Source organism: Cajanus cajan, chromosome 3, assembly GCF_000230855.2.
Source record: "Cajanus cajan strain Asha chromosome 3, NIPB_CcT2T_4, whole genome shotgun sequence".
Taxonomy (NCBI): Eukaryota; Viridiplantae; Streptophyta; class Magnoliopsida; order Fabales; family Fabaceae; genus Cajanus; species Cajanus cajan.
The window spans coordinates 72,572,698-72,644,786 of NC_138519.1; the positions used below are offsets into that span (position 1 = coordinate 72,572,698).

The 72,089-nt window shown below is 30.5% G+C and overlaps 1 protein-coding gene and 1 long non-coding RNA gene across 5 annotated transcripts; one reads left to right on the forward strand and one right to left on the reverse strand.

Moving 5' to 3' along the window:
* The first annotated feature begins 23,711 nt into the window (after positions 1-23,711).
* LOC109819194 (uncharacterized) lies at positions 23,712-43,814 on the forward strand. Of its 4 annotated transcripts, none has more exons than XM_083071236.1 (10): positions 23,712-23,858; positions 24,222-24,443; positions 24,540-24,689; positions 24,760-24,840; positions 25,149-26,754; positions 26,894-27,008; positions 40,436-41,008; positions 41,112-41,519; positions 41,617-42,291; positions 42,366-43,814. In XM_083071236.1, exons 6-10 carry the CDS (start codon positions 26,978-26,980, stop codon positions 43,214-43,216), a joined length of 2,538 nt encoding a protein of 845 aa, XP_082927362.1. In that variant the 5' UTR covers positions 23,712-23,858; positions 24,222-24,443; positions 24,540-24,689; positions 24,760-24,840; positions 25,149-26,754; positions 26,894-26,977; the 3' UTR covers positions 43,217-43,814. The 4 variants fall into 4 exon arrangements, with proteins under 4 accessions (XP_082927362.1, XP_082927364.1, XP_082927363.1 ...); XM_083071238.1 differs by having other exon boundaries at positions 26,649-26,754; XM_083071237.1 differs by having other exon boundaries at positions 24,540-24,840; positions 26,649-26,754.
* A 12,149-nt stretch (positions 43,815-55,963) lies between these two features.
* LOC145956596 (uncharacterized) lies at positions 55,964-57,527 on the reverse strand. Its single transcript, XR_014432838.1, has 2 exons — positions 57,013-57,527; positions 55,964-56,374 (listed from the first exon to the last, which is right to left on the reverse strand). It is a non-coding gene; the product is annotated as an uncharacterized LOC145956596 (long non-coding RNA).
* Between the last annotated feature and the right edge of the window lie 14,562 nt (positions 57,528-72,089).

Below are 72,089 nucleotides of genomic sequence, written 5' to 3' on the forward strand. Positions count from 1 at the left end.
GTGTCGATCCGGCTCTGTATGAGGTCTGGTGCCAGCAGAACCACCCGTATCCCCAGAGGAGTCAACTTGAACAACATCCATATCTACCATAAAAACGTACCTAAAAGTGAAGCTTGACCGGTCTTGGTGGGAGAAAGTGCTTGAACACTAAACCTTCAATGTGATTTCGGTGCGGAGCAAATAAGAGATACGTACCTATGGGTCCCCACCACACGCCAATTTATAGGACTTCCTCGTGATGATCTCAAGTGACACACCCCTTCGAGCACCGTCGGATCAATTTGATCCAACGGTCCATGAAAGGCAACTCTTCACGTTCCCATCATTAATACCCAACGGTTACAAACCCAACGTTGCAACCCTTCACGTTCCCACATTTAATACCCAATAGCCGCGAATCCAACAGTTACAACTCTTCACATTCTGACCCAATCGCCACAACTGAAACACCATGTTTAACCTTTGCGTCGTTTCACTCCTAAAGGCTGGGGGGCTTGTGTACCGGAAGGGTCGTATCGGTCACGTGGATCGACACGTGCTGTCCTATCAAACATCCACGCGGACCTTAAACATGACTATGGCCGTATTAACAAGCACGAGATCATTAGTGGCTCAACCATCGGCTTGGCAAATGGCCGAAACCGAGAAGAACTCTAGCAACCTCGGCTCGACTGAAGACCGGTAACATAAACCAAGGCAGCATGATAAGGCTCCACATACCCCTGTGTATTGGCTCGGTCAAAGGCCAAAGATTAAGGGTGATCCAGGACATACCATCGGCCGGGTCAAAGGCTGAGAACGAAGGACAACCCAACACTCTATCTATCGGCTCGGCTAAAGGCCGAGAACGAACGACAACCTAAGCCTTTATCTATCAGCTCAAACAGAAGTCGATAGGGCCAAGAAGGTATTAAGACGATGATCACGATTAACAAGGGCAAACGCGCGATTAAGACATAATCAGTCGATTAGCATCGTATTACCTAATTTGGTAAGCATTAGAAGAGGCCCACTACGTGCAGGGCCCATCAAAGGTAGTATAAATAAGTCACTTAAAATGAGGTACGTCACTGTTCATTTATTACTCTCGAGGATCGTGCTTGTCCTGACTTGAGCGTCGGAGTGCCTTTTGCAGGTACCTCCCCCCTCTGAAGTATCCACTCGAAGCTCTCGTTCGGCCCTCCACTTACCCAAAGATTACAAGTGTACCCTCAGACAGGTACAATTCTCAAACATAAAGGCACATTAATTTCCTCCAACACAACTACAACCTATGCGAGGTGCAATTGTAACATGTAGTTCTATACTAATCCCACTAAGTTGATCTTTATCTTATTTGAAATCTATTAAAATTATATAAAATTTTTAGGTTGGCCTTAAAGCTTGATTTTATCATCTATTTATCTAAAATTATAAAGAACACAAATTAATTTAATAACTCTCACAACTTAACTTTTTTGGACTAACTTGATCATATCTTGATTTTTAAACATTATTTTTAAGTGATTTCAAAAATCATTAATTATCTAACATCTAATAATTATCTAACATCTAAGGCTACAAATCCTATGAAATTCACAAAGCATAATTCAATCATTTAGGATGCCTCATTTAAGTGAGACTCAATTTTTTTAAGTGAAATTAATTTGCTTAAATGAGTTCTACCTGAGACTCTCGATCCTAAATTCGCTTAAGTGAATCTTAATTCCCTTACGCGAATATGACGAGAAACCATTTGTGAATTTTGAACTTTTGAGGTTTTAAATTTTTTCAAAGTATTTTGAGGGTACTGAAGCTTATTAAATCAATAAAATTATTCTAAATACAAATTCTATAATTGATAATTAACACATTTTTTCATAAGTTAACAATTAACTATACACTTAATCAGAATCTTATAATTATCAATTTAAGAGCTCTACATACATATCAACCCTAAAAATCACAAAATGAAGCAAAAACGCTAATTGAATTATATCATCACAATCCAATCAAGGTATATATATATATATTCAATTCTAGAAGAAAATAAATTATTATCCAACACTTTTTTGGAATGTTCATAATCACTCTAATCACATATGAATCAGAAATCTAAAGGGGTTTAAGGATAACCCTACTACCCATAATTCCTATAGTCACATCAAATTATTATTTCATGTATCATTGTCTATGTTAAGTAGATTTCAATTTACCTACAAAAATTCTCACAATCTATTAAGAATTATCGAATAGTAAGAAATTTTAACTAATAGAGATTAAAGTAATACTGGTCGATGATGATATTAAATAATAATATAATATGTTGTTCAAGTATGGAAATATAAAAAATATTCTATTAAATTTCATGAATTATAAACAAATCTCTAATATAAGAAATTAAATTACAAAAATATAAAATGATACAAACCTAATTTAAAATTCTTATAAAAGTTCAAGGACTAAATAATATACTAAAGCTTAAATAAATAATACCTATTTTTATATTAAATGTTTTCATTTTAAAATGTTCACATATAAGGGTTCATTTTATCATTTCGTCTGGAGTCCATGAAATATTAAAACTGATCTTGATGAGTCATTGGTTCATGGACATGTACTTATATTATACTTTTTAATTATAATTTGTGTTATATATATAACTATAATCCCAGTAAAAAAAATTATCATATTTTTTAAATTATTTATTTTTTAATTATGAATAATTTTAATTTATTGAAGAAACATAAAGTTGCATTTTAATGTTAATTAAAAATAATCTTTAGTCATTTTCATTATTATTAACATTACTTTTATAAATAACTTTATGTTAATACTGCACTATAATCTTTTACTTTTTGATAACACATCAATACATATGACTAAATTTAAATATTAATAATATTTTCTACAAATTAATTAATTAATTAATTATATATTTAATATATATATATATATATATATATATATATATATATATATATATATTATATGCCTAACTCATTTTTTCTATGACTTTTTTTTTTATTCTGTAGGAAAATTTGTGCAATATAACTTTAAACCTTTGTTGTGGGTTTTTCATGAAAATTTGTTTTATGAATTTTTTGATTTTTATTTATAAAATTTGCTATAATTTTGACAAAAATATGATTATTTTTTTAGTTCTAATACAAAATTTGTTTTTTTTAATATATTTTTTATCAGTAAATTTTTTTTATATATATAATAAAAGAACTTAACATGTCTTGCATATTTTTTTGCAAAAATAATTTAAAATATGTTTTTTGAGAAAAATGTAAAACGTGCTATTAATAAAATAGGAAAATATAGTTAATATAATAAAAATTAATTATTTAATAAAATAATTAATATTTGAATATTAAATTAATGCTTAAATTTTCTATAAAAATTTCATTATCAAAATAATTAAATATATTTAAATTATATATTATAATCTTAATTATTTTGGCCATCTTCAAAAGAATTGTTAAGCTCCGCTGTTACAATTTTACAAATTTTGTTATAATTTTGACAAAATATGATTATTTCTTCCGTCATAATACAACTTTCTTATATAATTTTTTATCAATAAAAATTACATTAATGTTAACAGGGCTTGAGTTTAGTTCATACACACAAACAAATGAATAAATATATTTTATTTTATATAAAAGAACTTATCGTTTCTTGCATATTTTTTATAAAAATAATTTACAAATAAAGTCTCTATATTTAGAAAAATATAAAATTTATTAATAAAATAGAAAATTATAGTGAATATCATAAAAATTAATTAATTAAAAAAATTAATATTTGCATAATATAATTATAATTCTTAAATTTTATAAAAATAATATTACCAAAATATTATATTTAGATTTATATATTATAATCTTAATTATTTTCTCCCTTCAAAATGATTTGTCAAGCTTCGCTACTACATGTATATATGTGTATTTGTGGAAAATATAATTAGTTAACGTTTAGGAGAATATATTTCTTTTATACATCTAACAGGCCAAAATGTTTAATACTCGTTTTAGTTAAACACACAAAAACAGGAAAAATGTCAAAATCTTGAAAACAATGTATAGTATGGGAAAACAAGTTAGTATTCCCTTATAAAGTGACTTACCTGATAAAAGAAAATCATATATATACATTGTATGTACTAATTTGGTTGACAATTTGGTTCCATTAATAATTCAATGATGCCAACATAGCCTGGGTTGGGAATCTTTCTGAATTTGGTTTCAAATGAGGATTTCATATGCATGTATATGTGAACATACCCTGGTTTGGAGTGTCCTGAGGTATTAGATTCATACAAAGATATGCATCATATTTATTTATTTTTCATAATTAATTTTAGTGTGTCTGGGTTATGAGTTGGGATAAATCATTGGTGTAAAAAAAAAAGTTGGGATAATCATCCCCGACAGATCATATCAACAAATAATGGTATAAATATTTCTGGAAAATTAGCATGCTAGCTAATTGTTCAATTCTAACTAGCAAAATTTACATTTTTTTCCAAATTCATAAAACAATGATAATTTTTATTAAATGCCATCCTTTATAGATAAAATATAATGCAGGAACTTTTTCAAGAAAAGATGGAATTAATTAATATGCTGTATTATTAAATTAGATTCAACTCTTTTAAAATGAGCAACTCACTTAGAAGATAATGTAATAATTTAATTTGTCAGAAAGAAAATCGAGGTCAATATTACATGTACTTGCATAATCAATCATGAATGTGATAGAGTATTAACCGTTGATATTTTTCATCAACAACTCAGATTACTCATATGCTTTACTCATATCCTTTACCTCACTTAACAAGAGTTGAATTCTATACCAAATTAGGGTATCATTGATCTATATAACCAGCCATTTGTTTATAAAGAATTCACTACCAGTAATCAAAAAAGAATTCACTACCTACTGTACGGAAAAAGGGAGAAAAAACAAAGAAGTTCTTTCTCTAATGTAAGAAAGCATTCATTTTGCTCCTTTAGATGTTCAAATGGAAATCTTAGCTAATTTTATTTTCTTTTTCTTTTTTCTTTGTTCTTTGTCTTGCAGCCTGATCAATATGGGAGAAGCTGGAAAGAAGATAAGCCTTGTAAAACCCATTGCGCTTAAACCTTTCTCTTTCAGAGATGCTGGTCCATCCTTTCAAGTGTGGGAAGGCCTCTTGAACAAGGGCCTTGGTGATGCTGAAGGGAGCACAAACCCTAACTTAGACCTCAAACTTGGTGTTGCTGAAGGGAGCACAAACCCTAACTTGGATCTCAAACTTGGTAATGCTGAAGGGAGGACAAACCCTAACTTGGATCTCAAACTTGGCATTGCTGACATCTATTCTGCACAAGCAGCACTCTACCATTGCAATAATCATACTCTTGATCAAGCTGAGGAGAATCTCATCAATGGTGGCTTATTTGCAACTCCTAGTGTTGGTATTAGTTTCAACACTAACCAAAATTATGAAGGCCAAGCAAGTAAACCTGCCTTTGATCTCAAGATGCCCAAGAAAACGGAGGATCCAAGACTAAAGGGGTATATTATTAAATTATTTAGGCTCAAATATGTTTATTGATTATGAAAATATGATTTTTGTTTTAATTTTTATCCAAAACTTTTGGTTCAGTTGGATTTTTTTATTATATGCAATTAATTTAGTCCGATAATTTTTTCTGTCTTGTTTTTAATTTATATCATCAAATCCTTCCGTCACTAAATTTTTTATATCCGTAAAACTCTGAAATTATTTTTTTCTCAAATAATTAGATTTTAAGATGGATTTGAACATCAAAAGTTTGATGGAATTTAATATATTTTATAATGTGGGGCTTAGGTTTTGAAAATGAAAAAACTAAAATACAGTTAAAATTGAAATATGACATTTTGATTGATAAGTTTTGAATAGAAAATGATTTCAAATAATTTACTGGATTCATTACATAGTGATTTTGAGAGAAAAAAAATATAAATATAAAAATTTTGAATGAAAACAAGTGATAGAAATAGTTATTTTTAATAACTAATGATTAAAGGTCTTAATTGTAAGAATTAAAAAAACTGAGACTAAATTTAAATGAAAATTATTGAAAGAATGAGCATATATTAACAAAATGTTACTAAGCATCTTTTTTAATTTTTATAATGCTTACATTTAATAAGAAAAAAACAGTATGTTACTAATCCTTCCCAAAGACTAACAACACATGCTATTAGTGTTTGTAAAAGATTAAAATTAAATAAAATTTAGATAAAAATTAATTTAAAAATCATTATATTTTTAATAGTTATAAAAATCTATAAAAACCTTAATATTATATATATATATATATATATATATATATATATATATTCTGTTAAATTTGATGTTTTTTTATTCAATTCACTTATCTTTTGTTTGTAGGATATTGAGAAATCGAATTTATTCAAGGAGATACAGAATGAAGAAGATGCATTACATGGACCATTTGGAAAAGCTAACAAATGATCTCGCAGTACGTAATTGTGAAACATGTTAATTGTTTTTCTCTGAACATGTTAATTGCTTTTCTCTATGAATGTATTAACAGTTTCTAATGTACCTAACATAATTTTGAGGTTTCTCTATTTAGGGAAAGATCTCTAACATTTGGCAGCAAATCGAAGAGACTAAAAAAGAGCATCGAGCATTGCTGATTGAGCAACACCAATTGAAATTACAAATGGAAGCTACTGAAAATGAGAGATTAGTTAAAGAAGGTTACTCTCCTTCCCCATTTGTGTTTTTTGAATTTCTGACTCTGTGTTGCTTATATCACTATAGAGCTCAACCTGTTTCTACTTTTCAGTTGAAATCGAAAAGAACAAAGCAGAAGTGAATAGGCTGAGAGAACTCCAATTTAATCAATTGCAAGCAAAACAAAATGCAACGCGTAATTCAGATGATGGTTTGCATGCAGTTAAAGCACAACTAGATCTCAACTTCTAGTGTGGGACAAAATGTTCACAGATATCCGGATCAAGGTTAGTAGAATATATATCATATACTAAGTGAGTTTAGTTCAGTAGTGTATGAGTTGTTATAACTTTTTATACCAAATTTGATTATTATAGATAAAAAAAAAATCACATGATATAGTCAAAAGACTCAACTATAATTGTATTATTTATGCTCATGAATATGAAAAAGAAGTTTAATGAATTTCTAATGATATAGTTGAACTGTAAGCGCTGAAATGACCTATATGCTGTACATAATTCATAGTTAAATATATATATTTAATTATATTATATATGTAACACTATTTTTGAAACATGCTTTAGAACATTATTTATTTATTTTTCTCATATCATCATCTCATGTCACTTTTATCTCTTTCCAATCTGCCTTTATTCTAAAGAAATTTGTACTGAAACAGTTTCTCTATATTTTTTGTGTTGCCCCCTATAACTATTGGTTCTTTACTGTATTGATTTTGAACAGCTTTAGTTGCCAGTTCGAGTTTACTCAAACCTGGACTAGAGACTTGAAGTCTGATAAAGTGTACGTCGAATCATGCAGCAGATGGTGGCTATAGTGCAATTTTATTTTTTCTAGATATATCTTTTTAAATTTCTGAATTAGCATATTTGGAGTAATGTTTTGTGTTATGGTTTCAGCGTCTTTTAAGTAAGAGTGACAAAAAATTCTCAAGGTTGTTATTATTTTCAGTTTTCGTATAAACTTAAAGTAATTAAGCATCAATCGTTATGTTCTATAAGTCGATCTAATATATATGGTCGTCTCCAAAATTTAATCCCCTGCTAAATCCGACTTTATTTTGGTATTTCAGTTAGAAAATCAAAAAATGTTGTGTACTAGTCGGACTTAAAATGTGATGGGGTGAACGTGTTAGCAAAATTGATTTGGATCAATAGATCACTATTTTAAGAATAGTATTTTAATTTATAACATCTTTCTATGTTGGTTGTTATATAATCAATGTAGAATGTGATACATATGCCTGTTTTAGAGTTTCATGATCGAAGTAAAAATGTCATTTTAAATCGATATAAATATTAATGTTCTTCATATGGACCATAGATTCAACTAGTTCAATTAAAAACCGTTTAAACGAGTGAGTTAATTGATTCATAAAAATGTTATAGAATTTATGTTACTTAGTGAGACTTGATTGGGTTTTTAAATGCACACGAAGACAGAAGGGCATGAATGGTATTGACAAGTTTATAATTTCCATGAAAACTTTTTGAAATTTAGAAACAAAACTCCATGTAAATTTATTCCTAGTTAGCTATAGTTTTTTTAAAATTTTTGATGTTTTCGTGTTTTTTATTTCCTACTTATTTAAACATGCATGTTGATGATAGATTACATTGTGTTGAGACTTGAATTACTCTAGTCTTGATATTTTATATTTTGAATATAAACATGAGAAGTGTCATCAATAACGGGTTACAATGTATCAATATATTGTCTTAATAAATTTAGTCTATTTACCAATAGTTTATATAAGAAAGTAATGTGTAAGACATAAGAATAATTTATATTTCCTATTGAACAATGAGAAATTATTGATATATGATTCATTAATCATGACAGATTATTAAAAAAACTATTTCGTAAAAAAAAAAAAATAATGCTAATTGTTCTTACCGGAGATCGGTTGTGAGGGACAATCTGCTATGTAAGATTGATGAGCCTTCTTTGCTGGGTACGTCGGCTGTTCCGAAGTAGGGGTGGTACCTGCAAAAGAGACTCCGATACTAAAGTTAATTTTTGTCGGTATATGGATCTCATATATGTAGTGCACGTACCTTAGTGTAAATTAGGATTTATCTGGGCCTGAGGTCGGTTGTGGCCCGTTCAGATAGTGAGCCTTTGTCTTGGCCGATGCCTTGTAGCACTCATCCGATGTCATGCGGGGCTTAGCACCGAGTTTGAGCTCGGTGCTTGCGCGCAGATAATACACTAATAAAACACTTGTCGATAATAATAGGTAACACTAATTAAATTGTCGAATATAATAAAGGCAACTTAAAAAAAAAAAAGTTTAGTTTATGATAATATTCATCACAAACAAAACCGTTGCATAGACATCAATTAACAATTTGTTGTTTAATCTAATAACCATCATTTTTAAAATTGTTAATAGAAGTTATAGTTTTTTTTATGTATGATTGATGTTATTCTCTAATTAGAGTTAGAATTTTATCTTGATAATATATATAAATATATATTAATAAGATTTATATTAAATACAAATCTATAATACTTAGATGAAATTTTAACTCTAATTAAAAGATAATAACAATCATATTTAAAGAATTATACCTATATTTTCTTCTAAAATTGTTGCATAATCCAACAAAATAAGAAGCGATTTTATATTAATGTGGTCTAAAGTGTAAAAAGTAGTTGTCTATATAATTTAAAGAAGATAAAATTTGAAGTGTGGTCTAAAGAAGATAATTTAAAAAGGAGTTAATAAAGATAATAAAAAGAATATAAAATTTGAGAATTAAAAAGAATTTAAATGAACAATATAAGAAATTGATGATAATTTTTATAATTTAAATGAGCAAGATAAAGAATTGATTTAGATAATATTTAAAAGATATTTTGGGATCAGGATTCGACCAATGAATTTTCATTAGTCTAATTAATTGTTTCAGTCAATTATTGAAAGTGAATTCATGTAAGGTATTTTCTTTCAAGATATGAAAGTATATATAATTAAATTGACTCTTATTATTATGATAGTTATATTCAATTAAATATATTATATTTTTTGTTAATTTATTTATCTTAAAAAAATTATACCCCCTTTACATTTAAAATTGAAGTCCAATCCTTAGGGTCCTAACATTTAAGTTCACCTTTGTAATATCTAAATTATGAAAAACGTAGAAAAATACTTTGCATATATAAATCATCAAGAGATTGAATCAAGAGAAGAAAAAAAAACAATTAAAAATGATTGAACGATTCAATTAAGCAGGACAGGTTCTCGAGTTTTAAATTTCAATTTGAGAATAAAAGAATACTCAGCACTCACACAAGTTCATGGTTATTTTCCCAAAAAGAAAGATAATAAAGCATAAGTTAGGAATGAACTATGAGCTGAAAGAAAGAGAAAGTAAGAATTCTAAGTCTAGGATATAGAAAATAGAGCAAAAGATGACTCATTCTCAATTCACTTTTTAAAAGCCTAAAAACTAATCCCTAAAAAGAAATACATTTAAATTAAATCAAAAAATTCAAAACCAAAAGAAAAAGACAATCTCCAACGTTTGCATAGACATGCAAATGGGTTGCATGCTCATGCAAGTTGTTGTCATATGATTCCCATTGATGTGCCTGTTTGCATATGGACATGTCTTCCAATTGCACGTCTGCGCCAAACGGGAATTGGCTGGGATCTTCTCTTTTTTTTTTTCTTTCACATTCGCAAGTTTGTAATTATCAACTATGTTCTGATGATTCATGTAAATATGAAATTCCCCTCTTACATCTAAATTGACTCATTTTTAACACTTGTATTCATAAAAACACCCGAGCTTAACAGGCTTGATAGAAAAAGAGAAATGTGAAGGAAAAAAAAAAACAAAAATAGAAAACAAAACAAATATTTATGTGAACAAATTTGAGTAAATATGCTTCCTTCATATCTACTAAATACAGTACATCAACCCACACCGCAATCTTTATAACCGGCCAGTAGAAATCTTATAGCAACCAACATATTATTGCTTTATGTTATAATAACGCTATAGTTTTCTTTTTGTCATTATCAGAGTTTTAAATTGTGGTCTGCCGTCATAATATTGTTGTTGCACTGCTCATCGCAACCGCAATGACATGCAATTGTAGTGTAATTTTAAATCATTTAAAATTAGGCAATTCAACCTTAATATAATTGAATACGATCACAATAGTTTCGTAATATTATTTTATTCTATTTTTTGTGTCAAAATACATACATAGATTCAAGTTTTAATTTTTTATTTTAATAAGTTTGGTCACATGGGATATTAAAGAAAGAAGAAAAATAACTAATGACAATTGGTTGAAATGTTGAGATGTGCATGATGTATTTTAAGAAAGGGGAAAAGAGGTTTTGAATAAAAAAAAATAAAGAAAAAGAGATGCAGTTATTTGTTTATATTCGTGCAAATATATAAAAATTTCATACTACAATAGTTATAATCCGCATTGTAATAGTGCAAAAGAGGCTTTTTACGTCAGTTATTTTAAGGTTTTTACGTCCGAAAAACCTCCGACGTAAAAGTCGGAGACGTAAATTTACGTCAGCGTTTTAGACCGACGTAAATTTACGTCAAAGATTAGCTAACACCGACGTAAAAAAGTTACAAAAACCCAAAAAAAAATTACGCTGGAACGGCCCGTTCTGAAAGGAGAACGGCCTGTTCTCCTTGCAGAACGGGCCGTTCTCCTTGCTGAGGGTAGTCCATATTCAGGATCCAGAAGGCCTTGTACAAATTTCTGCTCCTGTCTGCAGCCAAAGATAAACATTACGATACCTTCGAACGGAATAAAGAAAGGAGGGAAGAAGATAAGAAAGGAACCTTCGAACGTAGGAAAGGAGCGAAGAACGAGAACGAAATCTGAATGCTCCCAAACAATGGCGTTACGTGTTGGCTGCAAAATCTGAACGAAATCTGGTGAAGAATGGAGAGGCGTTACGTGTTGGCTGCGAAGCAGGGAGAGCGGGAAGGAAATCTGGTGAAGAATGGGAAAAAATGGAGAGGCGCTACGCAACTTAAATTCAAAAATTCAACTTGAATTTACGTCAGACAACAAAGGGACCGACGTAAATTCAACAATCTACGTCGGTTGTAGCCGAGGTCCGACGTAGATTGTTGAATTTACGTCGGTCCCTTTGTTGTCCGACGTAAAAAAGTTTGCTTTATTTTCAAAAATGCCACCGCGTCGTTTTTACGTCGGATATGTTGTAGTCTGACGTGAAAATACAGACGTAAAAAGCCTCTTTTGCACATGCAATAATTACAAATGTAGTAGCTGTAATCGTAACCGTTATCACAACCACAATTTAGAACCATGATTATTACTATGTAATTATAAAACGAAGTATAATGAAACTAGTTAATTAATCTTTGTAACATTATTTTTTTACACCAATTGTAACATACTAGTTAATTATCTAATTTATAATGACTCTTGAAGATTGAAGATGTATCTTCTTGTCTAGATTTGCTCCCTTGTAAGAAATTTGAAGCTTCTCCATGCTTTTTATGTTGACTTTGCTTCCAAAATCTTCTCAAAAGCATCGTCATCTAATCCTTGATAGATTAGGGCTTTTTGACCTGAGTAAATTAAAAAATAAATAAAAATACACGAAATAAAAAAAAAACTATTTACTGAAATAGGTGATTTTAGACAAGTCAGCGTACACGTGGCACTGAAAATGCCAGGGGGGTGGACGTTTTTTAGAAAAAGCCTCCCCCCAGGCGCCTACTATTGCTGATGTGGTAGGGGGCAGGCGTTTTGCACAAAGAGCCTCCCCCCAGGCGCCTTGTGTACACGTGGCCAACTAAAAGAAAGAGCCTCCCCCCTAGGCTCTTTCTATTTGTGGCAAGTTTGAAAAGAAAGAGCCTGTGGGGTAGGCGTTTTCAAGAAATCACCTCCCCCTTATACCAATTGGGTATGTGCTCGTTGTTTGCAATGCGCCTCTCCCCCAGGCGCTATCAAATTCAAAGTAGTTAAATGTAGAACGTGTTATTGGCAGATGGACCCTAACTAAAATAATAAAATAATATGAAGTGCATAATGTAACAAATTTTTTTTCATTACAAAATTAAAAAACAACAACAACAAATACATATAACTAAAGTGCATAATTTTACGAATATTTAATAATAATATTATCCAAATTTAAATATTACAATCCACAATAAAATTTACATTACAACCATCCGAATTAACAATAAACCTAAAACTAAATTACAAATATCTTTTCTCATCAAATCAGATATCCTTCGGAATAACCTGCAAAAAATGTAGCATACATTTGTTAAACAATATTACTTACAAAATAAATTATATTTAACTAACACTACTCACCCGTTTTACATTATTTTTAGTTATATTAGCAAGTAAGGACCACGGAAACGCCTGGGGGCAAACACGACAACATGAAGAAAAAAAAAACAAATTCAATTCAACACATAAATAACATATAATTTAATTTTATACAACAAATTTTACCTGTTTCAGAATTAACACACACCCCACAACAATGTCTTCCCCATATTGTTGGTGTTGCTTAACTTTGTAATGTAAGCTTGCACCAATCGTTGCAGTTGGGTCCTGGAATAAATATTTACAATTAATTACAAAATAATTTCTTTTAATGTATAACAAATTCACTAACCATACCTTTAAATTAATAGTATAATTTCCTTGTCCAGTTGGGGTCATATACTCTACAAAAGCAACAACTGTTGGGACTCTTTCTAAATTGTGGTTGATATTAATCAATGTTGTCACTTCAGGTAGACCTATTGTTAAAAAAATAAAAATTAAAGTTAACATTATTTGCATCATTAAATTTAAACACATGAAACTTAATATGCTAAACAAACCTCTAGATTTCACATAATGAATAGCATAGCGCCACGGGTTAGAGTTGAACACCAACATCGCAGGTCCGTTAAGATCAGACAAAAACTGTTACGTTGGCAAGGGATTTTCAGATTCCCTGTTCCTCATTGTAGCTTGGACCAAACCAGCTGGTCCAGGAATAACACGGCAAATGTCACGTGTACTAGATGTCTCTTCGTCATCATCCCCAAGTTTTGGTGTTGGGGGTGACAACGGAGACAATGGCTCTTGTTCTCGAGCTTCTTCAGCCTGTCTAGCTGCCATTGCACTTCTCATTGACGACAAAAATTGTTCATCTGTCCATACTTCATTTGATGGAACAATGTCTGCTTCTTCGTCACTATCAGGTACATAATCAATACCTCTACGAGACATTCCTGATAAAATACAAATCAAAATAAATATTTCATTAATATTGTCTCAAATTTTAAAATTTCAAATATTCAGTATAATATCTTAATTTTTAACATTGCAATAAATATATATATTCAATTATAAAAATCAATTTATATAACTTTTTCATTTCAAAAAAATTTAATTGGGGCACTGGAATGGCCCGTTCTAATTTCAGAACGGGCCGTTCTCATGCAACAATGGTGTCTTTTCTATGAATCCAGAACGGGCCGTTCTGAAATCTGAACGGCCCGTTCTCAGAGAGCTCATCATAGGTTAATTTTTGTTCCGGAACGGCCTGTTCTAAAAGTAGAACGGGCCGTTCCACAACACAAATTCACAATTCTTCTGTGCAATTAGAACGACCTGTTCTTATTGTACATAACCCTCCTTTCTTTATAAATCGGAACGGCCCGTTCTGATTACATGCTTTTTCAGAACGGCCCGTTCCACGTTTATAACTTACGTATTGAACTTCCTTTTTAAAAAAAAAACTTAAAATTATTACACCACTCTACTTTACAAAATCAACAACGATACAAACATACAATATATTATAAAAATTAAAATTTAAAATTACAACAAATTAAATATATTACTTACTTGCACACTATCCTGGACCACCAAATAAAATATCAGCTGGACCACCAAAGAAATGAATTTTGTGCAACCCAATAACACGTTCTACATTTAACTACTTTGAATTTGATAGCGCCTGGGGGAGAGGCGCATTGCAAACAACGAGCACATACCCAGTTGGTATCAAGGGGAGGTGATTTCTTGAAAACGTCTACCCCACAGGCTCTTTCTTTTCAAACTTGCCACAAATAGAAAGAGCCCAGGGGGGAGGCTCTTTCTTTTAGTTGGCCACGTGTACACAAGGCGCCTGGGGGGGAGGCTCTTTGTGCAAAACGCCTGCCCCCATGCCACATCAGCAATAGAAGGCGCCTGGGGGGAGGCTTTTTCTAAAAAAGGCCCACCCCTGGCGTTTTCAGTGCCACGTGTATGCTGACTTGTCCAAAATCACCTATTTCAGTAAATAATTTTTTTTTTATTTCGTGTATTTTTATTTTTTTTAATTTACTCAGGCCAAAAAGCCATAAATTAGATAGAAAGTCCTATTGTCTCTCAAACTATCCTTTGAGTTTGAGAGAGACTACCCCTATTCTCTAGTTCATTGTAACATTTCTCTACTATCTCCAAACATCTTGCGCACCAAAAATAACTTTCTTAATGCTCCAATTGTTGTAGTTGTTCTTGTTGAGCATAGGTACTTGGAATGAGATCATGCCACTGCTGCCATCTCTTTAGAAATGATTTTCAAGATCTAATACCACTTTGTTGGAATAAATTTTTATTAGTAGAGAAATTACTTGACAATAATAAAAAGTAGAAGTTTTGGTGGAAGAATTTATATTTATAATTGATCATTTCTTAATTTTTTCTTGATACAAACTATTAGACATCACTCCTTATTATACTAGTGACTCTCTTAAATCAATGGTTAATTAGGATTTTGTCAACACAACTTTAATTTAATGGTTACAAATGATTCTTTAGGACGCTCTTCAAAGATCTAAACTTACTCACATGTTTAGACAAGTCTACATACTATTCTAGAATTATCTTCTAAAGAAAAATTCTTCTAGAATAAGCTTCTAAAGTTTGATCTTAACGTGTTTCTAGAATTTGAGTTTTTATTTAGATAAATAAAGCTAACATCAAATTTATATTTCAATGCTGGTTGCCTCTTTTATTTTTTTTCCTTATAGTTTTCCAACCAATATAAAAATGTCATTTTAACCTATATAAAATATTCTTCATGCACTAATGGATTCAACTGGTTCAATTAAAAACGGTAATATAACTTTGAGTTGGTTGTTCATATAAAAAAAATTATAAAAATTTTGTGATTTAGTGAGATTGACTGGGTTTTTAAGTAAATTGCTGACAACCAATCGAAAATGTGTAAGCGAACGGGTGACTTTATAAGTTATTGATCAAGTTAATGTATTGTCACTACAACAATGTGGACAGCTAACAATGGACATATAGAGTCCGCCAACAGACTCTTATGCAACTCTATGTCACTTTTTTTTTTTTTTATAGCATTTATTTATTTATTTATTTATTATGCTTGTGTCGGCTTCTTCATTGCTACATAAATTATTATTATTATTTCAATTTGTTTCCTATCTTTTGTGTTTTTGTAATCCAAGTTTGTTTTTGTTTCGAGTCACATTGTATTTGACGCATTTGGTGTCAGTATTACGTTCGTGACAGTCATTCTATAGATTTGCTCCATGACAGATATGCATTGAAAGGCAAATGACGTACTTGCACTTTCAACTTGTTTTATTGTCTATTGTATGTGGGGTTAGGTTTGGAACTTTACTTTATTCCATTATATATATATATATATATATATGAGAGTTCAAACAATACCGGTGTAACTTTTACTAAGTGTTACACCACTTAATAACTTTATATTAATTGTGAATTTTGTAAATCTAACCGTTAGATTGAAAATTCATATTACTTTATATGCGTATACCAAATTTTGTTAAAATTGAACAACAATTTAAAGGTGATCAAAGTGTTCATAGTTTAGTATATTTTGAAATGAATATATTACGTCAATTTTGTTTTATAAGAATGAAGTATCAAATCATCTTGGATTAATATAAAATTTTGTATATATGATCTAAGTGATATGAACTTTCAATTTAACGGTTGGATTTACAAAATTCGCATTTAATATAAAGTTATTGAATGGTGTAATACTTAGTAAAAGTTACACCAATGTCGTTTGAACTCTCCTCACATATATATATATACACACAATCTGTTTACTCTAGGAGAGACTTACTCCGTTCAATAACTCATATTTTACATCAAATTTCAACGATCCAACTGCTGGATTTAAAGTTGTTAATGCATAGATCAAGTCTGCAAATTTTTAGAAAATTTGAAAATTATTTGATACTTCATTTCATTAGTTCAAATTGATGGATAATCATAAAATCATTTTATATATTATTTTGTATTAATGAAACGAAGTATCAAATGATTTTCAAATGTAAGTCTACGTAGACTTACTATATATATATATATATATATATATATATAATAATAATAATAATAATAATAATAATAATAATAATAATAATAATAATAAGTCTACGTATACTTACTCTGTTTAATAGCTCATATTTTATATCAAATTTTAACTACCGTTGAATTTAAAGTTTTGATACTTCGTTTCATTAATTCAAAACAATGTATAAAATGATTTTATGATTATCTGTCAATTTGAATTAATGAAATGAAGTATCAAATAATTTTTAAAATTTTTTTTTAAAAAATTTACAGATTTGATCTATGCATTAAGAACTTTAAATTCAATGATAGGATCGTTAAAATTTAATGTAGAACATGAGTTATTGAACATAATAAATCTAAGTAGACTTACTATACTAGAGTAAAGGGATTCGTCTAATGCATAATAATTTATCATGTAAGTGTGGTTGGGTTTGGAAGTTGTTTTCTCTTTCTCAATCTCATGCATGATTATCCCTATTAAATAAACTTTTAAATGAATGACAAGAAATAGCTGCACAATAATGATTCTATTTGGCCAAAGCCTTTAAGGTTTCTAAGCTTAAAGATAGCCTAGACTAGAGCTGTCAAAACGGGTCATCCTAGTCCATGTGGGCTAGCCTATCTTGACCCATTTTAAAAATGGGCCAACCTAACTCGACCTACTTTTGATTTTTTCAAAAAAAATTTAGCCCTGCCCGGCCTACCACGGGTTGGTGGGTTATACGGGCCAGCCCACCAGCCCACTAAAAATTTTAAAAAAATTATCAACAAAATTCAAAATTTTAAATTAATTATAAATTAACATAATAGTCATAAAATTAACATCATTAATATTAATAGCTATAAGTCATAACTCATCATACAAAATTAAATACAAATCATGATAAAGTTGGACCCATCCCACCTTATTTCATATATTTTCGAGTCTTGATCAAATTTGAATATTTAAATATGGTTTGGTAAAACATTCATGTCAGATATGGGTAAGGAAAAATCCGACACAGCTTACACTACAATAAAATTTATTATTAACAACAATTATTTAATGACAATAATTTAATTGCCGCCATATATAAAAATATTAATGGCTAATATATAATAGCCACTGAAAATGTATTTATATTACACTAAAGTTTACTATTAGCGACAATTATTTATTAGAAAAAACTTAAGTCCCATATCGATTAGAGATAAAATAATTAAATAGTATATAAGTGAATAATAACTATCACCTTATAGGTTCATTTTATAGGGTTGACTCCTAATTCACTATTCTAAATTGGTATCAAATCACACATTATTACCAAATTCAATAGTGTTATAAAAAAATTAGAGAGCAACTTTCACTTTATAAATATCACGTTTCTTAAGAGACAAGATAATTAAAAAAATAAATTAAAAAATATATAAATAAAAAACAACCCTCATCTTACAAATTCTACATCGAGTAGAGATAAAAAAAAGTATATAAGTTATGAATTTAGAAAAGAAAATTATAGGAATAAATTATTTAAAGTAAAGGAGACAATTAAAAAAAATAACTTTTAATAGCCTTTAAAATGACTACTAGAATTGCTACTAAAAAATATAAGTTTTTCTGATAATTTAGTAGATCTTTACCAACATTTTATATAAATGCCGGTAATAGTATTAGCGACACTGGATACACCAGTCTTTATTTAAATGTTGGTAAAAAGAATAATAATCATTTATATGACTGCTAAATAATAAATTAATTACCACAAAAAATTAATTTTGGTGTAGTGTTAATTCATGTTCACTCCTAATTAATGCAGAAGATGTTTCATTCGATTTATATTTTTTGCCTTTAAAATTTTTTTTTATAACAAATTAATATATGCCTTTAATAATTAATATATATGAATTAATTCTAGAATATCATTATTAGTAAAAATAAAAAGATTCTAAAATTAAAAGGATAATGCAGGGATATATTTGGTAATTGATCTCGTAAGCAGTGCATATGCTTAGCAAAAAAATAAACAAAATACAAGAACAGCTAATTAACCTGCACTCCATAACACAAAGGGAGTGTAATTAAGGGCGATTGCGAAACTGTGAGTACTAGAAATTCCTTCTCAAGATTCAATTCTAATTCTTTTTATTTGGCCTCATCAAATGAAATTCTTCGGATCTAACTCTCAATTCCTTTGTTGCTTCTTCATTTACAGAAGAATATAAGGAGAACAGTGAAATGGGTGGCAACACAAAGGAAAAGATGGCTCCAACTAAACCCCCTTTGAGGCTAATTTCGTCATTTCAAGCTCCTAATGAAAATATTAAGGTAGAGAAGTCTCCAACTAAAAATGCAGTAAATTCTGGTGCTTCCATTGTGGATTCTACTTCAAACCTAGCTGAACAATTTCACGAAGCAAAACATGATTTGGGACCTAATTATGAACAAAACATGATGGAAGTAAAGAGGAAGAAGAGGTAGGTTATTTGATTTGAATTTCAAGTTATATCTAGAATAATAGGAATAGGTTTACTTACATGTCATTTAATCTGTCTTCTTTAATTTCTTTGTAGAATCATGTCAAACCGACTTTCAGCCCAAAGATCTAGGTTGAAGAAGTTAAGATCCTTGGCCAGTGTGGAAATTCAAGCCAAAAATTTTGAGGTGATCAATGTTATTAATTTTTTTTTATATTCAATGTTATTAACAAGGTTCTTTCAGGATTTGATTGATTTTTAAATCAACCTTACTTGAGGAGATAAGATTTTTTATTTTTTTTTATTTTTATTGTTAATGATATTATTTAGGCGAGTTTCATCGCAACGTAATTAAGATCGTTGTTACGGAATCAAATTTTAGTAATACTACAACAAAATTTGTTATTAACGATAATTATTTAATGATAATAATTTAATTGCTGCCATATATAAAAATATTAATGGCTAATATATAATAGCCACTAAAAATGTATTTATATTACACTAAAGTTTACTATTAGCGACAATTATTTATTAGAAAAAACTTAAGTCTCACATCGATTAGAGATAAGATAATTAAATAGTATATAAGTGAGTAATAACTATCACTTTACAGATTCATTTTATATGGTTGACTCCTAATTCACTATTCTAAATTAGTATCAAATCACTCATTATTACCAAATTCAATAGTGTTATAAAACAATTAGAGAGCAACTTTCACCTTATAAATCTCATATTTTTTAAGAGACAAGACAATTAAAAAATATATAAATAAAAGACAACCTTCATCTTATAAATCCCACATCGAGTAGAGATAAAAAAAAGTATATAAGTTATGAATTTAGAAAAGGAAATTATATAAATAAATTATTTAAAGTAAAGGAGGCAATTGAAAAAAATAACTTTTAATAGCCTTTAAAATGACTACTAAAATTGCTACTAAAAAAAATAAGTTTTTCCTACAATTTAGTAGATCTTTACCACTATTTTATATAAATTCCGATAATAATATTATTGACACTGGATACACCAGCCTTTATTTAAATGTTGATAAAAAAAATAATAATCATTTATATGATCGCTAAATAATAAATTAATTGCCACAAAAAATTAATTTTGGTGTAGTGTAATAACCTCATGCTTATGGGAATAAAACATTAAGTTTAAATCAATTTTTATTAATCAGTGTGACTATGTAGCTGACAAAGTTTCAAACTTTTCTGTTATTATGATTAGTATAACGCATTTATATATGTGTACGTATGTTTATACATATGCAGGACCAAATAGCCGAACTTCAACAACAAGAAGCTTCCTGCAGAAATCAAAAGCAACTTATGATGGTGGAAGAACAGAAATTGAACCAGGAAATAGAAGTTCTTCGGAATGAGACATTGCTCATAAATGGTAATTAGCGTTTCTGAACCCTGTCTTATCTTTTATTTATTTATTTATTTTTAATTTGATAAGAAATATAACACATTTTTGTCTGGTCGGGATAAATGATACTTTTAGTTACGACTTTATCTTTAAGGATAAATGAACCTGCTTTAATTAAAAAATACAAATGATGAACCATTTGAATTAACTTTTGATATTCTTGTTTTATCTATAGTATGTGGTGTGTGGTTTTCTTTCTATGTATCTGCATGACCATGATAAAGTTGTTTCATTACAAGTGGAAAAACATTAGTGGAGATAACTTAAGGTACTGTCTTATTAAGCTGAAATTGAGAAGAACAAAGGCGAAGCAAATAGGCTGATGGAACTCCTAGTGATGAAACAACAACAATTGCAAACGAGGTTGCTTAGTGAGAATATTGATCTGACGGAGCCACTGTACAATGATCCAACATCAAATTATTTTACAAACTCATATCAAGGTAATTATAGCAAACATATATTATTTTGCGTGTTAATATGTTTTTATGTTTTCAACCACTCACAGGATAAATTGTTACTTCATTTTTATGCATGCATACATGCATGAAAACTCACGTTATAAAGGATATGTTTTCACAAAACCACGCGCGTGTTAAAATGTAAGTAATGGTTACTGCTATATTCCGTACGAATTGTTTCATACGAAAATAACAATGGAAATATAAGAGTAATTTAAGACTTGATGAACCACACATGAGTAGATCAAAATATATAAAGTCATGACCGGATAGTTGAAAACATGACTATTAGTTTGTAGTACAATTTTCAAATAATGTTATACGGAAAAACATCATACTAATAATACTGCATGCAATAAAAATTGTAGTCACAGCTCACTAGGTGAATCTGGTTCACATGAGGTATCATTGGACATTTGGACCCTCTAAAAAATGATATCGTAGTAAAGAAATTTAATGCAATTGTTTTTGGATGAATTGTCATGTTTCTTTTTTGAATGGTTCCTCACGTTTTTTTTTTTTTTTTTTTTTTTTTTTTTTTTTTTTTAAGTTTATCTCATTCCTTCCTAAATGAAATAGTATTGACGGTGTCACATTAAAAATTGATTATAGACATAAAAAAATTAATTATTTTATTTCAAATATAAATTAAGTTTTAATATTAAAAAATCATTGAAAACTTATAATTTTGTACATACTTATATTTTCATATGAGATTTCCTTATACTTTCCTTATTTGAATTTAAAGTTGCAGAAAAAGAAGTGGATACTTCATACACCACCCAAACTTCAAGTGAACTTGACTCTCCCAAACTACATGGGATCGATGGAGATGAATTTTATAAGAGGAATATTTAACTAGGTGCTATTTGCATATGATTGCCATTTCGTGGATTGTCTCATGTTATGCTCGATTGATATTTTACCTTTTTGACAATGCATGTTTCTAAATCTTTATAACTATGTTGAAAGTTTCCCAGTTTTATCATTGCTTCAAGATATGTGACTTGAAAATTTGCGTGGTTGGTTTCCATCTCTAGTGTGTTTCTATATATATAGTTGCGATTTCTACAAGTAGTGCTAGAGTTTACTTATAAAGTTATAATTAATTGTTGTATTTGATTATATAAAGAGAGTCGTTTTGAGGTAGAAAGGTATGATAAACAACCTATTTGATTATATTTGAAAAGAGAAATACTTGCTAATATACACTCTTTTGAACAAACTTTATCACAAAACTTTATGGGTGTTATTTTTTATTTAATAAATATCATTTATAATTTTATAATTTTCAATAAATTTTACTATCTCTCTCCCAAAATATAAGAATCTTTTGAGAAATTTATTTGTCTCATTTTATAAGATTCTTTTCAAACTATCATTTGTATTAATTATTTTTTTTAACCAAAATATGCTTAATTAATTTACAGATTTTTAGTTAATAAATAATGAATATATTGTAAATTAATTTAGATGCACTCTCACCTGTTACCACTTACCATGGTTGAGAAAGGTGACTACACACAAATCAATAAGAAAAAATTCATAACCATTATTAATTGATTATTTAAGTAAAAAATAATTAGATAGAAAAAGTAAAATGCTGAGTCCAATAATCTCAAGGTAGTTTTCAGTAAAAAATAATAATAATAATAATCTGAAGGTAGTTTCTTTTATAAAAAAAATTCAATTAATTTAATGTTATTAACTAAATTATCCAATTTTCTTAACTAATTATTGTAAATGAGCTAAAAAGGTCTTATATATTTTTAAATCAGTGCTATTTTAAATTAAAACCAATTAGTCTTGTAAATTAACTAATTAACCAATTATTTTAAAATCAAAAGTTCACAGCACGCAGATCAAAATCTAGTATCTATAACATTACAAGTAAATAAAAAATATGAAATCATCGTCTAATTTATAGTTAATATATATGCACTACAACAAAATGTGAAGTCTTAAGACTGATTAATTCATCTAAGGCAGCAACCTCTAAAGTGATTAGAAATTGACAACTATATATCAAGCAGAGAAACAGCCAATAAAATGCAGACTAATCACATAAAACAATACCCTTACTTGTAAATTCCAACATCACTAAGAATCAATAGCAGCCGTTCAACCAAATCAGCACAACACAAAAATAAAATTACTTTTTCTAAACACATGCACTTTTGAATATGATTCCAAACACTTTCAAAAGTATTTCTATCAAAATCTTAATCACATAGTCATATTTACTTTATTCAGCATGTGAAGGTGTCTGAACCAAATTGGAGGACCACAACACAGTGCACACTCACAAAGGGACGGTGTCTGCGTTTCTTAGGTCGTGCAATTGGTGTCGTGTGGGAGAGGATCGAAAAACGGTAAGAATCTTCGCTGGCATGTTGTTTGAAAAATTTGGCTGTATTAATGATTCAGGCTTTGTCCTCAAGTTCGCAAGGATCAGTTTCAGACTGTGGCAGTTCTGTAGCCTAATCAGTAATTGGTCCTTCAATTCCGTTTCAAAAGTATGGCACGAAATTAATTATTAATGTTTCCGTTTCATAAATGTTAATAGACTAATTCAGCATTTTCATGCATGCCAGACCATCATTATTTGGAAATTGGTCGTGTGCAGTGAATCTGCTTTGAAAAAGAAAATATATAAGAACAGCTCAGTAACACTCCATAGCACACACAAGGTCTGATTATCCATTTGTTTTTTTTCTTCTTTTACTGAAAAATAGAGATAGAGAAGATAGAAATGGTGTCAAATCAAAGGAAAAAATGGCCCAGCTATCAGCTCCCAACCTCTGAAGCACAATAACCCTAAATTAGAAATATGTTGTTTCTGGTGCTTCCTTCGTCGATTCTACTTTAAAAATAGCTGAAAAATTCGCTGAAGGAAAATATGATGATATTGGACATAATTATGTACAAAACATGATGGATCCTAAGAAGCAAAGGAGGTAGGTTGCTGGATTTGATTTTCATTTTGTACTTACAATAAATGTGTTTGGTTTATATGCATGCAATTTAATTTGCCTTCTTTAATTTCTTTGTAGAATCATATTAAAACGAGTTTCTTCTCGAAGATCAAGGCTCAAGAAGAAAATCTTTTGGCCAATTTGGGAGTTCAAGTCACAAATATTTAGGTGTCTGTCTTTCTAGTTCGTGTAATATTAATAGTAGTGTTGCGCAGGAGACGAAGATCGGTAAGAAATCTTTGCTGGCATGTTGTTTAAAATATTTGGTTTCATTAATGATTAAGATTTTGTTCTCAAGTAATCAAGGATCAGTTTCAAAAGTGTGGATGTTCTGTATTGGTACTTCAATTTCCGTTTCAGAAGTCTGCACAAGTATTAGGTATATCAGCTTCACATGAACATCTTAATATTATCATGATTACTCAAATGTTAATTCACTAAATTACATGACTTTTATATATATATATATATATATATATATATGTATATATGTATCATCTTAATCATTTAGTAACTTCATGTTAATTTGCTTGGAAAAAAAAATATAAGAATAAGATACATGCATGCACTCCATAGCGCTAAGAAAGTCTAATTCTCTTTAGTAGACTTCATACAAATTAAATTGTGCGTATATATTTTGTAGCTCTCAATCCATTTGTTGTTGTTTCATCTTGCAAAATCACATAGAATGACGACTGTCAAATGGAGGAAAACTCAACGGAAAAGATGGCATCAACAAGTAGCTCCCCACCCCATCTTTGAACAATAACCTTTCAACAAGAAATGTAGTTTCTGATGCCTTCTATCGTTGACTCAACTTCAAGACAAGCTGAATCCCTGAACGAAAACTTAATATGGGACCTAGTTATGAACAAAACAAGCTTGACCAATAAAAGGAAAAGAGGTAGATTGCTTGATTTGAATTTCATGTTGTACTTGCAAATAAGTGTGTTTGGTTTACATATAGGTCCAAGAAGCAAAGCTTTTTTGACCCATTTGGAAGATCAAGCCTTAACTTTTGAGGTGATTTGTTTTATTAACATTTTAAAACCAATGTTATTAAGGATTCATTAGAAGATTTATTTTTGAGTCAAATATGTTTTCAAACTTCAAACTTTTTACTATTTCCATTTTTAGTTCCTTAACAATTTTTTTATAAGTTTTACTCCCTGAATTTTTGTCAATTTTAATTTAGGAGAAATAACCAATTAAAAAGTTTATTAAAGGACTAAAAAAGAAAATCAAGAAAAGTTTAAAGGTTAAAAATATATTTAATCTAAAATTAAATCTTCAAAAGAGAATATGTTAATAACATTGATTTTAAAATGTTAATAAAATTAATCACCTAAAAAATTAAGGCTTGAATTTTCAAATTGGCCAAAAAGCTTTTCTTCTTAAGTGTGTATGTAACCGAACACACTTTTATTAAGTATAACATGAAGTTCAAATCAAGTAACCTACTTCTTTTTCTTCCTTTGATCATGCTTTGTTTTGTTCGTAATTAATTCCCATATCAAGTTGTCCTTCAAGAGATTTAGCTTATTTCAAAGTAAAGCAAACAATGAAAGTTGGAGGGTTATTATTTAGAGGTGGGTAGTTGCTAGTTGATGCCATCATTTCTTTTGAGCTTTCCCCATTTCATTGTTCTTCATCACTGTTATTTTGTAAAAGATGAAACAACAAATGGATTGAGAGCTACAAAGTAGACATGCACATTTTGATTTGTATGAAGCCTAGTAAAGAGAATTAGACTTTCTTTGTTCTATATATGGAGTGCGCTGCTATTAAGTTGGTCTTATATATTTTTCTAAAGCAGATACACTAGACAAGAACAATTACCAAGTAATTAAGGGCGTGTATGAAAATGCTCAATTAGGATAACCAGGTGGGGGCAATTTATTCAGTTAACATTTTAATAACGTCTATTAATATGTTGTTTATGCCATGAACCTTATTTTGCGAGATAAGACTTTTTTCATAGTCATGGAATTAATCGAATAATGGTAATAATTGTGGGGGAAAAAATTGTATATAAACTTTTTTTACACTACATTTAAGTCAATTTTATTTTAGTGTGATTATGTAGCCGATGCCAACGTTTCAAACATTTCTTTGTTATGATGAGATTATAAAGCATTTTCTATGTGTTTGTGTATACATATGCAACATCAAATGGTGGGATTTGAGCAACGAGAGACTTTCCACCAAAATCACAAGCAAATGATGATGGTGAAAGAGCATGCATTGTGTCAGAAAATTGAATTTCTAGAGAAAGAAATATTGTTTAGAGAAGGTAATTAACGTTACTACTCTGGCTCTAATCTCCCATCTTTTATTTGGTATTTGATTTTGTTTGTATATGTCTGTATGTAAACAAACTACAAAATCTTAGTTGAGATAATTTCACTAATTTTAATGTGCTATCTTTTTAGCTGAAGGTGAGAAGAACACATGAAACGAATAGGCTGAGGGAACTCCAAGTATAGAAAGATGAACAAGTGAAATCATGGTTGCAAATGTTAAATTATTATACAAATTCATATCAAGGTAACAACAAAACATGCGATAATTTTATTTTTATGTTTGTCACACAAGATTGATTCATAATAATAAATTATTACATTGTATGTACATTAAACTCATGTTGATGGATTAACGTGTTACAAATAAATAATTGTTGGAAGAGCACAACTATTACATACCAAAATTACAAGGAAAATGTAAGTCATTTAAAGACTTGATGACCAATATATAAAAATAAGCTTAAATATATTTTCAATCTCTCAAATTTAAGATAAATTTATTTTTAGTCTCTCAAATTTAAAATTATTATTTTTAGTCTTTTAATTTTTAAAAATTTTGTTTTAATCCCTTAGATCATTAATAACATATTTGAAAGTGATTAATTAAGACAGTTATGCAATATCAATTAGATTTAATGTGATGTTTTTACTAATAAGGACATCAATAGATAAATTTTATACAATAATGTTTAATAAATTTCTTAACAAAACTACTAAAAAGTGAAGATAAAAAACAGTTACATATCTCATTTATAATATGTATAGATTGGTAAGTAATTAAAGGGTAGAATACTTTCCAAAGTACTCTAACATTTAAGTAAAATTTTGACTAAAAAGAAAAATAAATGTTAGTAATAAATTAATGAACAATATTTTTTATCTTGATATTTGATACTCTATTCATATCAGTTGTGCTAATGTTATTAATAATTTTGATTATCTATTACCTAACCTTTCTCTTTAGTTATGTTTTCAGTCAATTCCGCCATTAAGGACATCGAATGGTGATTAGGCAAAATTTACCGTGACACCTATTTTAAGTTGTTCACGGATGAATTATGTATTTTTTTATATGATCCAGTGAGTCATTGATTTTTACCCGTCAAGATTTGAGAACAGGTTACTTACATGTTATTATTATTAGATAAAATAAATATTTTAAATATTGTATCGTCCCAGTCGGATCCCGATCTGATACCCTTTACAAGTTTTGATCCGATGAATCTTGAATATGGGTCTTCTCGGTCGGCAGGCGATCTAACCTCTCACATGGATAAGATCAGTCGGACCGCGATCTCACCCACCCCCTGGACGAACTCGGCCTGGGTATAGTCGGCCAGGGTGCGCTCAGCCATGGTGAGATCGGCCAGGCTGTGCTCGACCATGGTGAGATCGGCCAGGATGTGCTCGGCCATGGTGAGATCGGCCAGGGTGTGCTCGGCCATGGTGAGATCGGCCAGGCTGCGCTCGGCCATGGTGAGATCGGCCAGGGTGTGCTCGGCCATGGTGAGATCGGCCAGGGTGTGCTCGGCCATGGTGAGACCGGCCAGGCTACACTCAGCCATGGTGAGATCGGCCAGGATGTTCTCGGCTGATGTGAGATCGGTCAGGCTGTGCTCGGCCATGGTGAGATCGGCCAGGGTGTGCTCGGCCATGATGAGCTCGGCCAGGGTATGGTCGGCCAAAGTCCGAGTGGGTCTCACCCTTTGGACTAGTCCGAGAATCAAGGATGAAAAGCCTATCTTTGATAATCAAATATTTCCAAGGAAAACCGTTATGGAAATATATCCTCGCACTCACAAGGCCCAGGTGGCCCATGAATAGAAAAGTATAAAACTTAAAACCCTAGAGTTAAGACGACATATTACACTTTTGAATGCTCTGGCTCTAAGGCTTGACCTAGGAAAAAACCTTAGTCCACCTTTTGGCCGGAACATTTTGGCCCCCACCGTGGGGCTACGACGAAACTTTTCCTACGCCCCAAGCAATACGGAAGAACCTACACTTTGCTATGGCGAGAGGCGGCACATCAAACAGTGACTCACAACACCCTACCATGGAGGAGATGATGGCATTGATCAACAACTTGAGAGAGGAGAATGCACGATCCAGGGAAAGGGAAGAGGCCATCCAGCGAGAAAACGAGGAGATCAGGAGGCGAGCGGATGAGATGCAGGCTATGATAACGGCCAATACCCGAACGGCGGAGGAAGATGTCATGATGGAAGTTCCTAGGGATTTCTGACCTTTCTCGGAGGCTATAGGGGCCGAGATCATCCCGAGGGATCATCGGGTCCCCCAGGTGGAACCTTTTGAAGGAACCCAGGATCCTAGCAACACTTGACGGATTTCCGAGCACAAATGCTAATTTGTGGTGGGAGCATGGAAATTCGCTGCTAGCTGTTCATGGGCACGCTCAAAAAAGCAGCCCTTGTTTGGTTTAGTGGTCTTCCTGACCGATCAATCACCGACTTCGACGTCTTTAGTCGGCTTTTCATGGCACTGTTCGCAGCCAACAAAAAGAAACCGCCAATCAAGTCAGACTTGTTTGATCTCAAACAGCAACGCGAAGAGTTGTTAAAGGATTTTTTGCAAAGATTCAACGAGGTTGCTTTGAGGATAGTGTCTTTGGATGAAAGGATGGCGGTCATTGCGTTTCAGAAAGGGCTAAGGTCTGGTGCTTTCGACATCGCACTAGAGAGAGCAAATTGTCAAACGATGTTTGATGTGAGAGCTTTCGCCCTAAGTCACATCAAGACGGAGGAAGGACAAATCAACAAAAGGGCAGCTGAAAGCTGAGAAGCTGGGGTCGTCCCAAGAGATTTTTATTCCCTATAAAAATGTGAAAGAATTTTTTGCTGAGAAGGTTTTTAACGAGGCACCACTAACCAATAATTCCCATTTTATTAAATACCATCTCTTTTATCTTTCCATGATCGACAGGTGTGTTATTTAAAGACAACAAACTCGTGATTGATCGGTAAAAATTCGACTGGGCGAATATAAATAACTCGAAGACCAAACTCGTGATTGATCGGTAAAAATCCGACTAGGCGAGTATAAATAACTCGAAGACCAAACTCATGATTGATCGGTTAAATTCCGACTAGGCGAGTATAAATAACTCGAAGACCAAACTCGTGATTGATCGGTCAAAATCCGACTGGGCGAGTATAAATAACTCGAAGACCAAACTCGTGATTGATCGGTAAAATTTTGACTGGGCGAGTATAAATAACTCGAAGACCAAACTCGTGATTGATCGGTTAAATTCCGACTAGGTGAGTATAAATATAACTCGAAGACCAAACTCGTGATTGATCGGTTAAAATCCGACTGGGCGAGTATAAATAATTCGAAGACCAAACTCGTGATTGATCGGTAAAATTTTGACTGGGCGAGTATAAATAATTCGAAGACCAAACTCGTGATTGATTGGTAAAATTTCGACTAGGCGAGTATAAATAACTCGAAGACCAAACTCGTGATTGATCGGTAAAAAAATCCGACTGGGCGAGTATAAATAACTCGAAGACCAAACTCGTGATTGATCGGTAAAATTCTGACTGGGTGAGTATAAATAACTCGAAGACCAAACTCGTGATTGATCGGTAAAAATTCGACTGGGCGAGTATAAATAACTCGAAGACACCAGAATTTGAATGGTATGTTTCTATCAATCAACTTAAAATTTGACTTAGTTCATTTTCCCATTTTTCTAAGATTGGAATTTGGGCGATCACGCTTTACAAAAACATAGATTATAACTTAGTTTATTTTCTTCCAATCGGAATTTGGATGACATGGTATACCAAAACAAAATTTTTTAAATTTATTTTCTTCCAATCGGAATTTGGATGACATGGTATACCAAAACAAAATTTTTAACTTAGTTTATTTTCTTCCAATCGAAATTTGGATGACATGGTATACCAAAACAAAATATTTTAACTTAATTTATTTTCTTCCAATCGGAATTTGGATGACATGGTATACCAAAAAAAAAAATTTTAACAGTTTATTTTCTTCCAATCGGAATTTGGATGACATGGTATACCAAAACAAAATTTTTTAACTTAGTTTATTTTCTTCCAATCGGAATTTGGATGACATGGTATACCAAAAATGGAGTTTTTAACTTAGTTTATTTTCTTCCAATCGGAATTTGGATGACATGGTATACCAAAACAAAATATTTTAACTTAGTTTATTTTCTTCCAATCAGAATTTGGATGACATGGTATACCAAAATGAAATTTGTTAACTTAGTTTATTTTCTCCATTATTCATGATATCGACGAATGTCTCGGTTATTCTCTCCCACATAATGCATAATGATGATCAGTGAATCGAAATCTAGTAATACGCTTAATAAAATAATAATAGTTTTGCGTCAATACAACGTAAAGTCAGGGCTTGAAGGAAAGTGTACCGTCTCGGCCTATTTCCAATACGATTCATAGGAGCGGTTGCTTAAGCCCTTACGCCTTATAAGGCTCAGGGCTAGAAGGCAAGTGTACCGTCTCGGTATAATTTTGATACGGTCCCGGGGAGTAATTCCTTAAAGCCCTTTCGCCTATAAGACTCAGGACTGGAAGACAAGTGTACCGTATCGGCACACCAAAGGGAAAGTCAGAAAAGGGCAGACCTAATTTTGGCCCAGGCATGGAAACAATCAGAATCTGACCTGATCCCCTCCCACGAGGGTGATCTCGGGGGAGTTCGGTCGGAATCTGATCTGGACTCGATCTTTGGGACAGTTAAGCCCTTGCGCCTTATAGGCTTAAAGTTGGAAGGAAAGTGTATCATCCCAGTCGGATCCCGATCTGATACCCTTTACAAGTTTTGATCCGATGAATCTTGAATATGGGTCTTCTCGGTCGGCAGGCGATCTAACCTCTCACATGGATAAGATCAGTCGGACCGCGATCTCACCCACCCCCTGGACGAACTCGGCCTGGGTATAGTCGGCCAGGGTGCGCTCAGCCATGGTAAGATCGGCCAGGGTGCGCTCGACCATGGTGAGATCGGCCAGGGTGCGCTCGACCATGGTGAGATCGGCCAGGATGTGCTCGGCCATGGTGAGATCGGCCAGGGTGTGCTCGGCCATGGTGAGATCGGCCAGGCTGCGCTCGGCCATGGTGAGATCGGTCAGGCTGTGCTCGGCCATGGTGAGATCGGCTGGGGTGTGCTCGGCCATGGTGAGATCGGCCAGGCTACACTCGGCCATGGTGAGATCGACCAGGATGTGCTCGGCTGATGTGAGATCGGTCAGGCTGTGCTCGGCCATGGTGAGATCGACCAGGGTGTGCTCGGCCATGATGAGCTCGGCCAGGGTATGGTCGGCCAAAGTCTGAGTGGGTCTCACCCTTTGGACTAGTCCGAGAATCAAGGATGAAAAGCCTATCTTTGATAATCAAATATTCCCAAGGAAAACCGTTATGGAAATATATCCTCGCACTCACAAGGTCCAAGTGGCCCATGAATAGAAAAGTATAAAACCTAAAACCCTAGAGTTAAAACGGAAGATTACACTTTTGAATGCTCTGGCTCTAAGGCTTGACCTAGGAAAAAACCTTAGTCCACCTTTTGGCCGGAACAAATATAAATTAATGTATTTTATGAGATTGAATGTCTATTTTAACCCTAAAAGAGTTTTTGATTCTGTCAAGTGAGAGAGGCAGTGAGGAAGAAAGATTTCACTGTCTTGCACTATGTTGGTAACACATCATTGTAGAACAAACCATTGTAGTTCTCACTGACACCCTCTCCATCACTTCAAGTGAGTGGAACCATTTTTTATCTTAATCGTGATATCGGAGACAATAATGGCGAGAATGAGTTTTGGATGCTTTTAGAAATATAGTAAGGTTGGTCCCTAAAAGTCAGTGGTAGGATGCAAAGATCGAGTACTGATTTAGATACGTGTTTTCTTCAATTTGAAAATTGGGTTCTGATGCAGGTTCGAGAATTTAAGTCTCACTCCGTACCTGTCACGTTAATTTTTTTTTAATATTTTTATTACAAAAATAAATATATATATATATATATATATATATATTTGAACAGCAAAAAATTATATATTGATGAGGTATAAGAAATACCTTTAAGTCTTTTACATAAATAACATCATATAGATCCTCTGATTCATTGTTAGCCATAATTTACTTTGTGAAAGAAGCATATTATTGGCTAAACATGTACTCAACCCTAGAATGTTACACTCCCTACTTTACTCAACATCCTCACCTACTCGACCCAATGTAAATAAAATGTGTCAGTTGTCTCCTTCAAGATCGAGAATAACAAATGCACATATCAATGGATTGCCATGTGGTATCTAATATATAATGCATGCCCCTGGGTTATTTACCCACTGTTGAAAGCTATAGTGAAATGACTTCTCCATCCTTAACCAAGCCCAAGCAAATGACTGTATCTGGCTTTGTAGAGTTTGTAAATTGAATGTTTCCCGTTGGAATCTGCACTTGTTTCTTTGCTTCCAAATGTTCCAAGCTATTGCACTCCACACTACTTGCCATCTTTTCCTTTCTGTATTAGATTGCATTGTATAAGGTCCTTGGAGGAAATGTTGAACCGGATCTTGTGGGAGGACAGTTGCACTAGCCACCCACCCATACCATTCTTTCCATATTATATCTATTGTTGGGCATGTAAATAGGGTGTGAGTGGTTGTTTCCTCCGCATTCCTGCAAAATACACACGTGTTGTTTTCCTCCTCCAACATTATATTTCTTCTCCTAAGGTTGTCTACCGTAGCTAAAGCATTGTGGTATAGCCTCCAACAAAAAATTACAACTTTTGGTGGAATGTTGATGTTCCACACAGCATTAAGGAATAGGCTATCCCCTGGTATACTCTGGGTAGACTTTATAGTTCTGTATGTTGAACTGATAGAGTACATGCCATTTGATTCATGTACCCATTTCCATGCAGGTACTGTTTCCTTATGAGGATCTTTCGTCTGTAACAGTTGTTGTAGTTCCTCCCAATTCTGCATTTCCCTGCCAAACCACTCTCTCCTCCATAGTAAATCCCATTTCCAACCATTGTCCACCCATGCTCCCATTGACGCTATTGTGTTATTCTGTTGGATTGAGTTCAGGAATAATCTAGGAAACTTGTAAATTAAGGATTGGTTCCCAACCCAAGGGTCAAGCCAAAACCTTGTGTGTTCTCCTTGACCAATGATCCATTCTATTCCTTTGTCAAACCAGTTGTTTTGTTGTTCAGCCCCACATACCTTAGAGAGATCCTTCCACCATATAGACGATGCGGGGTTGGGTTTCCCGTCTTGCAGGTTTCTCCATCCATCATATCTGGAATTTAAAATTCTACTCCATAGTGATTGGTGTTGATGGAATAACCCCCATCGCCACTTATCTAGTAGTGCATCATTGAATATTTCAATGTCCTTCACCCCCAACCCTCCTTGTTTCTTTGATTGGCATACTTTCCTCCAACTCACCCAAGATATTTTACGGTTACCTTCCTTTGCTCCCCATAAGAAATTCCTTTGGAGTGTGACAATCTTTCTTACTACCTTTTTCGGCATCTTGAAAAAAGAAAGGTAGTATAGTGGTAGATTTGTTAGGATAGAATTTATAAGACAAACTCTTCCCGCCATTGACAAAATTTTTCTCTTCCAGCTGGATAATTTTTTGTTGAATTTGAGCAGCACAGGTTTCCATGTATCAGCCTTTCTTGGGTTTGATCCAATTGGTAAGCCCAAATACAAAAATGGCAGATGCGTTATCCTACAATTCAGCATGGTCGCGAACCTCTCAACTTCCACTGGTTGTGCGTGGACAGCCCCGAACAAACTCTTGTTGAAATTCACTTTTAGTCCGGAAGCAAGTTCAAACCATCTTAAAATACCTTTTATAGTGATGATGTTAGTCTTTGTTGCTTCACCTAAGAATAGTGTGTCGTCTGCAAATTGGAGCATATTAACCTCCACCTGGTCTTTACCCACCCTGTAGCCTTTATATAGACCTTTGTTAACAGCCTCTCTCATCATCCCAGACATCCCTTCGGCGACAACTAGGAATAGGAAAGGTGCCAAGGGGTCACCTTGGCGTAATCCTCTTTGTGTGGTAAATTCCTCCGTCGGGCTTCTGTTGACAAGAACGGATACTTTGGCCGATACAAGACACTCCATAATCCATTGTCTCCATTTACAGTTAAACCCGAGTCTTTGTAACATGTACAGAAGAAATCCCCAATTAACAGTGTCATAGGCCTTTTCGAAGTCGACCTTGAAGAAAATGCAGCTCCTCTTTTCCTTTTTAGCCTCATCAATCACCTCACTAGCCACCAGTATACTTTGCAATAGGTTTCTGCCCCCCAAGAATGCAGATTGAGCATTGTCTATGACATCCTGCAAGACCTTTTTGAGCCTTCTTGCCAAGATTTTCGCAATGATCTTATACATGCATCCTACGAGGGAGATAGGCCGGAATTTTCCTAATTCTTGTGGATCAGCCACCTTAGGTATTAATGCAATGAATGAGGAATTAGTTCCACTAGGTAACTTCCCATTGGTGTGGAATTCCTCCACGAATCTCATGATATCCCTTTTCATAATGACCCACAATCGCTTAATGAAAGTAAAATTGAAACCGTCGGGACCTGGACTTTTTGAACCTTCACACTCCCAAATCGCTTCTTTAACCTCAGACTCCTGGAAGGTGTATTTAAAGATTCATTCTGTTGAGAGGTTATCATCTGGAAGGTTACTCCATCAAGTTTTGGTCTTTGCCATTGCACCTCTGAGAACTTTTCTTTAAAGAATCTGTTGACCTCACATTTCACTTGAATCGGATCTTGTATCCACTCCTCAACCACCCTTATGCTGCTCAAACTATTTTTCCTTTTCCAATTTATCACTTTATGGAAGTATTTTGTGTTCCTGTCACCCTCTTGAAGCCATGTGATTCTGGATTTTTGCCTTGCTATCGACTCACTCATTTTTGCCAATTCCCAAAATTGATGCTGTAATTTTTTCCTTGTTATTTGTTCCTCTTCATCTAGGCCCATCAATTCCTCCTTCTTGTCTAAGTCATTCATATTTTGTTCAATTAGGCTGATTTGACTGTGGGTATTACCGAAGGTATCCTTATTCCATTCCTTTAGTTTAGCTTTCAGTCTCTTCAGCTTTTCTTTCAGCACAAAGGCCCCCCAACCCTCCACCGTTGATTTTGACCATATTTCCTCTATCATGCCAACAAAGTTTCTGTCCTCAAACCAGCAATCCAATGATCTAAAAGGCTTGGGTCCCCAATCAATGATTGAATTTTTCAAAATAATCGGGCAGTGATCTGAAATATTTCTATCTCTGATATATTGTGTGCTGCCTGGCCATTTGGATAACCAATCTGATGATATGAGGAATCTATCAAGTTTGCTACAAGCTGTTCCATTGGGTCTAAACCATGTAAAGGCTCTCCCCACAGATGGTATGTCTAGTAGCTCCATGTCTGCAATAAATTCATTAAAATGTTCCATTTCCCCTGTTGTCATATCAATCCTCCTCTCTCCCTTCCTTTCACTTTGGTTTCTAACATTGTTGAAATCGCCAACCACGCACCAAATTGGCACCGATGATGACTCCTTTTTTTCTTTTAAGTCAGCCCATAACCTTTTTTTTTTCCAATAGAGTACATGGGGAATACACGTTGGTGATCACCATTGGTGTGTGATCTTCCTTCCATATTCCTACCACACCCAGAAAGCCCTCCCCTGAAAACTTACTTTGAATCTCAAATACCTGCGGATTCCACAGACAGATTAATCCTCCAGCCGTCCCTTGTGCTGGTGAGTATGTGTGTGCTACCTCTGTTTCACCCCATAGTAACTGACACTGTATTTCAGTTATATTTTTCAGCTTTGATTCTTGAATGCACATAAATTGTATTCCTTCCTTAATGACAAGGCTCCTTATTATTCTCCACTTGAAGCGTTGCCCCAATCCCCTTACATTATATGATGCTATTATCATTGATTCACCCCAGACGTCCCTGCTTGGCCTTTTGTCCCTTCTTGATCCCTATCTTCCATTTCTAACAGTTTCTGTATGATCTCCATTTTATTCCCTTCACAAGTTACTCCCAATGTCATTCCCAGATCCCAAAGTTCTCGCACCTCCACTTTGTTATTTCGTAGCCAGAACATGTTATTGCAATTTCGGATACCTCCATCAGACAGTGAGTTGCTCGGTGCGTGTGCAGTTCTCAGAACTTCCTTCCCCGTTTGTGTTTTTTGTACTGATTGCTCCATTTGTTGAACGCCACCTTCCTTTCTTATGATGTCGTTGACCGAACGGATTTTGAGTTTGGCATTATTACTTATCCGTTGTTGCATAGGTGTTGTCAATTCCTCTCTTTGCTGGGCGGTCTGGTGTTTTCCTACGCATGCTTTTAGCTCATTTTTCAAAGTAGACATGGACTTCTTCATCTGAACTCCTTTAGTGATTATAGGAGTGGAATCAAACAACTCTAGCCCAACTTGCACTGTTGAAGTGTGATCAGGGTCTACAATTGAGTCCGTAGTGTCTTCCTCCAACTCTCCAAGATTTTTGGCCTTTGTTGTAATGACTTGATGATTCAGCCCGTTCAAAAAAGCTTCTTTGTTTAGTGGTGGAACACCTCTTTCTATTGGGCCTGTAGGCCCACTTTCAGAACCTCTGTCTATTATCTCGTTTGTGATGTTCCTGAGTATTGCTTTATCGCTTGTCCCACTTTTTGAATTTTGCGTGTCATTGTCACCTTTCTGACCTACTGAATCTGTTCTCTTTTCACTCATTCTTGCTTCATCAATCGTTTCCTTTCTATTTCCATGTATCGTTTCAGCTATCCACGCCCCTAGTATTGGTCTTTTACCTTTCTTGTGATTAGTTGCTTCATTTATCCCAATAACCTGATCAATTGGTGTAGCAATATAGGTACTTTCATCTGCAACGCCGTCTGACAGGTTACTGCCCAAATTTTTGATAGCATTGGGATGCGTTTTACCCTTTGGTCCACTGCATGGTTCGTCGATCTCCAAATCTCGCCGGATTCGCTCTTCTTGCGGTGGTTGTTGAACCGATTCTTCATTGAGTTCATTTTGTGATAGACCGTCGTATTCAGAGCATTCTGAGCAAGATGAGTGTATATCCATTCCAGCGATGCTATCCGACGATGATAGGGTCCCCCATGACGACTTATCTTTATTCACCTCTGGTGTGTTGAAGCTCCTCCCCTGCCATGTTATCTGATGTTGTTTATTCTTCTTTCTCCACTGCCACACACGAGACTTTTCTGTTTCTCCCCCAGTCACTACTTGGGCGTAAGTTCGTCGTTTTGTTGGTGCCATTTTAATAGTGTAGTTCTTCGTCTTCACCTCTTGCCTTTGATTGATATCATGATTCTGAGTTGTATGACTCTTCTGTACACCCTCCCCGTATCTCCGGTATCGGGGTATATTAACATGCATCTTAAGATTACCTATCATAATCCTATCGAGCTGCCACTCCATTTGCTTTTCGTCCGTCACGCCCAGGAATCTAACAAATCCGTACTTTTGACCGAACTTGTTCCTTCTTCCAGCGATAAATACCTCCCATACTTTGCCATAGTGTTGGAAAATCCTCCATAAGTCTTTTTGTTCGTATGCTTCAGGGAATCTTGAAAAGAAAAAGGTGGTGATGTCCTTGCGTTGTTGTTTTTGCTGTTTGTCGTCCCCTTTGTGTCTCCCTTGTGTTGGTGATTCCGCTGTTTCTCGTCCTCCCCCCTCCATCCTGCATATATATATATATATATATATATATATATATATATATATATATATATAATTTACAATATAATATAATTATTAACTTAAAGGGATTGAGGATGTCACACACTACTTCGCTTGCTAATGCAGTTTTAGTAAAATAGGAGAATGAAAAATAGAGAATGTACATTTTTGAAATCCTACATGCATTACTCATAAATGTTATATGTGGACACAACCGCCCACAACTATATATGAATACACAAAAGAGATGCATGCAATCAATCGTGCAAACTTCAAGTCACATATTCAAATAATCATAAACATGGGAATTATAACATAACTAGCTAAAATGTCTTTAAAACAAGAATGACATGAAATGATCCATGAAATGGAAATCCTATCATAACATCTTTTAGTTTCCTGCAAAGCGATGACTACAATTATATAAAGTTAGGATTCGAAGGAGTTTCTTTACTTTTATGATTGGTCTGATCCATCAATCCCATGAAGTTAGGCAGAGTCACATCCATTTCATGAATATTTGAAATATAGCATGTATACACATTTGGCTTGACTATGGTGGTGGCTTTTTGACCAAAGTAGGGTTGTATGGGAAGTTATTTACGTAAATGGTGCTGTTTGAAAATTATTTACGCCTTTAGGGCTGTTTACAACGGTGTCGCTATGGGCCATAGCGACACCAATGCCACGTGTTTTTTTTTTTTTTGGTGTGGGGTGGGCTCGAATGAGCCAAAACAGTGTCGCTATGGGCTGAGGCGACACAGTTTGTGCGCCATTAAAAATGGTGTAGCCCATAGCGATACCATTTAAGAAAAAAAACAAAAAAAAGTAAAATAATTTCTAAATTTAAAAATAATGAAGTGAACTTATATATTTATAAAAATAAAAAATATTTATTTAAAAACGTAATCATAAAAAATATATATAATTATTTTACAAGTGGCGCTATGGCCTATAGCGACACCGTGTCGCTATGGCCTATAGCGACACTGTGTCGCTATAGGTTATAGCGACACTACTAATTTGTTTTTTTTTTTTTTAGTTATTATTTTCTTTTATTTTAAAATTATTTTTATAATACCAGTTAAAAATGTTAATTTGTAATTATAAAGTTAATTTTTCTCTTATTAGTTTTATGTATATATATTTTTTTCGTTTATTATTTTATGACAAATTAAATAATGCATTTATTTATTTTTTTAAGTGGCGCTATGGCCTATAGCAACACTGTGTCGCTATAGGCCACAGCGACACTATTTAATTTGTTTTTTTTTTAAAATTATTTACTTATTTTATTTTACCATTTGTTTATTTTTATATTAGCAGTTAAATAATATTGTAATTGTAAACTTAATTTTTCTGTAATTAGGTTTGTGTATATATATTTTTTTCCTTTATTATTTAATGTTTTTTTTAAGTGGCGCTATGGCCTATAGCGACACTGTGTCGCTATAGGCCACAGCGACACTATTTAATTTGTTGATTTTTTTAAAAAATATTTACTTATTTTATTTTACAATTTGTTTATTTTATATTAGCAGTTGAATAATAATTTGTAATTGTAAAATTAATTTTTGTGTAATTTCTTTATTTTTCTATGTATATTTTTTTCCTTTAAATTTTTTTTTATGGTGTCGCTATGGGCCATAGTGACACAGTGTCGCTATGGGCCATAGCGACATTGTCAGTATATATACCCCCACCTAGCTACGTTCTTTTCACAGTTGAAGTCATATATATTTATCAATTACGTTTTGGTCTGATTTAAGACTCTGAGCCAGTTACGTTTCTTTCTGATTCGGTGAGTATAATTTTATTTTTGTTTAAATATAAATTATAGATATTTGCACTAATTAATTTTTGTTGTTGTAGATATTATGGATCAAATGATTGCTTATATTTATACTGGAAAGATGTATGAAGGTGCTGAAGGTGTAACATTTGATGGACCAAGAAAAGGAATGTATATTAAACGAGGTATCACTTTGGATATATTAAAGAGAAGGATTCATAACAAATTTAGTCTTAACTCAAATCAAGTGATATTATCTGTAAGCTACAGATTTTTAGTTTCACAAGGTGATAACAACATATATTCTTCATTGGAATTGAGTGACGATGATGATGTACAATGCATGATAGAAGCATTTCAAAGCCAGAATGTGATGCCAATAATGGAATTATATGCTGAAATAGGTATGCAAGAATCTTCTACTTTTTCATTAGAAAATTTGTCAATTGAACGATCACATTTGATCACAAGAGATGAAGATGAAGATGACGAAGAAGATGAAGACTATCATGTTTCATCATCATATGAAAGCATTGATGAATCCAATGAAGATGAAATTGATAATTGTGAACCATCTGATGATGAGGTGCAGCCAGATGTTCTTGTTAATAGTCCAATGGTTGAACCAATTTCAATGTATCCATCTACTGAAGGTATCATTTGAAAAATAAATTTGTCAATAATTTGTTATTTGTTTAAAGTAAATTGTTGAATTTTATTTTATTGAACTTACTAAATTCATTATTATTAAAATAGGTGGAAGTCAATTTTGGGGTAATTTACCCCACTACAGTAACATAAATTGGAATCATCCCGATGAAGAAGATATTCCAGGGATGGATGTGGGTAGTACTTGGTCAATTGGGCAAGATTTATATGTGGGGTTGGAGTTTGAAAATAAAGATGCAGTTAAAAATGCAATCAAGCAAAATGCAATGAGAATGCATCAAAGTTTTTATGTGGTTGAGTCGAAAAAGACTAAATGGGTTGTTAGATGTCCAAATGCACATGATGGATGTGGATGGTACATGAGAGCCATTGAGTCAAAGAGATCTGATAACTGGAAAGTGACTCAGTGGGGTGGACGTCATACGTGTTTGAACATGTCTTTGTCGCAAGATCATGCTAAGTTAGATTCTGAGTTAATTGCAACATTTATACAAGGTAAGTTCTGCAAAGTTTATAGTTTATATTAATAATAATTTATGTTTGTGTTTACTAATATTTAATATGTTAGTGTTTACTAATATTTAATATGTAGGAATGGTTAACCAAGATCCATCAATAAAGATTAGTCTTATCCAAGAGAGAATAACATCTCAAACTGGGTTCAAAATATCTTATAGAAAGGCTTGGATGGCGAAACAAAAAGCAATTGTTAACGTTTTTGGAGATTGGGAAGAATCGTATGCTTATTTACCTCGATGGCTGCAATACATGAAAGAAATTGCTCCAGGGTCATTTTATGATCTGTGTCATGATGAGTTTTTTGTTGGTAATCGTTGTCATCGTGGTTACCGTCAATTTCACAGATTATTCTGGACATTCAAGCCGTGTTGTGATGCCTTTAATTTTTGTAAACCGTTGATACAAGTTGATGGCACTCATCTGTATGGCAAGTATCGAGGTACATTGTTGATTGCTACAACACAAGATGGTAATAACAACGTTCTTCCTCTTGCATTTGCTGTGGTTGAAGGAGAAACATTACTTGCGTGGTCGTGGTTCTTGTCTCATTTGCGGTTACATGTTACAAACAAAGAAGGGATATGTTTAATATCTGATCGACATCGTAGCATTAAATCGGCCATTGACAATGAAGCAATTGGTTGGAGACCGCCAAATGCATATCACAAGTACTGCATTAGGCACATTGCAAGTAATTTTAATACTCGATTCAAGGATGTCAAACTTAAACAAAAGCTTGTGAAGTTAGGTACGTATTGTTATTTTAAATTTTTCAACCATTTTAAACAAATTTATAGTGCGTTATTTTTAATTGGTATGCAGGGTATACACCGTGTAAACACATTTTTGATCGCAATTTGGAAAAGTTTTGTCAATCTAACCCTGATGTTGAAAGGTGGATAGGAGCGATATCTAAAGACAAATGGAGCATGGCATATGATGCAGATGGTCGAAGATATGGTCATATGACAACAAATTTGTCTGAATGTGTTAACAAGGTGTTAAAGGATTGTAGAAATCTCCCTATCACTGCATTAGTTCGGTCGACGTATACCAGGTGCGCTGAGTATTTTAGTGTTCGTGGTAGTCGTGCTTTAGCAGATGTTTCATCTGGGAAGGTCTTCGTTTCAAAGTTAGTTGAAGCTTTGCAAAAAAATCAAGAAGAGGCTTGTTCCCACCAAGTTTGTAGATACGACATTCAATCTTCAAAATTTGAGGTTGAAGAGGCCTTTGATCCAGTAACACAAACAGGAGGGAAGAAATGGGTAGTCAATTTAAAGGAACGATACTGTCAATGCGGAAAGTTTACAGCATTTCATTATCCTTGTTCTCATGTGATAGCTGCATGTGGTGTTGTTAGCATTGATTACTATCAGTTTATAGATCCTGTTTATACGTGTGATTATGTTTTAAAAGCCTACTCTGGTCCGTGGGAACCAATCGGAAATGAAGACTTAATCCCTCCATGTAATGAGGATTGGATACTTGTCCCAGATCCAACATCGGTGCGCGGGAAAGGGAGACCAAAATCCACAAGAATTAGAAACGAAATGGATTGGGTTGAGAACTCACAACGACGACCAAAATGCAGCATATGCAAACAAGAGGGTCACAATAGGCGCAATTGTCCATCCAAGTCTACTAATCAGTCGATAAGTTTTGAAGATGTTTAGCATTTTTTAAAGATAATGTAATTACTCATGTGTATTCATGATGGTCATTGTATAACATAATGTAATTACTATTGTCTATTGAAAATTATACAAAATCTACTCATCATCGTCTTCCTCATCTTCCTCATGATGATGCCCTGTATCAGTAGCAGGAGTTAGAATACACCGTCGTGGTCTTTCCCTTGCAGCCCTTTGAGGATTTCTTCGAACACGTCTTTCTCCTGGCGGTGATGGTTGATGACTAGCCTCCGCAGAAAATTGCGGACGCAAATCAACACCTGCAACGTCATATTTTACACAAATTATTAATAATCATAATTATTATAACAAGAAATTAATAACAAAATAAAAAAATATGAGTATACCTGATGTATAAGCACGACTGATATAATCATGATCATACGGAATATGAAAAGGTGCTTCCTGACTCGATTGTGTGGCATCCGGTGGCATACTTGGCTGTGGAGTCATTAAAGGGGAATGTCCAAAAATATGATCCATCATGTGTGATGACATAGTTGGTTCCGATGATGAGTCTAAACCAAGTGACTCACAGATATGTGTAGTAGTCATCGGAACTGATGTCTCAAATCCTGGTGGGCGAGGTGGAGTGTACCAATATGTATGTTGGGTTTGTGATGGATAAGTGTACCCTTAAATTTTAGTTACTTACTGATTTTCTGGACAAACGATCAAAGAATTTGCGATAAAATTTAATATCATCGCTCATGCTTATTTTAGTGGCTGTGTTCGACCACCTGAAATAAAAATGTAAACAATTAATTTCTACAAAATTTATTGAATAATTTTAAAAATGTTAATATTTGAATTTGATCATACCTTAAACCAATAGGACTGGCGGGAGGAATAGGTGGGAATGAAGAAGACAGAATGGTCGGGAATCGTTCCCATGCCCATAACTGCAATAAAAGTGTAAACCCACCACAACTTGGCGTTTTGTAATCAGTAGAGGTGCATAAATTGCGATACAAACATCCAAGCACAATCCAAGCACAGCTGCACCCCATGCATACGTCTTAATGGTCTGAAAGTCACCTAAGAACGCCAACCACCTCAATGAGACATAGCTAGAAGATCTATCAGGAAACAAAACGCCTCCTATAAACCGTAGTATCCAAGCTCGAGCATAAGGAAGCAACTGATGTAGCTCCTGTAGATCATCTGCAATCTCATTAAAATATGTTGCCAACCAAGATAGCTTGACCCTATGACCTTTCATTTCTGACTCAGGTGGAATAACACCTAAAAAATCATGAGCTGCATAAAACAAAATAAATTATTTACCGATTTTTAATATTATAAAACACAATTACTATAACAAAAAAAAACTTAAAGTATAGTTATTTTAGTACCTAATTCAAATATATTAGCACTGCCTCGACTTAACAGTGCTTGACCGTCAACTGGAAGACCAACAATCATACCAACATCTTGGAGAGTAATTGTGCATTCTCCAAATGGCATGTGAAATGTGTGTGTTTCTGGTCTCCATCGTTCTACCAAAGCAGTTAATAAACCAGGGCTCACTTTGATATAACTTAACCGAGCAATCCATCCAAATCCAGCCTGGTCTAATAACGGAACTATTTGATGTGGAATTCCGTCAATTTCATTGCGTGTTGGAGCAGCACGTCTTGCTAATAATCTCCTATCTTCTTCTCTATTCCAAACATGTTGTGAAACATGTATGGATTGCAATGACAATAAATCATCCTCAACGGGTCCACAACTCACACGCATAGATGTAGAAGATGATGCCATCTATAACAAAATTTAACAACTAATTATTTCATACATTATATAAAATACAAATAAACCAAATTACACATAATTAAATTTAATAACAAATTAAATTAAATTATTTTCTAAATAAATATTATTTAAACAGATTTAAAATAAATCAATTTATATTTTAAATATCATTATTTTTAAAATTAAAATAAATTACACAGAAATATCGCTAATTAAATTTACACAGAATTATATTTAATAAAAAAATATAATTAAAATATTTTCTAAATAAATATAAATTCAACAGAATTAAAATAAATAATTCAAATTTTAAATATAATGATTTTTAAAATATAAATAAATTACAGAAAATTATAACTAATCAAATTACACATAATTAAATTTAATAACAAATTAAATTAAATTATTTTCTAAATAAATATTATTTAAACAGATTTAAAATAAATCAATTTATATTTTAAATATCATTATTTTTAAAATTAAAATAAATTACACAGAAATATAACTAATTAAATTTACACAGAATTATATTTAATAAAAAAATATAATTAAAATCTTTTCTAAATAAATATCAATTCAACAGAATTAAAATAAATAATTCAAATTTTAAATATAATGATTTTTAAAATATAAATAAATCACAGAAAATTATAACTAATCAAATTACACATAATTAAATTTAATAAAAAATTAAATTAAATTATTTTCTAAATAAATATTATTTAAACAGATTTAAAATAAATCAATTTATATTTTAACTATCATTATTTTTAAAATTAAAATAAATTACACAGAAATATAACTAATTAAATTTACACAGAATTATATTTAATAAAAAAATATAATTAAAATATTTTCTAAATAAATATAAATTCAACAGAATTAAAATAAATAATTCGAATTTTAAATATAATGATTTTTAAAATATAAATAAATTACAGAAAATTATAACTAATCAAATTACACATAATTAAATTTAATAACAAATTAAATTAAATTATTTTCTAAATAAATATTATTTAAACAGATTTAAAATAAATCAATTTATATTTTAAAAATCATTATCTTTTAATTTTAAAATAAACTACACAGAAAAATAACAAATAAAATTACACAGAATTAAATTTAATAAATTATTTAAATTAAATTATTTTCTAAATAAATATAAATTATTCAGAATTAAAATAAATCAATTTATATTTTAAATATCATTATTTTTTAAATAACAAACAATTACACAGAATTATAACTAATTAAATTACTCACAATCAAATTTAACAAAAAATTTAAATTAAATTCTTTCCTAAATAAATATAAATTTAACAGAATTAAAATAATTCAATTTAAATTTCAAATATTATTTTTAAAATAAAAACAATTACAGACAAATATAACTACCTCAAATTACAGAGAATAATTTCATAAAAAATTTAAATTAAATTACACAGAAATTTAACTAAATAAAATAAATACAAATATCATTATTTTTAAATTAAACATAAATTACAGACAAATATAACTAAATAAACTATAATAATTATAAAAATCAATATATTTAATTAAATTACAAAACTGATAAAATAAAAAATACCTCAAATACTTGATATTTCTGGAACTCTGCAGAAATCCAAATAATACAATTTAACCTGAAATATTAATTATAATATATATAAGTTAAACAATATTTAAAAAAAAAATTTAAACGAAATTCAACAAAAAAAGAAATTTTTTTTTTTGAAATTTACCTTGCACCTAATGAACGTTCACGCGGAGGGGGGGGGGGGGACCAGCAGGGTAAATCCATATATATATAGGAAAATTTTTATTTTTATTTTACTGTGCCAGGCCACGTGTCAATTACCCATTGGTTCCTCAGACGGTAAATTGACACGTGACCACTGTAATAAATGGCCTCAACCACCACCACCAGTGTCGCTGTGGGCTATAGCGACACAGTGGCGCTATAGCCCATAGCGATACCACTGTTTCTTTTTTTTTTTTTTAAATTATTATCTTATTTTTTTTAAAACATTTCTATATTTATATATTATCATATAAATTATACTATTTTATAAACTTATTTTTCCATTATTTTCTTTTTTTAATATAAATATATTTATTTTTTTCTGTATATAATAGTGTCGCTGTGGGCTATAGCGACACAGTGGCGCTATAGCCCATAGCGACACCAACTGTATTTTACGTTTTAATATTTTAAATTATGTAGTATATTTTTTTTGTAATTTTTTTATTCTTACATTATCATATAAATTTTAATAACTATTTTATAAATTTTCTTTTTAAATAAATTATATTTTTTGGATTTTAGTTTTTTTTAAATTTCGAATATGAGTCGCTGTGGGCTACAGCGACTTCATTGTAGCTACTGGTGTCGCTATAGGCTGGACCAACTTCCTCAATATGGCTCTCATGACTTCTCTGGAGTTTAAAAAATGCCACGTGGCAGTGGTGTCGCTATGGCCCATAGCGACACCGTTGTAAACAGCCCTAAAGGCGTAAATAATTTCTAAACAGCCTCATTTACGTAAATAACTTTCCATGCAGCCCTACTTTGGTCAAAAAGCCCTATGGTGGTATGTATGAAGTCTCCACTCCATTTCCTATAACATTAAGCAAGGTAAGTATAAGAAATTTTAAATGAAAATATATGCATGTACAAATTTATATAATTTCAACGATAAATTATTCTGCAAGGTTTGACACAAAAGGGGACACACTTCCTACACATTAAATATCTATTTTAAAAAACAATAATAACTTATACAACTGGTTTTGTTGCAGTCAATCCCAACCATACAAATTTATAGAGCAACATCATGCGGTCTAAAATTTCTTTCCCATTGTTGGGACATTATAATTCCCCACTACCCCCACCCAAGATTCCACCAATTTTGTAAAGGAAATGTTTTCTTGTATAAATAAAAATTGTTCAAAATGATTGAAAAGCCATCTGCTCAAGTTTAATCCAATGACTTCAAATATTTTTAGGGCTTAAATTTTTATGGATTAAAAATTGTGTATGTGTGACAAATCGTTGAGTACATATATATATACATATAGTTAGTGATTTCATGAAAAAAGAGTTTATGTGACATTTATCATTTGCATGAAAATCGATAAATTGTTTTATATGTATTATATATCTTGAGATTGGTACTACATGTATGCAAATCAAGAATATGTGTCTATTGCATTCCATATTTGCATGTAAATTAATTATGATCGATATTTTATAAATGAGTGATTGTGTGATGGTGATGAGTTATTGATAATGATAAATATTTGCTATTTTCATGTTATTATATTAATAATGTATGGATTAGTTTGGCTATTTATCTTTTATTTCCTGTCATGAGTTAGAGTGAGAAGTTTTTTCACTTTCCTTTATTTTCATGTATTGGATATATGTATGTTATTGTAGGTAATACTCATCAAGATCTTATACTGGTGACAAAGGGTTAATCCTTGTCGTCTTTGGAGTGCTCTAATAGGATATATGACTTCGAGACTTAAATTATGGATATTCTAACTTAATTTTTAGTAAAAGAGTTATGTTTAGTTTTACATTTTAACATTAGTATGAAGTTTGTTTTAAAGTTTATTATGTGAGACTCTTTATCTCAAGTTGAAGGCTTCAATTGACTATTTGAGTGTGAATTTAGAGTATTTTTATGTGTTAAGGAGTTTTAAATCTATCGACGTATGCGGGATAAAGGATGTCATAGAATAAAAAGAACAAAATTGGTTCATATAAAAATGGAGACCACAACAGTTATTAAAAAGGATATCTTTTTTTATATAATGGTATAGATAACTTATACTGAAGCATAATATTATTTTTATTTATTGATAAATTATTTAAAAATATTAAAATTTAATTTATAAATAATATAATAAATAAAATTAAGACTTAAATATGTTTTTAGTCCCTCAAATTTAGAATAAATTTGTTTTTGGTCTCTCAAATTTAAAATTGTGATTTTTAGTCCTGTAATTTTTAAAAATCTTATTTTAGTCCTTATAGTCAAATTTTGTTAAGAAATTTATCAAACATTATTGTAAAATTTGTAATTAGTGAAAACATCACATTAAATCTGGTTGATATTGTATAATCGTCTTAATTAGTCATTTTTAAATATGTTATTGGTGACTTGAGGGACTAAAATAAAATTTTTAAAAATTAAGGGACTAAAAATAATAATTTTAAATTTGAGGAACCAAAAATAAATTTGTCTTAAATTTAAGAGATTAAAAACATATTTAAGCCTAAAATTAAATTATATAAGAAGTTAAAAAAAATTCTTAAAAACCTCTTGTCGAAGAAAAAATCCTAAAATTGCTCCCGTGCAAGATTGATGTACATATTTAATATATAGGAGTTAATAGTATTTTAGCTTATGCAATGCACAAGTTAAATATTTATAACATGTAACTAAAATTTATAATAAATTATATATACAAATAAGTATTATGCTAATATATAAAAATTATATTTAAAATTTATATAAATAGATACTTTTAAACATATAAATTATATTTTAAATTTATGATAAATAATTTATATTGTAACACAATATTTTTTTATTGATAATTTATTTAAAAATATTATAATTTAATTCATAAATAATTATAATAAATAAAAATTGAATTAGATAATAAGTTAATTTTTTTTCTTCTAAAAACTCTCTCATTGAAAAAAAATCCCTAAAAATATTATTGCGTAAGATAGAGATTCATGTTTAATATATAAATGTTGATTAGTGAAACCAAATTTTTGCTTAGCGTAGTAATTTTTTCAATTTTTAATAATTAGGAGTAGTTATATTATTTTTAATTTCTATTTCCCTCATTAATAAAAATAATTATTCAATATTACTCTTCAAAAAAAAATATAGTTAACACAATTATTGTATAATTTTTATAATTTGTATTGTGGTTTTTGTTGAGCTCTATACAGTTAATTAGGAACACTTTAGTCCTTTTTGCAAGAACTCTAATAATTTTTAGAAAATTTTCAAAAGTTACTTTTAAAAATTTATAATCTAGTGTTTAAGAACGGAGTATAGGAATAGATTTTTGAGAATAAAATAATCATGATATTTTTGTAACTATATTTTAAAATGAAATGTGTATATTTTATTTATAAATATTGAGAAGTTAATGGGGACAACCTAGCTGACCCCACAATGTTATATATGATGAATGATTAACAGTTTTGCTTGACGGTTTTGCAACATAAAACAGTTGTATACTATGAGTTGCTGCATGATGATGGCAATCATAGGGTTATTTACATGCCGTTTAATTGAAAATTTTGGCAGTATTAATGATTAGTTTTTATCGACAACTAGTTGATGATCGGTTTCAAGAGTGGAGACAACTTTCATATGATCTGTACATAACTTAATAAATAATTGGTCACTCGATTTTCGTTTAAGTGTACATGCACGAGTATTCGGATAACCTAGCTTCACATAAACATTTTAATATCATTGAGACTATTTAAATATTATTTGGTAATTCGTCATGTGTAGTGTATTTGCTTTGAAACACTATATAACAACTTACTTACCAACATTCCATAGCACAAAAAGACTACTTTGTAACTATATTTTTACAGAAAAACAGTGATGGAGAACAATGACACTAACAACTCTCCACCTGCAAGAGATGTAGTTTTTGAGGCTTATTCCATTGTCGCCTCCGTTGAACAAAAGAAGGAAAAGAGGTAGCTAGGTTGCTTGATTTGAGTTTCATGTTACTTTAAGTGTGTTTGGTTTACTTATACATGCATGAAAATTAATTTTCCATATAAATATTGTCAATTTTTACTAATTAGGAATACTTATATTATTTTAATTTCTATATTAATTAACTCCCATATTAATAAAATATTTATTCAATATTACTCTTCAACAAAAATTATAGTTCACATAATCATTGTATATTTTTCTAATTTATGTTGTGTATTTTGGTTGGGTTTTCATATGTAGTTAATTCGGAACACTTTTAGTCATTTTTCACAAAGAACTTCAATAATTTCTAGAAAATTTTTAAAATTTATTTAAAAACTAATATAGACTTTAAGATTAGGAGTATTGGTGTATATTTTTTAATAAAATAATTATCATATATTTGTTACTATATTTTAAACTGAAATATGTATATTATATTTACAAATATCGAGAAGTTAATAGGGGCAACAAGCTGACCCTATAATGTTACATGTGATTAATTATAAATGCTTTTGCTTGGTGGGATGGTTTTGAGGCATAAGGCAGTTGTATACTATGGGTTTCTACATGATGGTGATAATCACAAGATTACTAATAAGTCATTTAATTGAAAATTTTGGTTGTATTAATAACTAATGTTTTGTCTACAACTAGTTGAGGATCCGTTTTAAGTGTAGAGACAACTTTCATATGATTTTTATGTAACCTAATTAGTAATTGGTCATTCAATTTCTCTTTAAAAAGTGTGCATACACGAGTATCAGGATAACTCAACTTCATATAAACATCTTAATATTAACGAGACTACTCAAATGTTAATTCACTAAATTACACTAATTAAGCATTTTCATGCTTACTCTTAAATATTTGGTAACTGGTCGTGTGTAATGAATCTGCTTTGCAACAATATATAACAACTTATGTACCAGGACTCAATAGCATAAGAAGTCTAATTTGAGCTCTCAATTAATATCCATTTGTTGTTTCATTTTTATAGAAAAATAGTGATGGAGAACTGTGAAATGAAGGTCATTTATGGTGACACTAGCAACTTTTCACCTACAAGAAATGCAGTTTTGGAGGCTGCTTCCATTGTTGCCTCCAATGAACAAAACATGCTTGACGAAAATAAAAGGAGGAGGTAGGTTGCTTTATTTGAGTTTCATGTTATACTTACTGTAAGTGTTTGGTTCACATATACATGCATTGAATTTAATTTGTCTAATTTAATTCTTTTGTAGAAAGGAGTTAAGCCGAGTTTATTCCCAAAGATCCGTGCTCAAGAAGAAAGTCATGATGGCCAATTTGGAAAATCAAGCCAAAATTTTGGAGGTGATTAATTTTATTAATATTTTAAAATCATTGTTATGAGAAATGGTGTTTGAAATTTTATTGTTCTAACCGCGTTGAATGTATATGATTGTGTGGTTTATGTAGTTAATCTATTTAATATGATAAGGCATTTATTATTGTTGTAATATTATTATGAAGTTGAGCCTTATCATAGTGGTAACAATCGTTGTCTTGTAAATTGATCATCATGGAATCATATTTAGATGCTAGCTTTTACGCATGTGGGAATAAAATTTTATATCAACCTTTACGCTTGTGGCTATGTAGTCGATCACAACTTTCAAACATTTCTTTGATATGATGAGGATATAATGCATTTATACATTTCTGTGCATACATATGCAGGATCACATGGCTAGACTTGAACAAGAAGAGGCTTTCTACCAAAATGAGAAGCAACACATGAAGGTGGAAGAACAAAGATTGTACCAAGAAATTGAAGTTTTTGAGAAACAAAGATTGCTCAGACATGGTAACTAATATGACTACTTCGGCTCTAATCCTTATATTATCTTAGAAATGTGGTTTTGTTTTCCCATAATAAAGTTGCTCATTGTAGACCAATTTAAAATCTCAGTGGAGATAATTTCACTAATTAATTTTATGACACTTTTTTTTTTCAGCCGAAGATGAAAATAACATGGGGAAAGCAACTAGGATGAGGGAATAACTCCAAGTTAAGAAAGATGAGCAAGTGGATTCTTGGTTGCTTAATTAGAAAGACATTACTAATCCTACATTGTGAATTAGGGGTTTCTTTTCGCATTTCTCTATGCAAAATATGTTGTGAATAAGTCAATAAAAAGTGGTCCTGATATTCTTAAACCTAGATTATAGATATATTCTTAACCTTGACTGTTCCAAGTTCCAATGAAAATGTTCTTTTTTGTAAATAGAGATTAATAACAAAGAGAAAAAATGACAACCTTAGAAATGATATACCTTATTTGCATTAATTACAAGTTGAACATCCAACTCATGTAGTGCAATACCATACTTCAAATTTAGCTTTGCTAAGAAGTCAACACAAGCTAGGGATGATAACGAGATGAGATGATGTGGGTTTCAAAATCTCCATTCCCATCTTCGAATTTGTACCCTAAACGGGATGATGTAAGTTTCAAAATCTCCATTCTCATCTCCGAATTTGTACTCTAGACCCATCCCTATTCCCAATATTCAATGGATATAAAATTTGTGTTTCATCCTTGTTTACTTCTATAGTATTGGATATACTTGTCATCATCTTATATCCATCCAAAAATTAATTAAATATTTTTGTAAAAAAAATATTAAAAACACAAATTTCAACATACAGTAGAAATTAAAAAAAATTACACTAATTTTTTCATCTGGCATAAATTTAAAATCAATCCTTTATATATTAAACACAAATCTCTATTTTGTGTGAAAGCATTTTTAGAAACTTTACATCAACAAAAAGGTTTTTTAAGAACTTTTTTTTATAAATTCGTATCTAATTCAGTTTTTATTTAATGCAATTATTATAAATTTAAACATTTTAAAATAAATTATTAATAAATAAAAATAATATTGTGTTACAATATAAATTGTTTAACATAAATAAAGAAAAATATAATTTATATATTTAAAAGTATCTACATACGCAAATTTTAAATATTAACCTTTAATATTTATATATTAAATACAAACTTCTATCTTGTACGATAATATTTTTAAGAGTTTTTCTTTGACAAGATAAATTTGAGAGATTTTTTTATCTAATTCAATTTTTATTTAACATAATTATTTATTAATTAAATTTAATATTTTTAAATAAATTTTCAATAAACAAAAATAAGATTGTGCTACAATATAAATTATTTAACATAAATAAAAAATATAATTTATATATTTAAAAGTCTCTATATATACAAATTTTAAATATGATTTATATATTCAAGCATAACATTTATTTATGTGCCACCTAGCTTGACCAAACTAAGCTAGCCTTCTCCTACTTGCCCATGCCAAGCCTTCAATCCATCATCATAAAGTTAAACACTAGGTGATTAAACAACTAATGAGACATCTTGACATGAATATCTTATAAAATATGATAATCAAGCATATTATCTTTATCTAACGAAATATCTTTACTTATCGGAAACAATATCTCTACTAATCAATAAATGTATCTATATTGATCAATAACAATATTTTTACGTAATCATTGGGTATATCTTCAAGATATCATACATCATCTCTAAAACTAGAGATAAAATAAATCACCTATATATGGGACACTACTAGAAAATTGCAAAATAGCGATCAAAATTAGCGACCGAAATTAGCGACCGAAATTTATCAGTCGCTAAATTTAGAGATTGATTATGAAAAATCAAAATAGCGACCGATTTAGCGACCAAAATAAGTCTTCGCTAGAAAATCGGTCGCTATTTCGGTCGCTAAATAAAAAATTTTGCTTTTTTAGCGACAGAAATAAATTCGGTCGCTATTTCAGTCGCTAAATTATAAATTTTGATTTTTTTTAGTGACGGAATTAAATTCGATCTCTATTTCGGTCGCTAAATTGTCAATTTTGATTTTTTAGCGACAGAATTTAATTCAGTCGCTAAATATTAGTTAAAATTAGCGACGAAATTGAATTCGGTCACTAAAATAGTCGTTAAATTTAGCGACCTAATTTTGGTCGCTAAATTATAAATTTTGATTTTTTTAGAGACGAAATTTAATTCGGTCGCTAAATAGTAGTTAAAATTAGCGACAGAATTGAATTCGGTCGCTAAATATTGTTTAAATTTAGCGACGGAATTTGAATTCGGTCGCTATTTCAGTCGCTAAATTATAAATTTTGATTTTTTTAGCGATGAAATTTAATTCGGTCGCTAAATTGTTAAAATTAGTAACGGAATTGAATTCGGTCGCTAAATATTATTTAAATTTAGCGACAGAATTGAGTTCGGTCGCTAAATTATAAATTTTGATTTTTTTAGCGACGAAATTTAATTAGGTCGCTAAATAGTAGTTAAAATTAGCGACGGAATTGAATTCGGTCGCTAAATATTGTTTAAATTTAGCGACGGAATTTGAATTCGGTCGCTATTTCGGTCGCTAAATTATAAATTTTGATTTTTAGCGACGGACTTTAATTCGGTCGCTAAATTGTAGTTAAAATTAGTGACGGAATTGAATTCGGTCGCTAAATATTATTTAAATTTAGCGACAGAATTGAATTCGGTCGCTAAATTATAAATTTTGATTTTTTTAGCGACGGAATTTAATTCGGTCGCTATTTCGGTCGCTAAATTAGAAATTTTTATCTTTTTAGTGACGGAATTGAATTCGGTTGCTAATTCAGAAATTTTGATTTTTTTAGTGACGAAATTAAATTTGGTCGCTAAATATTAGTTAAAATTAGTGACGAAATTGAATTCAGTCTCTAAATCAGAAAGTTTGATTTTTTTAGCGATAGAATTAAATTCGATCTCTAAATATTAGTTACAATTAGCGACGTAATTCTATTCTGTCGCTAAATATTAGTTACAATTAGCAATGAAATTCTATTCGGTCGCTAAATAGTAGTTAAAATTAGCGACGAAATTCTATTCGGTCACTAAGTAAAACTTAAAAAAAATTATAAATTGCTTAAAAGTGATGATAATATTGTTGTTGAGTATCAATCCCATTTTCTTTTTTTTGTAAGAGCAAGACATTAATTTATATTAAAAAAATATTTATATGCACTCCTACATAATTAATACCTATAACGCCTAATAGTATTAATATTAACCCCAATAATAAATATATATAAATACACACACACACACACACACACACACACACATATATATATATATATATATATATATATATATATAGCTAAAAGAACACATGGATAATAATATTATACATTATATCATATCATAAGTACTTATCATTACAATATTTTACAAAACGCGCGTAGTTGTTTTTCTTACCTATATAATACAGACTATTTCAAGCTTATTTACACATCATAGTGTTTATTTTTCTACTTCCATAATAATTACATAGGTGGTTGGAACAGATTCACGATGGGGTTCACATGGTTCGCAGGTGGTAAAAAGAAGGTGACTATTATAGGACCATCGATTACGGTAGGGATTTCTTGATTCGGGGAGAAAGTAAAGCTTGACACTGCTACTCCATTGAAGGTGACTACGTTTGCCACCGCATCCACACTCCACGTAGTCCCGGAAAATACAGTAGAAATAATTGAAGGAAAAGGAGCAGGGATCGCTGGCACATCCATCTATATTTATTTAATTTAAATTTTTCCAAAACAAGAAATAAGGAGTGAGAACACTTATTAAATAAATATTTTTAATTAAACAAAGAACAAAATTATATGTAATAACATAAAAATTAAATAATAAAATTTGAATCATTTTAATAGTGACTAGTCAGGATAAATGAACATTATTGTAGTACCAACCAAATGTCAACAAAATATTTTACCATGAATGATTACTCATTTAAATTCCCAAGGTCAAACCTCCAGCTATAAATAATTCAAACTTTATCTTCTATGGCCATAGAGCAATATTTATTTTTAAAACGAGTCAAATATATTTTAACAACATTATATTATAATCAATTTAAAAATAATAACGCTAAATAAATTTGAGAATCTATCATTATTTAATCTTTAATTAAATAACATATACGCAATTAAAATATATTAAGAGCACCAATAATAATGATAATTATTACAGAATAAATAAACAATATGAACATATTAATAATTATTATGAATAATAGTAAGCATAAAATAAGCAAATAAATGAGGTTAGGGGCACCTCACTAGATAAATGTATCAAGAAAATAACATAAATAAATAACATAATAGTAAATAAAATTTTAAAGAGACAAGATTCTCCTCCCCCTTACCTTGAAATGCCCACTTATCAGAATTTTATTATCTTACGCTGCGGTTTTCTCTTCCTTTTGCACGTACTATTACTTTCTCCTTCTATTTTTTTTTACGTTCTCTTCTCTTGCTGTTTGTTCAAACGGATGTTACTATTTATAAGGGGTTCTCTTCTCTTGCTGTCTGTTCAAACGGATGTTACTATTTATAGGGGGTGATTTTTACTTTGATTACGTAAGGAAGTGCGTAAGAGAATATTTACCTGAAGATAAATCTTCAAGCATTTATTAAGTTGCTATCCACTGCTGCAGATTTAGATAACGTGTACAAGTGTTGCAAAGGAATATTTGATAAAGGCATACCACGTAAGCACTTGGGCTTCTTCAATTCACTGCATATATATAAATCCACTGCACAGGTATATATCTGCTGCCACGTAACTGCGTAAATCCACTGCACCTACGTAAGCCATTTTACTTCACTCATCACTCACTTACATAATACTCATATACGTAATAAGGTTCACAGTACACGTTTCATTCCTCTCTCCCACTTTCACATGATTATTTATTAAATAAACATGTAATTTATATTAAATAATTTGTTATGTTATTATAATATTATAAATATCTATAATATCATATATATATATATATATATATATATATATATATATATATTTAATGATTAAAATATTATTCTAAAAAAAAATATATGAATTATAACTATTTCTAAAAATAATAATATAACCAATTTTATTTATTTTTAAATAAGGTAATTGAAATTTAAAAGAAGTATTATTTTAAGAATATATATATATATACATAATATTAATAATGTTTTATTACAAATCTAGAATATTACAATACCAATAGTTATTTATGTGAAAAAAATTTAGAGGTTTTTTTTTATGATTGGATTTTTAGGCAATTTTTTAATTAGAGAATATTAATTTTAAAATTTCTTATTTATTTTGATTCATATTTATAATATATATTTCTAACTTATGATAACTTTATTTTTAAATAAATTTTTATATTTAAATTTTAAATTAGTATTTTATTAATGGTTGATAATTAGAAAATAAAACAAGGATAAATACATTTTTTGAATTTTATATCTTAGATTTAAGATGAATAAATATATTATAAGTTAATTAATAATTTATTTAAAATGTTAAAATTTAATTTATAAAAATAATATTTTAAAAGAGAAGAGTTATAATAATATCGGTGTAACTTTTACTAAGTATTACATAGTTCAATAACTTTATATTAAATGTGAATTTTATAAATTTAACCGTTAGATTGAAAGTTTTTTACTCTTAAATCATATATACAGAATCTTATATAAATTCAAGATGATTTGATACTTCATTCTTGTAAAACAAAATTGACGTAATTATATATACATTTCAAATAAAATATGAGCACTTTGATTACTTTTAAGTTGTTTAATTTTAACAAAAATTGATATATACATATAAAGTGATATGAACTTTCAATCTATCGGTTGAATTTACAAAATTAACATTTAATATAAATTTATTGAGCGGTGTAATACTTAGTAAAAGTTATGCCAGTGTTATTATAACCCTTCTCATTTTAAAATATATAAATTATTACGTAAACTTTTAAATTTATAATAAATAATTTAAATTGTATCATAAAATTAATTTTAAATAGAAATAAGTAGATTGTTAATTATAAAAGTAAGTATATATATAAATAAAGATTAATTAAATATAATATAATTATTATTATTAGTAATATAATTATTATATATATTATTATATATTTATAAGAGTCCGGATATACCAAAATGATAAGGATCCAAAAAATAATATAAGTATGAGATTGGATAGTTGAGGATGACTTAAATGAATTAATTTGTACTACTTATACTAACAACATGCATTTGCTTTTCGGTAGCTTATCTCATAAGAACTTCACAGTTAAGCATGCTTGACTTGGAGTAATATAGGGATGGGTGACCTTCTGGGAAGTTTCCAAAAATTATGTAATTAAGGACAAAACATGCTAAAAACTTAAGTATTGTGAAATAAAATTCTTAAGAGACCAAATATGAGTGGTTCATAGCGACCAAATTTGCGACGTTTATAAAATTTAATAAAATAAAAAATAAATATTTAGCGACCGATTTAACGACTGATTTATTCGGTCACTAATTTGGTCCCATACATTTCAACCAATAGCGACAAAAAAATTTTCGGTCGCTAAATAGCTTAGCGACCAGGGTTTTAGCGAAATTAAATTCGGTCGCTAAGGTAAATAGTGACCGATTTTTGCAAATAGCGACCGATTTTTACAATTTATAAGCGACCGATTTTGGTGGTCGCTAAATTGCATATTTTTTGTAGTGACATGTTAAGTCACACCCTTTACGCACTCTCACTAGAAAAATATACAACAAAGGTCTAGTCGAGATAGTTAAGTCATGCAAGATACTTATCATGCTGACAAGGGCAGGATTGAGACTTTCAAGCCGAACTATCCCAAGGTTGGTTCCCAAGCTTTTACACAAGGGACCTTTCCTGATAAAGTAGTTCATATCGTACCCTTAAAAAACATATTTTATGCACATGATGCATGTCAAACAAACTTTATGCATTACATTCACATGATTCCATAATTTCACATATTAATCATATCTTGTTACTCTTCATCTACTTTCATATATTCATCAACAAAGATCAATTAATATCCGCATCATCATCACATTACAAGAACTACTAAGATTACACAGAAGAATAGTAGAAGAATTGTAGGTAGAATGGTGTCTAGCAATACACGTCCTATGCCCGACGAGAATACCATAGTGAGTCCTTATAAGAAGCCTGTGGAGCTTCCACTCCGATGAGGGTCATCCCATGCCTGACATGAGAGACCTTACGGTAGGAAACTTTGCTCTTAATTTCAACAACGTCTGACGCGTCCCAATTGGCACCCAACAACGTATATGAAATCACACATCTGCAAAATCGCAAAATTTTGAACATCCATAACAAACTCTATCTTCACATTCCAATTGGTAAAAACATTCCCAAATTATGTAATAATCATCCTAAACGACACAATTCATACATATAATTGTATACTTAATTAATCTCTTCATACAATCACTAATACATAGCCTCAAGATTTCCCATAAGAACCCACATGGATCTTAGATCATAGAATTACAACCAAAACATAACATTGATTATACATTCAAACAATTCATGTCATTACTTATATATAAGAAGAACAAGAAGTGAAATAGATACCATTAGAGAAAACCTATCATACATGAGCATACAACATACACATGGTTGAAGCGAATCCCACTACCAACATTAAAACTCACATCAAGAGCGAGGTTTTTCACTCTTTTTTACCTTGGTAAGCAGAAGAAGACGGATGCATGGCTTCGAGGTGATTTCTTTTTTACTTGTGTTCGTTGAGCTTTGAAGTGTGAAAAAAAATGTACATAAAGAAAACGTAAAAAGAGTCTGATCAAAAAATTATTCTCTTAAAAATCTTAATCTCTTTTTAACCCTCTAGTTTAAATATATTAATCATAGTTACAAATTCTTTTCCCTTTCAATTAATTAGAATAACATTTTAAATAAAACACATTATATTATATTCTAAAATATATTATGATTAAATAAATATTAAACAACTCTTATTAATAAAAATAAAAATATCAAAATTATTAATAAAATACTTATATTATATTTATAAAAAACGAGGTGTTACATTTATTATATTTATTTTATAATATTATTTTCTACTATTTTAAATTATTAAGATATTCCCATTTTTGGTGTAAAAAATATTACTATTTTAGTGATTTGTATTTTATTTTTTAATTATAGTATTAACCTATTGTTATATTTTTATTTTATTAATATTATTAATATTGTAGTAACACTTTTTATTTTTCTTGAAATTATAATATTGTTATAATCTTAATTTTTTTTTTATAAATTATTGATAATGTTTATTTGGTTGACAATTATAATTTATATAATTATTTTATTAAAAATATTAATTATTATTTTATTAATATTTTTCATATCTTAAATATTAATTATAATATAATTTTAATGTAATTAAGAAATAACCATTTTTCTTAAAACATCTGAAATGATAGAAAAACGATATTGTAAAGTAAATAAACAATTAAAAATACACACATTATAATAATTTGATTTTAGAATAATAAAATAGTATTATAAAAATAAATTTTAAAAATTTAACTTAAATATGTTAGATATTTTAAATTGATAAGTAAGATATATATATATATATATATATATATATATATATATATATATATATATAAACTTATTTAAATCAAGACGTTAAAATTATTAAGATATTTCAAATTGCTAAGATATAAAATAAATTATTTAAATAAAAATACATTAAATTTATTCTATAATGCGTGAAAAATAAATTTTAGAAATTAATTTCAAATTAAAATTAAAATAACCTTAAAACTCAAATTATCCATGATAAAAAAATTGTTAATATCTCTTAATAACAGTAAATTAATATTATAATAAATATTGAAAATAACACAAATATCTTTAAAATGATAATAATTTGTTGGTTGATGTTTTTAAGGAAATATTAATATATTATAATTCTAAACTTAATTTAAAGTGAAAAATAATATTAATAATGAATATAAACATTATTAGTTCAAAAAAAAAAACTAGTAGTAGACTGACACTATAATTTGAAGAAATAATAAATTGTTATAAAATAGTAGTAAACTTAATCTAAAATAGTTTAAAATAATATTATAAAATAAGCATAATAAAAATGTCACTTATATTAATATATTGTTATTATAATAATAAATATAATTAAAAGGTTTTATGAAAATTAAAAACTACTAAAAAAATAGACATATTTATACATATTTATATGCAGTGCCAAGTCTAATTATTAATAATATATATATATATATATATATATATATATATATGTATATATATTAGTTAAAATATACGAAATTGAAATTATTTTAAAAATTTTATTTTGATTAATATCTTATTTTTAAAAATAATTATTTAAAATAAATTCAGTTGTGACTTTATATAATAATAATATAATTCAAATTAAAAAACTAATAGTAGATTACTACTGTAATTTAAAAGAAAAATATTACTGCAATGATAATATATTAATAATTCAAAATAATATAAAGTAAGCTATACTAATTAAATAATGAGAAGTAATGACATAAAAAAATCATAATAAAAAAATAAATTTCGAATTATACATGTAAATGTACTAAGTATAGTGATCAATATTTATCTATGTATTTATTTTATATTTTTTAATTAAAATTTAAGAAATTAAAATAATTTTAGAGATTTTTCTTTAATTAATATTTTAAAAATTAAAAAATAAATAGTTATTTAGAAAAGTGGTTTGTTCAAACTGAACCGAACAGCAGGACAACAACACATGCTCACACATGGATGGGATCTGTGTGTATGTTTCTTAGGTCGTGTAATTGGTGTCGTGTGGGAGAGGAAAAACGGTAAGAAATCTTTGCTGGCATGTTTGAAAATTTTGGCCGTATTAATGATTAAGAATTTGTTCCCAGCTAGACATGGATCAGTTTCAAAGTGTGGCTGTTCTGTAGCCTAACCAGTGATTGGTCTTTCAATTCAGTTTCAGTAGTGTTCACGAATATCGGGGTAATCCAACTTCACACAAACAGCATCTAAATTATTAATTATTATTAGCATTTCTGTTTCAGAAATTTTAATTGAGTAATAAGCATTTTCATGCATGCCAGGCCATCATTCTTTGGAAATTGGTAGTGTGCACTGTGCAGTGAATCTGCTGTGGAAAAAAATATATATATAAGAACACTCGACAACACTCCATAGCACACACCAAGTTTGGTTCTCTTCTTTTACAAATTAAGTTGTGCGTATCTCAATCCATTTTGTTTTTTCTTTTATTGAAGAATAGAGATGGAGAACAACGAAATATGGTGTCAAACCTAGGTAGCAGCTCCCAACCTCAGAAGTACAATAACCCTCCAAATAGAATTCTAGAAATGCAGTTTCTGGTGATTCCTTTGTCCATTCTACATCAAAAATAGCTGAACAATTCCCTGAAGGAAAATCTGATTATATTGGACCTAATTCTTTACAAAACATGATGATCCCAAGAAGCAAAGAGGTAGGTTGCTGGATTTAATTTCAATTTTATAGTTGCAATAAGTGTGTTTGGTTTACATGCATGCATGTAATTTAATTTGTATTCTTTAATTTCTTCGTAGAATCATGTTAAAAGGAGTTTCTTCTCGAAGGTCAAAGCTCAAGAAGAAATCTTTTTGGCCAATTTGGGAGTTCAAGTCACAAATCTTTAGGCGTCTGTGTTTCCTAGTTCATGTAAGTAGTGTTGTGCAGGAGAGGAAGAACGGTAAGAAATCTTTGCTAGCATGTTGTTTAAAAAATTTGGCTGCATTAATGATTAAGGTTTTGTTCCCAAGCAATCAAGGATGAAATTCAAAAGTGTGGATCTTTTGTATTCATCCTTCAAGTTCCGTTTCAGAAGTGTGAATGACTACCAGGTAAACCAGCTTTACATAAACATCTTAATATTAAGGAGTATGCTTAATCTTTTGAAAATTATAATCCGAAAAATCATCCGGAAACTGAAAGTTATATTTCTATAAATTGATTTAACATAAAAAAATATTTTTTAATTTAATATTATCATTAATTTAAACGTCGGAAGATAAATCGATATGTATAATTCAGACACTGTAGCATTTCTTTAATATTAATGAGACTCCTCAAATGTTAATTCACTAAAATCATCTCAATTATTTGGTAACTTCACAGTGAATCTGCTTCAATATATAAGAACAACATGCATCCATGCACTCCATAGCACTAAGAAAGTCTAATTCTCTTTAGTAGACTTTGTACAAATTAAATTGTGTGTATATACTTTGTAGCTCTCAATTCATTTGTTGTTGTTTCATCTTGACATAATGATAGAGATGGAGGACCGTGAAATGCGGGTAAACTCAAAGAAAAGATGACACTAGATAGTAGATCCCCACCTCTAAACAATAACCATTCAACTAGAAATGCAGTTTCTGATGCTTCCATAGTTGACTCAACTTCAAAACAAGTTGAATCCCTTGAATGAAAACCTAATATAGGACATAATTATGAACAAAACAAGCTTGATCAAAAGATAAGAGGTAGATTGTTTGATTTGAATTTCTTGTTATACTAGCAATAAGTTTGTCTGGTTTACATACAAGCCCAAGAAGTAAAGCTTTTTGACCAATTTAGAAGATTAAGCCTCAACTTTTGAGGCGATTTGTTTTATTAACATTTTAAAATCAATGTAAACAATTCATTCTTTTGAATATTTATTGAGTTAAATATATTCTTAATAAACTTTGAACTTTTTCAATTTTCATTTTTAGTGCCTTGACAATTTTTTTACTTGTTTTATTGCCTAATTTTTTTTGTCAATTTTAATTTAGGAGAAGTAACTAATAAAAAATTATTAAGGGACTAAAAAAGAAAATCAAGAAAAATTCAATGATAAAAATATATTTAATCCAAAATTAAATATTCAAAAGAGGGAATGTTAATAACATTGATTTAATTTTAAAATGTTAATAAAACTAGTCACCTCAAAGATTTAGGCTTAAACTTCGAAATTGGCCAACAAGCTTTTCTTCTTGGGTTGTATGTAACCAAACACTCTTATATCAAGTATAACATGAAATTCAAATCAAGCAACCTACTTCCTTTGATGAAGTTTGTTTTGTCTGTAATTAAGTTCCATATCAAGTTGTCCTTCATGATATTCGACTTATTTTGAAGTAGAGTTGACAATTGAAGCATCAGAAACTACATTTCTAGTTGGAAGGATATTGTTTAGATGTGGGGAGTTGCTAGCCGATGCCATCATTTCCTTTGTGTTTCCCTTCGTTTCACTGTTCTCCATCACTATTATCATGTAAAGATGAAACAACAACAAATGAATTGAGAGCTAGAAAATAGATATGCACAATTTAATTGGTATGAAGCCTAGTAAAGAGAATTAGACTTTCTTTATTCTATATATAAAGTGCTAGTAAGTTGTTCTTATATTTTTTTCAAAGAAAATATACACTACATATGACCAATTATCAAATAATCAAAGGCATGTATGCAAATGCTCAATTAGGTTAATCAAATGGGGGTAATTTATTCAGTTAGTACATTTCAGTATCCTCATAAATATTAATATGTACTTTATGCCATGAACCTTATTATACGATTTAAGACTTTTGTCATTGTTATGGAATATCAAACAATGGTAATAATTGTGAGGGGCAAAATTGTATATCAAACTTTTTTCACACAACATTCAAATCAATATTTATTTTAGTGTGGCTATGAAGTCGATCCCAACTTTCAAACATTTCTTTGTTGATGAGATTATAAAGTATTTTCTATGTGTATGTGCATACATATGCAACATCAAATGGTGGGACTTGAACAACGAGAGACTTTCCACCAACATTAGAAGCAAATGATAATGGAGGAAGAACATGCATTGTGTTAGGAAATTGAATTTCTTGAGAAAGAGACATTGCTCAAAGAAGGTAATTAATGTTACGACTCTGGCTCTAATCTTCCATCTTTTCTTTGATGTGTGACTTTTTTGTCTATGTCTACATCTTAGTGGAGATAATTTCGCTAATTTTAATGCGCTATCTTTCTAGCTGAAGATGAGAAGAACATACATGAAGCGAATAGGCTTGAAACTCCAAGTAAAGAAAGATGGGCAAGTGGAAGTATGGTTGCTAAATGGAAAACAAGCATGTCCAAAGATCAAATGTCAAATTATTATACAAACTCATATCAAGTTAACAACAAAGCGTGTGATAATTTTATTTTTATGTATGCAACAACTCACACAAGATTGATTCATAACGATAGATTATTACATTGTATGTGCATGAAAACTCGTGTTGATGGATTAAGCGTGTTAAAAATAAGTAATTGACCAGTAAATACAAGTAAATAAAAATACAAGGAAAATACAAGTCATTTAAAGACTTAATGACCAGTAAATAAAAATATTTAAAGTGTTTGGATAAAAACTTGAACAAATGGCTTTTGAATCATTTTGAATAATTTTTATTCATTACAAAAAAAATCCCTTACAAAATTGGTGGAGTCTAAGGTAGGGGAGTGGGCAATTAATGTCACCATGGTGGAAAAGAAATTTTACACCATACAATGTTGTTCTATAAATTTATATAGTTGAGATTGACTGTAACAAAACTAGTTGTACAAGTTATTATTTTTTAAAAATAAATATTTCACGTGCACTAGTGTTTTCTTCTTTCACTAGTGGAAAAAAGACTTTTAAAATTGATTATTTTTTACTTTTAAAATCGGTTTTGTAACCGATTTTGAAAGAACCGATTTTAAAAGTTAGACTTTTAAAATCGGTTAAACAACCAATTTTAAAAGTCAACTTTTAAGATCGGTTGTTTTATAACCGATCTTAAAAGTCTGGGTGTGAAGAAAAATTAAACTGGAACGGGTCGTTCCAGTCGGATTAAAAGGCCAAAAAAATCACTTGGAAAACGGTCCGTGCTGCAAGGAGTACGGCCCGTTCTCCATGGAGAACGGCCCGTACTCCTTGGAGAACGGCCCGTACTCCTTGGAGAACGGCCTGTACTCCATGGAGAACGGCCCGTTCTCCTTGGAGTACGGCCCGTTCTCCAAGGAGTACAGGCCGTTCCAGCTTCAAAATTTTCCCAAACTACACCTGCAATGAAAATTGAAACGAGAAAAGAATGAGAAACACAAAAAAGAACATAAGCAGATGAAAATGAAAATGAAATTTATCTGGAGACTTTAGAAAATGAGAAAGATTAAAGAAAATGAGAATGAAAGGGAATATAAAAGATTTCTGACGATACTTTTAAAATCGGTTAATTAACGATTTTGTATACCACATACAAAATCGGTTATGAGAGAACCGATCTTAAAAGTGGCACTTTTAAGATCGGTTATAAAATAACCGATCTTAAAAGTATCTTTAAGATCAGTTCTTTTATAACCGATCTTAAAAGTGCCACTTTTAAGATCGATTCTTTTACTTTTAAGATCGGTTCTCTCATAACCGATCTTAAAAGTGTCACTTTTAAGATCGGTTCTCTCATAACCGATCTTAAAAGTGCTTTTAAGGTCGGTTCTTTTCTAACCGATCTTAAAAGTATAACCGATCTTAAAAGTACTTTTAAGATCGGTAAAATTTTAACCGATCTTAAAAGTGTTCATGTTATTTACGAAATTGTCACCACGTCACTTTTAAGATCGGTTACCTTATAACCGATCTTAAAACTCCGATTTTAAATCCAATTTTTACATTAGTGTTTGTGTCAAATCTTGGGATTTATCATTGAAATTATATAAATTTGTACATGCATATATTTTTATTTAAAATTTTCTTATACTTACCTTGCTTAAAGTTATAGGAAATGGAGCAGAGACTTCATACATACCACCACAATCAAGTCAAATGTGTATACATGCTATATTTCCAACTTGATGGGATCGATGGGTCAAACGAATCATAAAAGTGTAGAAACTGCTTCAAATCCTAACCTTAAGTAGCCATCATTTTGCAGGAAACCGAAGGATGTTATGATAGGATTTCCATTTCATGGATCGTTTTATGTGATGCTTATTTTAAAAAACATTTTATCTATGTTAAAATCCCCATGTTTATGATTGTTTGAATATGTAACTTGAAGTTGGCACGATGAGTTAAATGCTTCTTTTTTTTAGTATTCAATTCATACATACGTATACACACAAAGTTATGGTCTTTTAAAAGTTATTGTAGTCCACGGATAACATTTATGAATGATATATGAAGAATTTCAAAATGTACATTCTCCATTTTTCACTTTACTTTTTTTTTTTTACTAGAATTTAGTTAGCAAGCCAAGTAGTGGGTGACATCTCAACCACTTTAGAATTAATTTAATAAATAAAAGTGATTTCGTAAATAAAAGAAAAATGAGAGTTTTAAAACTTCTCTTTAAACAAATAATACTAAAAACTCAAGCCTCATGTTCTATCTGAGCAAGGTATCCATTTCTAGCAAAAGAAGGACTAATTTCTCGACTAGCATCAATATCAAGTTAATCCTCCTAACACTCTATACCCCTTGTGGCATTAATTAGTATGAAAAACATGTATTTGTGAAATTAATAAAAATGGCACATAATTTTTTAAACAAATTTCTAAGAGTACGACAAAGTATTTACATCTCAAACAAAACTAAAATAAACTTCTAATAAATGAAAGAAAAAAAAAGTATTAAAGTCTAAAGGTCATACAAATGTTTTTAAAATTAAAAGACATTGAATATAAATGACAAGAATAAGCATTTTATATCAAAGCAAAAGCATATGCTTAAGTCTCTTCATTAACATATTAGTCAAAATTTGATCCTTACATGCAAATGTCACTCAGATGCACAAATAAAACACATAAGAAAAGGGAAAGAGACATCTCTCCTTACTGAAGAAAATGAATTCGAGGTTGTCACTCCGAATGTGGTGGTGCATATTTGCATCGACATCTGCCAACAACTTCACGAAGTGTTCTGAGTCGAGGTTGTCTAACGGATCTAAACCAAGATTTAAAAGCACCTTTACCACACGTACTCGTGGTCATATGTAGCGTTGCGAGGCCATTACTTTGATCATGGTGGTGTAGATTTGCATTGGCCTTTGCTAGTGGCTTCACACAATGCTTCGAGTCGAAGTTGATGATGAGGAGGAGTGTTCTGCGATTATCAGCATCAACGTTATCACTAGAGTCAGGGTTTGTTGTCATTACTAGAATCAACGTCATCGAGAAGAAGTGTTAGAGGTTTGAGATTCAGGGTTCAAGGTCCAAGTAGTCTAGTGCAGGAATATCATCTTTGTGCAGTACTATGGTACAAAGAACCCATCACCATTGTTTACCCTTATACTGTGTCAACATCTTTGTGAACAACGTCAGCTTCTTCGAACCCTTTGAGGTATCTTCATCATTGTTATTGTCGAGCTCTGAGCTTCGAGCTCCAAAATGGCACGCAATACCGCGAATAGAGAGCCCATCTCCATTATTCGCCTTCAATTATGTTAGCATTTTCGTGAACAACGCTAGCTTCATCGAACCCTCCGAGGTGCCTTCATCACTGTTGTCGTTATCGCCGTCAAGCTCTGAGCAACTTTGGAGTAAAGTCAACCTAAGATGCACGAAGAGCTTATCGGTGTTGAGACCTGTCAAAATCTCACAATTGTCACGTAGCATGATAGATTGAATAAAATAAGCAGTGGATTGAATTTGGGAGTGGACGATTAGAAAGTTTTTTTTTTGGGACAAAATGGTCATTTATTATCAGAAAATAAATTTAATACATTAATAAAATTTTATCATCAAATAAATATGAATTGTTCAATTTAATTATTCATATATATATATATATAACAGTATCTTTTACTTCTCCAGAGATGAACTACATGAAAATTACACTTTGTTTTATTGATCCACCCATAAACCACATGATGTATATGAGTGCATTGTAGATTTCGCCATATTTTCAACTAATTAATAGTTACATTCCTCTCCAAAGTTAGTTTTTAATGTAACTTAATTTCTCTTATTTATTTACCTTATTAGGTGAAGTCTCTAAAGGACTATTAATGCAAGTGGTGTATTTATGCACCATGAAAATTGACCGTAGATATAATAGTAAAATAATAAACAGTTGAGATATTTAATCTATAAACCTTTTATGATTAAGATTTTGAAATTATAGATTAGTCCTTTTGTTTTTCTTAATTGTCAATCTTTTTGATAACAAGGTGCCCTCCAACTCGCAACACTCCGCCACTCTCATCATCATCAGCAGCACCTGGCTCCAAGTGAATTCTGTTGCCGAGAGCCAAACCCAAGGCCCGCATCCCGAGCTCAAACGACAAGGCAGCGTCTTTGGTGGTGATTCCGGAAACCAAGGGACACATGTCGGAAAGGACAACGAAAAACCCTTTTTGGGCGGGAGAGAGAGCCTTGAGGCGGCAATGAGGGAGCGTGGTGACGCTAGTGGAGAGGGTCCGGACCCTGAAATCGCAGTGGAGAGGGGGAGGCTTGATCTTCTTGGTGTCGACGCCGAGGACGGAGCCGCTCGCCCACCCTAAAACAAAACCCTAAAAAAATTGACAATTAAGAAAAATAAAAGGACTGATCTACAATTTCAAAATCTTAATCATAAAAAATTTATAGATTAAATATCTCAACCGTTTATTATTTTGAGATTCTTGAGCCATAGGAAACAAGCATTATTGGTCCATTTTCATGGTGCATAGATACACCACTTGCATTATTGGTCCTTCGGAGACTTCACCTTATTATTATTACTACTACAGTTTGCACTACTATAAATTTTTATAAACTTTTGAATTTCATTTCATATTCTTATTTGTGTCTATAAATTTTTATAAACTTTTGAAGTTCATTTCATATTTTTATTTATGTTCTATAAGCTTAAATAAATACTTAAAGAGTTCTAAAATTTCTTTAAAAATTCTTATAAATATAAATTCGTGTTCTAAACATAATTTTATAACAAATTAAATTCAAATGATAAATAAATAATATACGTATATAAATTTGAGGCATTACAATTTTGTTCTTTCAAAATTTAATAAAATATTTTTAGTCATTTAAATATTACAAGTGTGTGATTTTTAGTCACCAAAATATTGTAATTATACATTTGTTACCTATTTAAATAACATATATTATTAATTTTAATAGTAATAAACAAATATATATCATTTAATACACAAATGAAATTTTCAGTATATGTAACTTAAATATATTAAAAATTATATAATTACAATATTTGAGGAACTAAAATCATATAATAACGATACTTAAAGGATTAAAATTGTTTAATTAAAATTTGAGAAATCAAATTTACACAATTACAATATTTAAAGAGACTAAAATTACTTAATTAGATTTTTAAAAACCAAAATTACATAATCACAATATTTGAAAAATAAAAATTAATTAAACTTTCTTTTCACTCTCTTATATTTAGAAGTTAGAACCGGAAGAGTTTGTTGTTAACAAGTATATTTTTAGCATGGGGTTCAATAATGCATTTAAAAGGCAAAAGATAACCTGCAACGCAACTCATATGCATTCAAGCCGTGGCTAAGATAAAGCCTTAGCCTCATTCATGTTCTCTCTCTCTCTTTTCAATACATTTATACAAGAATAAGTTAAATATTTATTATACATAATTAAAATTTATAATAATTATATATAAAAATAAATATTATATTTGAATACATAGATTATATTTAAAATTTTTATAAATAGATATTTCTAAACATATAAATTATATTTTAAATTTTTGATAAAAAGATTTATAGTATAATACAATATTATTTTTATTTATTGATAATTAATTTTAATAATATAAAAATTTAATTCATAAATTATAATAAATAAAAGTTAATTAGAAAAAAAATTAAAAATTCCAAAAATTTTGTCGTTAAAGAAAAATTTCTAAAATTACTCTCACAAGAGAAAGTTTCGTGGTCAATATACAAAAGATGATTAATTCAAATTTAAGTTATTAGGTGATATATATTTTATTATAGTATTTATAGTTATCTTATTGATAAAATTATATAATTTAAATACATGTATACACACAAGAACACACACACACATATATATATATATATATATATATATTGTAATTTTTTAAAATTATTATTCATTTAAAAATTTATATAAAATAAAAGTAGTTTATTTTTTTTTTAAAAAAAGGAAAATGCTATATTCTCCAAAAATGGAGGCCAAAAAATTGTCTAAATAATTAAAAAAAATATATTATTTTTTAATAAATTTATTATAAAATAATAATTTTTTAATCATTCGGAGTGTTTTCAGCTTCCATTTTCAAAGGCTGTATTAATGCTCTAAAAAAATAACATTGAAATGAATATAACA

Bases quoted from the DNA above. Each gene is read 5' to 3' on its own strand.
- LOC109819194 (XM_083071237.1), top strand. From the start codon at position 26,978: ATGTTAAATTATTATACAAATTCATATCAAG. The intron at 41,009-41,111 runs GTATCATTTGAA...TTATTAAAATAG, and splicing joins AATGTATCCATCTACTGAAG to GTGGAAGTCAATTTTGGGGT. The intron at 42,292-42,365 runs GTACGTATTGTT...ATTGGTATGCAG, and splicing joins ACAAAAGCTTGTGAAGTTAG to GGTATACACCGTGTAAACAC.